This window comes from Hordeum vulgare, chromosome 4H (genome assembly GCF_904849725.1).
Source record: "Hordeum vulgare subsp. vulgare chromosome 4H, MorexV3_pseudomolecules_assembly, whole genome shotgun sequence".
Taxonomy (NCBI): domain Eukaryota; kingdom Viridiplantae; phylum Streptophyta; class Magnoliopsida; order Poales; family Poaceae; genus Hordeum; species Hordeum vulgare.
The window spans coordinates 434,333,276-434,405,364 of record NC_058521.1 but is presented as its reverse complement, the minus strand read 5'-3'; positions in this window follow the sequence as shown (position 1 = coordinate 434,405,364).

Here is a 72,089-nt window from a genome sequence, read left to right as displayed (position 1 = left end):
TCAGGTACGGGCGCTCCAAACATGCCGATGAAGATGTTGATCTTGCCAAACGTGACCGTGTAACCGAACTCGATTGAATCGGCTTCAGGCCCCCACTGCGATTTGTCGATGTAGTATTTTCCACGGCGGCTCTTCATCATGATGCCGGCGGCATAGCTTCCTGACCCTGGTAGGGCTCCCTTTGGGAACTCAACTCCACCATGCGCAAGCCCCACGGTGGGCGCCAACTATCGTGGTTTTTTCACGATAGATGTCCTCATGAAACGACTTAGTAAAGGAGCCATCGCACCTTGGTGGTGACTCAAAGGGGGTGAGCGAAAGAGGGACACGGATTTACCCAGGTTCTGCCCCTCGTGTGGAGGTAAAAGCCTACGTCTTGCTTTGTGTAGATTGGTAATGGATTTGATTACAAGGAGGCCGTAACTCGCCTGACCTAGCTCTCGATGATTTCTAACCTGCCCTATCTGCCCCAGAGACTCGCCTTTATATACAGGTCGAAGCCCTATGGTTTACAAGAGTCCTAGCCACACTACAGATCGTGGTCTTCCATATCTCTAAGTCGCCGTGCTTTCCAAGACTGGAAACCTCCTTAGCGTCTTATCTTCTGCATCAATCCTGAACCGCCATCCGGCTCATGGGCCCCTGGGCCAAGGCTTGCCTCAACAAAGGATGAGTCGCCCCCTTAGTGACCCAGCCCAGTTAGGGGGGTTACAACGTAGGTAATATCCCCAACAACTAGCAAGCTACCAAAGCTCGATGGAAGCACAAAGGGGAATTTCCCCGTAAAGAGTACTACTAAAGGCACACAACTAGGTGTCGAATCCCACACATATAATGCATTCCATAACATACACACAATATGCACGATATGTGTAGATACAACATGGCATCACAACATAACTCTATGACTCAAGCTTTTATTAAAGACTTCTAAGAGTCAACATAGTATGATATTACAAACAGGGTCTCGTGACCCGACACTCAAGTCATACAAACATCAAGCGGAAGCATAACATGTCTGGGCACAGACATCTACTAAAAGTGGTTGGAAGAGCCTGAAAAGCTACAACAACCCTACCGAACGAACCAGATCTCTCTTTGGGATTCCCAAGCTATTCCGGTCAACATCAAACACATCGCGTAGAAACCTTTAATGAGACTAAAATCTTCTCCGCAAAAACATAAATAAAGCAACCTTGAGTACAAAGGTACTCAGCAAGACTTACATCAGAACTATCTATATATGCATCAGTATCAATGAAGGGGTTGTGGAGTTTAATTGCAGCAAGCCAGCTTTGATTCTTGGCTAACCTGTCCTACGACTACAAGTACTTTCTTTGAGGTGGGATAGCGCACACGAGTCCACATATTCACCAATGAATACACCACTATGGATCCACTCTCGTCTCCCTACGAGAAGGCCATCCATAGCACTCACACTTATCTTGAATATTTTATAGTATCCATTCAAGTTGTGTATGACCATATAAGTTTCCAAGTAGTCCATATCCGCGGACGCAGCTATTGGAATAGATTAGATTACCCTACAGGGGTGTACTTCTTCACACACGCTCCCACCACTTATCACCATATGCACGTCATGCATCTCAGCAACCTTCAAGCGGAAGCACTAGCGTGGGTGTCAGCCACGACCTGACTAACCACACAAGACTCTAGTCCAGGTTTATCGCCTATTTGAGGCTGAACCCGCAAAGAAGTCCGACCGAAGTTTCCTCTATGGTCCCAAACGATGTGTACAGGGTTCCCAAGCCCACCTCGACGGATGGTACTACGCTTGGTACACCGGGCCACGATGCCTAGTCTGTCCCAAGCCCACCTGTACGGGGTGCCACTCGGTAGACTACTAGCATGTCCTACAAGCACCAGAAACTAGTTGCAACTCCTGGACAGAGATCTAGGCGATTAATAAGTTGAGAGAGTCAATTAAGGATCCCAATGTGTGGTAGTAGCTAGTCTTGGATAACATACACATGACTCAGTTCTGAAGGATGGTCCCAATGAGACAACCCGACGTGTACTCTGATACGTCTCCATCGTATCTACTTTTCCAAATTCTTTTGCCCTTGTTGTGGATTCTAATTTGCATGTTTTGAATGGAACTAACCCGGACTGACGATGTTTTTAGCAGAATTGCCATGGTGTTGTTTTTGTGCAGAAATGAAAGTTCTCGGAACGTCCTGAAAATTTACGGAGAATTTTTCTGGAAAATATGAAAAATACATGCGCAAAGATCCACCAGAGGGAGTGGGCCAGTGGGCCACAAGCCATGTTGCCACGGCCACCCCCCTGGCCGCGGCAACCAAGCTTGTGGGGCCCACGTGGCTCTGCCGCCCCCAATCTCAGCTCTATAAATTCACTTTTGCCCAGAAAAAATCAGAAGAGAAAATTTCGTCGCGTTTGCGATATGGAGGCGCCGCCACATCATGTTCTTCATCCGGAGGACAGATCTGGAGTCCGTTTTGGGCTCCGAAGAGGGGAAATCGTCGCCATCGTCATCATCAACCTTCTTCCCTCTCCAATTCCATGAAGCTCTTCATCGTTCGTGAGTAATCTATACGTAGGCTCGCTCGGCGGTGATGAGTAGGATGAGATCTATCATGTAATCGAGGTAGTTTTGACGGGGATTGATCCCTAGTATCCACTATGTTCTGAGATTGCTGTTGCTACTACTTTGCCATGCTTAATGCTTGTCACTAGGGCCCGAGTGCCATGATTTCAGATCTAAAATTATTATGTTGTCACCAATATATGTGTGTTTTAGATCCGATCTTGCAAGTTGTAGTTACCTACTATGTGTTATGACCCGGCAACCCCGGAGTGACAATAATCAGAACCACTCCCAGTGATGATCATAGTTTGAGGAGTTCATGTGTTCACCAAGTGCTAATGCGTAGTTCCGGTTCTTTATTAAAAGGAGAACCTTAATATCCCATAGTATCCTTTTGGACCCCGCTGCCACGGGAGGGATGGACAATAGATGTCATGCAAGTTCTTTTCCCTAAGCACGTATGACTACACACGGAATGCATGCCTACATCACATTGACGAACGGGAGCTAGCCACATATCTCTCCGTGCTATAACTGTTGCATGATGAATATCATCCAAACGAATCACCGACCCATGGCCTACGAGTTCGACGCACTGCTGATGTTACTTGTCTTGCTCTGCTACTACTGTTGTTACCACTATTGCTGCTGCTGTTACTACTGTTGTTACTTGCTGCTGTTGTCGCTTGCTACTGTTGCTACTTGCTACTGCTGTCACTATTGCTGTTCCTTGCAACTGCTATTACTCGTTACACTGCTGCTACCTGCTACAATTTTGATTCGCTCGGCGTTGACGGGAAAAGACAATTTCCGTCAACGGGCAACTAGGCGCCATTGATACGACAGTTAGGAATAGTCTGTCGTCACTAGATTGTTTCTGACACCGTTGTTATCATACTACTTTGTTGCTGACTCTTTGCTTGCAGATACTAATCTTTCAGGTGTGGTTCAATCTGATAAATTCAGCTGCTAATACTCAAGAGTATCCTCTCACCTCCTTTTGGTGTATCAACAAATTTGGGTCGAATACTCTACCCTCGAAAACTGCTGCGATCCCACGCGCTGGTGGGCCATCAACAACATTCTTCTAATTTCGTTGCCAGGGAGTGCTAGCAGCATTCTTCTGGTTCCATTGCCGGGGGAGGTCTGTTGTCACGGAGTCATACTCCTATACAGCCTCTCATCGGCACCTTTACCAAATCAGGTTCACGCCTTTACTCTCACACTATGGGACATGAACGCAACCATTCCGATTCATCGTCCAGATGGACCTGACCCGACGCAACTCTAACCATAGCAGGCACACTAAGCAAGCATGGATGAGTAAGCACAACAAGGCTCAAGCAGTTGCTACTCATGCTAAGTGGTTTCAACTATTTACTGTGGCAAAATCAGGTCATGTAGAGGAATGGGTTCAACTATCGAGAATAAATAATAGTTCAATCGCTGTTATCCTAATGCAGTAAAAGAGAGCAAGAGCAAGAGAGTAGGATTTTATCGGAATGTTCGAGGGGGGTGGGGTTTGCTTGCCTGACAGTTCTGAAGATAGCAATGAGTCTTCATCAATGTCAATGATCATATCGTTGGAACCATCGTCTACCGAGAGGGAACACCACCGGCAATAGAAAAGAACACATTCAATGCAATGCACCAAACATGATGTATGATATGGCATGTTAAGGTACTGAGTTACCTAGCTCAATGTTTTGGTCATATTAATTGAAGTGGAAATTCAAATAGGCATCAAATTCCTCCTCCAAACTATTTATTAAATTTACCCTAATCATCATTTTTTCTACTTGGTTACGTTAACTTGCTCTAACATGCATGAACATGGCATAATAAGATTCCTTGCAATTTTCTGATCATTTTTCGTATATAAATTATTTTCATTGGAGTTACGGTTGAATTTCTATGATTTTTAGAAGTTTTTAGTATTTTCTGAAATTTCCTGTATTGATTTAATCCGGAAAAGTTTAATTGCATCAACACTACGTCAGCATGACCTCCGCAGGTCAACTAACCTGGTCAAAGTCAAACCTGACGTGTGGGGTCCACACATTAGTGTCATAGTTAGTTAACAGGGTTTAAAATAATTCTAATTGCTAATTAACACGCAATGGGACCCACTGTCTGTGTCTAGGGAGGGGTTAGCTAACTAGTAATTAGGCTTAAAATCCATGACCAGCCGGGCCCACATGGGAGTGGCTTAGGCCGGCGAGGTCGATGCCGGTGACCAACAAAGCGACGGAGGCTCGCCGGAACCGCGGCGTCGGCGTCCATTCAAGGCGCGGATGGATGGAATGGGTTCCTGGGGGTGCGTTGCTTTTTTCGTGGCAGCTGGGTGGCCGGAGGGCACCGAAGGTACGTGATACGTCTCCAACGTATCTATAATTTTTCATGGTTACATGATATTATCTTGTCAAACTTTGGATGTTTTGTATGCCTTTTATATCTTTTTTGGGACTAACCTATTAACTCAGTGCCAAGTGCGAGTTCCTGTTTTTTTCCATGTTTTTGACTCTTTTCAGAGGAGGATTTTAAATGGAGTCCAAACGGGATAAAACTTCTGAAAAGATTTTTTTCCGAAACAGAAGACGATCAGGAGACTTGAGAACCAAGGCAAAGGGTCACCAGGGACCCCACAAGCCCTCATGGCGCGGCCAGGGGGGCCCGCGCCTCCCAGGCTTGTGGGCTCCCTGGGCCTCCTCTGCCCTAGGTCTGTCGCATATATATTCCCTAAAATCCCAAAAAAAATCAGGAGAGCCACTAAAATACTTTTCCGCCGCTGCAAGCTTCTATCTCTGCAAGATCCCATCTGGGGCACGTTCTGGTGCCCTGTCGGAGGGGGGATTCGGATACGAAGGGCTTCTTCATCAACACCACGACCTCTCTGATGATGCGTGAGTAGTTCACCATAGACCATCGGGTCCATAGCTAGTAGCTAGATGGCTTCTTCTCTCTATTGGATCTTCAGTACAAAGTTCTCCATGATCTTCATGGAGATCTATCCGATGTAATCTTCTTTTGCGGTGTGCTTGTCGAGATCCGATGAATTGTGGATTTATGATCAGATTATCTATGCATCTTCTTTGAGTTTCTTGTGATCTCTTATATGCAAGATTTCATATCCTTGTAATTCTCTTCGAGTTGTGGGTTTTGTTTGGCCAGCTTGATCTATGATTCTTGCAATGGGAGAAGTGCTTGGTTTCGGGTTCATACCGTGTGGTGACCTCACCCAGTGACAAAAGGGGTAGCGAGGCACGTATCGTGTTGTTGCCATCAAGGGTAAAAAGATGGGGTTTTCATCATTGGTTTGAGTTTATCCCTCTACATCATGTCATCTTGCTTAAGGCGTTACTCTGTTCGTCGTGAACTCAATACACTAGATGCATGTTGGATAGCGGTCGATGTGTGGAGCAATAGTAGTAGATGCAGAAAGTATCGGTCTACTTGTCTCGGACGTGATGTCTATATGTATGATCATTGCCTTAGATATTGTCATGACTTTGCGCGGTTCTATCAATTGCTCGACAGTAATTTATTCACCCACCGTAATATTTGCTATTTTGAGAGAAGCCTCTAGTGAACACTATGGCCCCCGGGGCTACTTCACATGATATTTTCAGCCTTGCACTTTTACTTCGTTGCACTTTCCACCTTCAAATCTCACTTTGCAATCAATCTTGAAGGGATTGACAACCCCTTTATAGTGTTGGGTGCAAGCTCTTTTGTGTTTCCGCAGGTACTCTGGACTTGACGCGATTCTCCTACTGGATTGATACCTTGGTTCTCAAACTGAGGGAAATACTTACTGCTCCTGTGCTGCATCACCCTTTCCTCTTCAAGGGAAAAACCAGCGCAAGCCAAGTCTCCGTCAACGTGCCAATTTCTAGCGCTGTTGTCTATTGCCATAGCAGAAGAATTTCTGGCGCCGTTGCCGGGGAGGATCGAGTCAAGAACTCATCCAAGTAAGTGTCACAAACTCATCTCCTGCATTTACATTTTTGCCTCTCGTTTTCCTCTCCCCCACTCCTGAAAAACAAAAATTTACAAAAATATTTGCCTTTTTCGTTTGCCTTTTTCGTTCGCCCTTTTCTCTCGCTTGCTTCCTGTTCACTTGTGGGATAGTCTACTTGTCCTCATGGCTAGACCCACCGCTCCGAACGATACTCCCGAGAACGAAGTTCTCAATTTCAAGCAAAATGAGGAAGAAAACTTAAAGGACGCTTGGTATAGGATTTGCAATGCTCGGAGTAGATCTACTCGTAAGCAATCTACTACCGTCATGCTTCGCAGTTTTTATGTGGGTATTTCTCTTTGGAATAGGTATATTCTTGATACCATCGTAGGCGGAAATTTCTTGGGTAGCCATACCGTTGATTCTTACGGAGCTGTAATAAATTTGGTAGGCTCACCCCCACTCATGGTTAAAGGAACTACCTTAACTTTGGAACATGTAATGCGTAGGCTGGACGTCATTGAAAATAAAGTTGCTACGATCGAACTCATTGAGAATTTGGATAAAAAGATCCACAATCAAATCATTCAGTCCGGATCCAAGGTGGGAATGGTTTTGAAAAGTTTAAAGGAGAAGGAACCCATAGTTAATGAAAAACTAGGTCATGATTCCGCTAGGATTGGCAAACTAGAGGATGCTATAACCAACTTGGGTTCCGCTTTTGCCGCTGTGCAGAATACTCCAAACTTTGCCCACAATAAGGCCACCAAGTCTATTTTTGTTCCTAAAAATAGTGGTGAATCATCTAGTAAGAAAGATGAAGACCTTAAGATGATGAGTGACCACGCTCCTTATGGTTTGAGCACCAAAGACGACGATACGTGATTCTATCGCTTTATGCCTAGCTAAGGGCGTTAAACAATAGCGCTTGTTGGGAGGTAACCCAATGAATTTTTCTTTTTCTTTCTATTTTGTTGCTTCCACACCATCATAATTCTGTTATGATAGTGTATTTTGTGTTTCTTTTTATGTTTGAGCCAAGCAAAACCTTTATGACTAGTCTTGGTGATGGCTGTTTGATCCTGCTGGAAAAAGACATAAACTTTTCGCTCACGAGATTATTTTTCATTTCATTAAGAAAGAGATTTTGAGTTGATTTGTTTTGCTGATTCTTGATATGCCTTTTGCCGAGGCAGTCGTAATTTTTCAGAATTGTTGAGGTACCAGAAGTATACATATTGCTACAGGCTGGTCTGTTTTTGACAAATTCTATTTTTGTTGAGTTGGTTGCTTGTTTTGATGAAACTATGGATAGTATCGGGGGGTTACTAGCCATGGAAAAGTGAGAATACAGTAATCTAACACCAATATAAATAGAAATCAAGATTTCTACATTACCTAAAGAGGTGGTAGTTTGTTTTCTTGTGCTAATGATATCACGAGTTTTTGTTTAAGTTTTGTGTTGTGAAGTTTTCAAGTTTTGGGTGATGTTCTCATGGACAAAGGGATAAAGAATGGAAATATCTCAAGCTTGGGGATGCCCAAGGCATCCGAAGCCAAATTCAAGGACACCAAAAATCCTAAGCTTGGGGATGCCCCGGGAAGGCATCCCCTCTTTCGCCTTCAATCCATCGGTAACATTACTTGGAGCTATATTTTTATTCACCACATGATATGTGTTTTGCTTGGAGCATCTTGTATAGTAGGAGTCTTTTCTTTTTGTTGTGTCACAATCATCCTTGCTGCACATCTTTTGAGAGAGACATGCACTCATTGTGATTTTGCTAGAATGCTCATTGTGCTTCACTTATATCTTTTGAGCTAGATAATTTTTCTCTATGTGCTTCACTTAGATCTTTTAGAGCACGGCGGTGCGTGGCTTGGTAGTTGGCTTGTGCTATGAAAGTAGTCCCAAAGGTGATAGGTACCCAAAGAGGATACAAAAACTTCCATCTTCATGTGCATTGAGTAGAAAGAAAAGTTTGGTTCCTCTCAATTAGTTTTGAGACGTGTATTTGGTAATATTAAGAGTTATGTTAGTAGGGTGTTGTGAATTTAGAAATACTTGTGTTGAAGTTAGTGATTCCCGTAACATGCACATATGGTGGACCTCTATGTTAGGAAGTCGGAGCATAATTGATCTATTGATTGTCATCCTTTGTGTTGCGGTCGGGATCGCACGATGGTTAACACCTACCAACCCTTCCCCTAGGAGTATGCATTTAGCACTTTGTTTCGATTACTAATAAAAACTTTCGTAACAAGTATGTGAGTTCTTCATGACTAATGTGATTCCATGGTATAGATGCACTTTCATCTTCCAACATTTCTAGCCTCTCTAGTACCGCACAATTTTCGCCGGCGCACAAACCCACCATATGCCTTCCTCAAAACAGCCACCATACCTACCTACTATGGCATTTTCATAGCCATTCCGAGATATATTGCCATGCAACTCCCACCATTCCGTCTCATGACTTGTGCCGTCACTCTCATATTGCCATTGCATGATCGTAAGATAGCTAGCGAGTTGTTTCAACGTCATACGCCAAGCTAGATCGTTGCACATCCAGGTACATTGCCGGAGGCATTGCCTAAGGAGTCATCATCGTTCAGAGCTTTGATTTGTGAGTAAATAAAAGTGTGATGATCATCATTATTATAGCATTCTCCCATGTGAGGAAATAAACAAAGAGAGGCCAAAGAGCCCAAATAAAAAAAGAGAAAAAAAGAGGCCAAAGAGCCCAAATAAAAAAAAGAGAAAAAGAGAGAAGGGACAATGCTACTATCTTTTTCCACACTTGTGCCTCATAAAAGCACCATGTTCTTCATGATGGAGAGCCACTCGTTTTGTCACAACCATATACTAGTGAGAATCTTTATTATATAACTTGGCTTGTATATTCCAATGATGGGCTTCCTCAAATTGCCCTAGGTCTTCGTGAGCAAGATAGTTGGATGCACACCCACTAGTTTTCCTTTTGAGCTTTCACATACTTATAGCTCTAGTGCATCCTTTGTATGGAAATCCCTACTCATTCACATTGATATCTAGTAATGGGCATCTCAATAACCCTTTGATACGCCGAGTCAATGTGACCATCTCCTCCTTTTTTGTCTCACAACCACCACCACACTCTATTCCACCTATAGTGCTATATCCATGGCTCACGCTCATGTATTGCGTGATAGTTGAAAAAGGTTTGAGAAAGTAAGAGTGTGAAAACAATGACTTGGCCAATACCGGGGTTGTGCATGATTTAAATTAGTTGTGTGGGGATGATGGAGCATAGCCAGACTATATGATTTTGTAGGGATAACTTTCTTTGGCCTTGTTATTTCAAAAGTTCATGATTACCTTGCTAGTTTGCTTGAAGTATTATTGTTTTCATGTCAATAGAAAACTATTGTTTTGAATCTTACGGATCTGAACATTCATGTCACATGAAAGAAGTTACAAAGGACAACTATGCTAGGTAGCATTCCACATAAAAAATTCAGCCTTTATCACTTCCCTACTCGAGGACGAGCAGGAGTTAAGCTTGGGGATGCTTGATACGTCTCCACGTATCTATAATTTTTTATGGTTTCATGCTATTATCTTGTCAAACTTTGGATGTTTTGTATGCCTTTTATATCTTTTTTGGGACTAACCTATTAACTCAGTGACAAGTGCCAGTTCCTGTTTTTTCCGTGTTTTTGACCCTTTTCAGAGGAGGATTTTAAACGGAGTCCAAACGGGATAAAACTTCCGAAAATATTTTTTTCCGAAACAGAAGACGATCGGGAGACTTGAGAACCAAGGCAGAGGGTCACCAGGGACCCCACAAGCCCTCATGGCACGGCCAGGCGGGCCCGCGCCTCCCATGCTTGTGGGCTCCCTGGGACTCCTCTGCCCTAGGTCTTTCGCCTATATATTTCCTAAAATCCAAGAATAAATAAGGAGAGCCACGAAAATACTTTTCCGTCGCCGCAAGCTTCTTTCTCCACAAGATCCCATCTGGGGTACGTTCTGGTGCCCCGCGGAGGGGGATTCGGATACGGAGGGCTTCTTCATCAACACCATGACCTCTCTGATGATGCGTGAGTAGTTCACCATTGACCTTCGGGTCCATACCTAGTATCTAGATGGCTTCTTCTCTCTCTTGGATCTTCAATACAAAGTTCTCCATGATCTTCATGGAGATCTATCCGATGTAATCTTCTTTTGAAGTGTGTTTGTCGAGATCCGATGAATTGTGGATTTATGATCAGATTATCTATGAATCTTATTTAAGTTTCTTCTGATCTCTTATATGCATGATTTCATATCCTTGTAATTCTTTTCGAGTTGTGGGTTTTGTTTGGCCAGCTTGATCTATGATTCTTGCAATGGGAGAAGTGCTTGGTTTTGGGTTCATACCGTGCCGTGACCTCACCCAGAGACAGAAGGGGTAGCTAGGCACGCATCGTGTTGTTGCCATCAATGGTAAAAAGATGGGGTTTTCATCATTGGTTTGAGTTTATCCCTCTACATCATGTCATCTTGCTTAAGGTGTTACTCTGTTCGTCATGAACTCAATACACTAGATGCATGCTGGATAGCGGTCGATGTGTGGAGTAATAGTAGTAGATGCAGAAAGTATCGGTCTACTTGTCTCGGACGTGATGCCTATATGTATGATCATTGCCTTAGATATCGTCATGACTTTGCACGGTTCTATCCCTGCACAAGCCAAGTCTCCGTCAATGTGCCAATTTCTGGCGTTGTTGTTTGTTGCTGTAGCAGTACGCCGGCGACGGGCCTAGCGGCGGCTGATTGCAATCTCTGGCATTGGCTAGACGAATGCTGATGACAACAAACCTTCCCCTGCAACGGCACCAGAAGAATGCTGCTAGCACTCCCCGGCAATGAAACTAGAAGAATGTTGTTGATGGCCCACCAGCGCGTGGGTTCGCAGCAGTTTTCGAGGGTAGAGTATTCGACCCAATTTGTTGGTTTACCAGACAGGAGGTGAGAGAATACTCTCGAGTATTAGCAACTAAATTTGTTAGATTCAACCACACCTGAAAGATTAGTATCTGCAAGCAAAGTAGTAATAACAAAGTAGCGAGTAACGGCAGTGTAACGAGCAATAGCAGCGGCAAGGAAAAACAGTAGTGACAGGAGTAGCAGGTAGCAACAGTAGCAATCGACAGTAGTAGCAACAGTAGCAGCAGAGCAAGACAAGTAATAGCAGTAGCAACAGTAGTAGCAGCAGCAGAGCAAGACAAGTAACAGCAGTAGCAACAGTAGTAGGAGCAGCAGCAGAGCAAGACAAGTAACAACAGTAGCAACAGTAGTAGCAGGAGCACATCAAAACAAGTAACAGCAGTAGGAGAAACTCGTAGGCAATGGGTCGGTGATTTTTTTGGATGATATTCATCATGCAACAGCTATAACACAGAGAGATGTGTGGCTAGCTCCCGTTCGTCAATGTGATGTAGGCATGCATTCCGTGTGTCGTCATACGTGCTTAGGGAAAAGAACTTGCATGACATCTATTGTCCATCCCTCCCGTGGCAGCGGGGTCCAAAAGGAAACTACGGGACATTAAGGTTCTCCTTTTAATAAAGAACCGGACCAACGCATTAGCACTTGGTGAACACATGAACTCCTCAAACTATGGTCATCACCGGGAGTGGTTCCGGTTATTGTCACTCCGGGGTTGCCGGATCATAACACATAGTAGGTAACTACAACTTTCAAGATCGGATCTAAAACACACATATACTGGTGAGAGCATAATAATTTTCAGATCTGAAATCATGGCACTCGGGCCCTAGTGACAAGAATTAAGCATGGCAAAGTAGTAGCAACATCAATCTCAGAACATAGTGGATACTAGGGATCAATCCCCATCAAAACTAACTCGATTACATGATGGATCTCATCCTACTCATCACCGCCCAGCGAGCCTACGAATAGATTACTCACGAACGACAAAGAGCTTCATGGAATTGGAGAGGGAAGAAGGTTGATGATGACGATGGCGACGATTTCCCCTCTCCGGATCCCAAGACGGACTCCAGATCTGCCCTCCACATGAAGAACAGGTGGTGGCGACACCTCCGTATCGAAAACGCGACGACAACTTCTCTTTTTATTTTTTCTGGGACGAAAGGGGTCTTATAGACCTGAGATTGGGGGCGGCAGAGCCGTGTGGGCCCCACAAGCCTGCCCACCGCCACCAGGGGGTGGTGGCGGAGCTAGGGCTTGTGGCCCACTGGCCCACCCCCTGAGGTGGAACTTGGCGCAGATATTTTTCTTATTTTCCAAAACTGCTCCCCGTAAATTTCCAGGACGTTTGGAGAACTTTGATTTCTGCACAAAAATAAGACCAAGGCAATTCTGCTGAAAATAGCGTCAGTACAGGTTAGTTCCATTCAAATCATGCAAATTAGAGTCCAAAACAAGGGCAAAAGAGCTTGGAAAAGTAGATACGATGGAGATGTATCAGCGTCGCGCTACGGTCAGCAAGGGGGCGATGGCTACGGTGAGGGACAGGCCACATGTTTAGGGGGATTCGACGCAGGAGCTTAGAGACGTTTGATTGGTGCAGACGTAGAGATCGGGGAATCTTCGGTTGCTGCGAATCGACGTCGGGGAGGTTCGGCGGCCGGCGATGATGACGGCGATGGAAAGCTTCTGGGCTTGATTCCTTGGGCAAGGATACGAGAGGTGCACGGTCGGTCTTCTAGACAAGTAAATGCAGCGAGTGGGCGACGATGGGCACGGCTGCAACGGTGGCGCTCTCTAGTGGGTCTCGGTGATCCTAGAGATCGAGAGGGGAAGAGGTCCAGGGCGAGCAGAGAGCGAGGGATAAGCGGGAGGAGGTTGCGGGGCATCTCCAGGGCATGAAGATAGGCTCGGGGGCGCCTCGTACGTGGCAAGCAGTAGGTGGCACGGCTCGGCCGTGCGTGCTCCACGCAGCTACCTCGCCTTGTGGAAAAAGGTTGAAGAAGGCACTGCGCTGGATGGGTTGGGCTGCCTAGTGGGCTGGCTACAAGGCCATGTTGGTGCAGGTTTGTTCTTTTTTTTGTTGTTTTCTATTTTCTGCGGTTTGTTTCGATTTGTTTAAAATACCAAATCACTTAATAAATTTCTGAAAATCTATATGTGGCCTCTTATAATATATTCAAAACCACTCACCAATTTCCAGAATTATTGGATCTATAAATTTTTTATAGCATTTATAAATCCAATGCAAATAGGGTTGAATTAATTCAAATGCCCAATATGAAATGATTCTGTGATCCAAAAATATTGGTTGACATTTTTATCTCAGTCCAATATTTTATTGGAAAATCAAGAACATTTCCCTGTATCAATTTGAAGCAATTTTTATGTTGCTTGTTTGACAAAAATTTAAATGATGAGGCTTGATCACTCCTCATTTCATTTTCAAAAGAAAAAAAAATAGAAATGCATGCATGAAATGCAATGACAAACAAGTCTAGATGTGGGGCTGTGAGAGGGGGCTCATGGGCCAAGGAGGGGGGACCGCAGCCTACCAAAGGGTTGGGCGCAGCCCCAGCCCAGTTCGGGCGAAGGGGTGAGGCCTCCTCCTAGGGCGACGGCCAGCCCAACTTGGGTGGCAAAGCACCAAGTGGGAGGGGCCACCCAACCCTAGCCGCTGCCCCACCTTGGCCGCCGGCCCCTAGAGGAAACCCTAGTGCGCCCTCTCCTCCTCCTTTCCCCCTATATATAGAGAGGTAGAGAGAGAGCAGCACCACAACATCTTGTCACGGCGCTGCTCCTCCTCTCCCTCGTAGATCTTCTCCTCTAAACATCACACAGTGAAGCCGTGCTGAGCTGTCATCACCATCACCTCACCATGCCGTCGTGCTGTCGGAGGACTCAGGCTGCTACTTCACCGTCGCTCGCTAGATCCAGGAGGTGAAGGCGTCGCTAAGCTGTACGAGTGTTGAACGCGGAGGTGTCGTCCGTTTGGTGCTTGATCGGGAGTTCGTGGGACGGATCGTGATTGGATCGCGAAGACGTACCACTACATCAACCGCGTTCTTGAACGCTTTCGCTTAGAGATCTACAAGGGTATGTAGATTCAATCTCTCCTCTCATAGATGTGCATCTCCTAAATCGATCTTGGTGAGCATAGGAAATTTTTTGTTTCCCATGCAACGTTCCCCAACACATGCCACCAATCTTCCTCCTTCGAGCGACGACCCGGACCTCGAGCACGATTGGATTCATCACCCACCTATTTGCAGTCCACCTCATCTACGCCGTGCAACCGATCTGGCCCATCGGTTGCGCGCGCCTTCACATGTTCCATGAAGACTGTACCGAGTAAAGCGTGCCCCTCCACCGACCGATCACCAGGCTGTTGATGCATCGCCTCATCGGGTCGTAGCGCCATCACCCCGTGGCTCTCTCTGTGGCTGCACTAATTCACGTGTTGTCGCTCCATCGCCCCTTTGGGTCGTAGTGCCGTGACACGTGGTCCTGCGACCCGTGAGCCGCTGCTAGACCACCTCTTCGGGCGGTAGTGCCGCGACACGCGGTCCTCGCCGCCGCACGAGGGTATCCTCATGGATGCACTAACCCGCGCAGCGCCGCTACGCCGCACCTTAGGCCATCGCAACGCGGCACGCGGTCCATCCTGCCACCTCGAGGTCTTTTCGTCGTCGCCCCAACTCGCGCGCTGCCGCTTCGTCGTCCCATCAGACAATAGCGCCGCGGCGCATGGTCCACTCCGCCGTTCCCGCGCGCTGACTTCCTTTGGTATGCGCCGTTCCATCTCCTTCGGCGCGGGAACGCCATCGTCCGCGTCGGTCTTCTTCACGCTGTTTGGTTCTTCCTCGCCTACTTCGAGCATCGTCGTCACGTTCGTAACCAGCTGCCGCTGTTGCCGGCAGGCCGCCGTCACCACTCTCCTTCGACGCAGCTGCAACTCGCTCACCAGAGCCGCGCCGCCTGTCCACCTCCTTCATCTCCGTCCAGCACCAGCTCATCGCTAGCATCGTTGTCTTCTACCCCGACAACTTTGTCTACTCTGACCATCGAGGGCAACATCGTCCCCTGCCGATTTACGCCACAACCGTCGTCGAGTCCTTCTCTGCTAGCCTCCTCGACATGGCATATCAGCTTGTGCAGGTCCCCATCTACGCATGCCCGGTGCTGGCAACACCGACGTGTGCCTTTGTCCCCGATGTGCTCCCAGGCGTGGCAAACCTGGAGCGACGCATCGCCAACATCGACTTCGTCCGTCTACGCATGCCCACTGCCGGCAACATTGATGTGTGCCTTCATCCATGATGTGTCCTCGGGCTTGGCAAACCCGGCGCGACACGTCTCAACTACATCTTCTTCCCGAAGCACCACTACTTCGACACCACGTCGCTCATGACTAACTCGGCACCTCCTTGCACCCGTGGCTTCACGGCGACTTCCTCGACACCGACTACCCTGACTCGACATCGACCACGACGTTCCTCCCACGACTACCTCGACCACGGCTACACCATCCTACGCTCTCGGCTACCTCGACATCAGCACAAAGGGCTACCGCCTTGCTTGAGCAACCTTTGTTTCCACCCAGCCACAACTTCCGCGATGCATCGACCGTTACAATTTTAGGGGATGACCGTGGGCTTACCTTCAGATTCTTCTCCAGTCTCACCGTGTGCGTCGCTACCGTGGTGACTACGGGGGGTGTGAAGTATATTGATTATTAAAAAATATGAGATAGACTAGGATTTGTCCTACCTTGTCGTGTACTCTAAATTAATTATTATATTTCTATATATATCTATACCTAATAATAAAGAGGCTATTGCTTCCGTCGGAAAACCCAACGCGGCATTTTTATAAAAAAGCCCCTGTAATTTTTGTTATTCAACCCACGCTCCATCATTTATCTGCAACGTAAAAGGAAAAACGATTCTCTGCAAAAAATTATACCCGTACGCATCGCCTCCTTCCGTCGATCCTCGGCCACCCTGGCTTGTGCCCAGGCCGCGGCCACACCACTCGCCGCCGCGGCCGACCTCAATCACCACCGCTGCCGATCTCAACCCACCCGCCTCCGCGGCCGTACTTCTCCCCGCTCACTGCCCCCATTGCGGCGCTCGAGCGCACCACGTCGACCCTGGTCCACCCTGGCGTGTGCCTAGGCCGTTGCCACACCACTTGCCGCTGCGGCCGACCTCAACCACCACTGTTGTCGATCTCAACCCACCCGCCTCCGCGGTCGTAACTCTGTCCGCTTGTTGCCCCCGTTTCGGCGCTTGAGCACAGCTTCTGGATCAAATCAACGCGACAGCTACAGTGACTCGGGATGATGTGTCTGCTCTATGCAGAACGGCGGCGGCGCGGCGGAGCGAAGTATTTGCAGGTGGAGGCGGGCCTCCATGGCTCACACGGGGAATTCCGAGGTTATGGCGCGGCAACGACGACTCCTTATGGCCAGATAGAGGCGCCTAACCCTTGCTCTCCTCATCATATCCCCTCCTCCGGCAGGAACTCATCATCTGGTGAGATCCCCTCCCCATGCCCCCAACCGTGTGCCAAGCACCGGCAAGAAACTTTGTTTTGTGGGGATTTGTTTGCTGATGAATGAATGTATTGAATGTAAGATTGTATTGTTGTAGAGACACAGAATGGAACACCACCTTCAGTTTGTCATCTGATCCCACATTCTCTATCCCATGAGTGAAATACGATAATAGTCCATTGACCAATTCACGTAGCCTCTTTGCTTTCCTTTGCTTGTCACGTTCAATTTTTCATCATGGTGGAATTAACAATGGATGGGTTGATTTCTCAACAAAATAGGATAGGACTGACTACATTAGTTAGTTAGCTTATTATTTTAACTAGCAAAAGGGCCCGTGCGTTGCAACGGGAGAAAAAAATATCACACGCTTTTAATCTTTTATAATCATTTTGATTTATTAAAATAATAAGCTAACTAACTAATGTAGTCAGTCCTATCCTATTTTGTTGAGAAATCAACCCGTCATTGTTAATTCCACCATGATGAGAAATTGAGCGGGACAAGCAAAGCAAAACAAAGAGGCTACGTGAATTGATCAAGGGACTATTATCTTATTTCACTCATGGGGTAGAGAATGTGGGATGAGATGACAAACTAAAGGTGGTGTTCCATTCTCTCTCTACAACAATGCAATCTTACATTCAATACATTCATTCATCAGCAAACAAATCCCCACAAAACAAAGTTTCTTGTCGGTGCTTGGCACGCGGTTGGGGGCATGGGGAGGGGATCTCACTAGATGATGAGTTCCTGCCGGAGGAGGGGATACGATGAGGGGAGCAAGGGTTAGGCGCCTCTATCTGGCCATAAGGAGTCGCCGTTGCCGCGCCATAACCTCGGAGTTCCCCGTGTGAGCCATGGAGGCCCGCCTCCACCTGCAAGTAGTTCACTCCGCCGCGCCTTATCCGCGCGCCGCCGCTGTTCTGCATCGAGCAGATGCATCATCCCAAGTCGTTGTAGCTGTCGCGTTGATTTGATCCAGAAGCTGTGCTTGAGCGCCGAAACAGGGGCAGCAAGCGGGCAGAGGTACGACCGCGGAGGCGGGCGGGTTGAGATCGACAGCAGTGGTCGTTGAGGTCGACCGCGGCGGTGAGTGGTGTGGCAGCGGCCTGGGCACAGACCAGGATGGATCAGGGTCGATGTGATGCGCTCGAGCGCCGCAACGGGGGCAGTGAGCGGGGAGAGATACAAACGCGGAGGCGGGTGGATTGAGATCGGCAGCGATGGCGGTTGAGGTCGGCCGCGGCGGCAAGTGGTGTGGCGGCGGCCTGGGCACAGGCCAGGTGGCCCACGGTCGACGGGAGGAGGCGATGCGTACGGGTATAATTTTTGCAGCGAATCATTTTTTTCTTTTGCATTGCAGATAAATGATGGAGCGCGGGTTGAATAACAAAAATTATAAGGGCTTTTTTATAAAAATGCCGTGGTGGGTTTTCCGACAGAAGCAATAGCCGCTTTATTATTAGGTATAGGTAAATCAAAATTATTATAAAAAGATTAAAAACATGTGGTATTTTTTTCTCCCATTACAACAAACGGACCCTTTTGCTATAATATATATATATATATATATATATATATATATATATATATATATATATATATATATATATATATATATATATATATATATATATATATATATATATGAGACTCAACCAATACAACAACTATTTCATTAATCCTTCTCTTCGTCTAAACAGTTGGAGACGTGGATACTAGCCATAGCACGCAATGAGAGTCCACTGTGCACGCGTGGATCGGTCGCGACGACAAACAAGAAACACGGCGGCATGGATATTTAACACGGACATAGACTGGTCGCGACCGGGGAAGCAAGACCTATGCAAGATCCGGTAGAGGAGCTGACGAGAAACAACAGGACGTGCACGACTGTTTTCTACTGAGTTCTTATGTTTCTAGCACACTAAATTTTCCAAACCATGCTACTAGTATGACGAAGTAGCAAATCACTTTTAGTTGGTCGCTTAACCTAGTAGAACTGTTAATATATCAACTAGTGAATGACGAGGATGGAAATCTCTTTTAACGTTGGCATGTTAATTAATCAACTAATAAATGACGAACTAGCAAAGCACTTTTAATTGGTCGTGTGCTCGGTCGCACTGCTCGTTGTGTCACACCACATATATGCGCTTTAACTCATCTCCCAATCGCTAGTGTACGTGTTTCTACAGTGGTTGCAGAAGTAACTTGTGGGTGTCGACGAACTCGGCCTTCTCCTCGCGATGTGTCTCCATGGAGCGCCTCATGGTTCTTGGCGCACGGCATGACCAAGAGAGCAAAACGAGTGAACCGCAAGGGCGCTGCGTCTCGGGATCGGTCCTGGAGAACGACGACTGGCCCGGTGTCGGTCTCGTCGTAAAGCGCCCCCTGCCGTTTGGGGGCGGCATCATGCCTTCACTGATTGATCGGGTACTCATTTATGGCATGATGGTTCCCTCGACACCCTGACACCTTATCCTTGGCGGCTAGCGAGCAATTAGGCTGCTTATAGTGGAAAGTAACATATAGTAGTACTATGTATATGTTAGTATTGTATGATACTATCTTCATAGTGCATAGTAACATAAACTAGTATTATAGATGATCTCATTTATTGACATGCATGACACATAATAGCATAACATTTAACATGTTACAGTATCTATCTATGTTACTCTAATCCTCTCTCTCTTCTTTAATTACTTGCCATATCACCATGTCTGCTAGTTCCAAGACTATGTTACTAGCTATGATACCTCACTATGGTCAGTCTTAGGCAGCACTCTATGTCCGGAAATGCATGGCACATTTCTCGGTTTTTACACTCCAAATACACCACTTTACGATTTTCGGTAAAGAGAATACAAATTTGTAAAGTGTACATTAGATTTTTTAACATAGCATAAACGCAATCGATCCAAACGGACGGCTATTTTATTCGCTTTTCATCCGTTTGGGTCGTTCGTCGGTCTGTTCATGTCTGTTTTTTTTAAATGGATCAACATATGCACCCAACGATAAGCAAGTGGATGACAACATTGTGATAATATAATAATGAAAGGAAGACGGTGGGGATGGGCCAGCGAATAAAATAAACAGGTAGAGGTGGCTGGTTGGTTGTGTAACAAGTGGGTCAGGCCGGCCACATGCGGACACCGAGAGACCCGTTTCGCGTCCGCGCAGACCCATTCCAATCCCAAATTTGAGCCGAAAATGGATCGACGCGGACGTTAAGCGGACGCTTTTTAGCAATGGATCCGCGTGTTGGCTCATTATTTTTGTCCGTGCGGTCTCAAACGGACGACCGCGGACGAAACGGATCGCCCCATTGAAGTTGCTCTTATATATACGCGTATAAATTCATTCCTATAAACGCATACACGCATAATCTATTTCTGTAAACACCTTCTAAAAATTAAACTGACATATTATTTTTAAATTTATGAAGTCATAGTAGACATTTAATATTCAATGGAAATATCTCCTTCCATTTAATACGCATTGATAAAGGTCTTAAAAGATATTCAAATATAATATGAACATCAGGACTTGAGCCCAAATGGGCTTGGAATATCACATTCCCTTTAACTATTTAACCTTTAGTAAGTACACATTAGACTTTGCATAACAAGATGCGCATGGTGGAAACCAATACCGATCGCACCGACAGTATGATGACATACTTCGACGAAACGGATACATCTGAATGTATTGGTAGACTGATCCGACTGCTAAACCGTCATCCATTCAGACCAAAACCTCCTTGACTTCTCTCTCCAGCTAGTTATACATGCTGCCATAAGAAGATCCCTCTTCTCTATACGCTGAAACAAAAGACGACATATAGAGTCGACGCATATATGACTATATAGCCTCCAATGGAGATATAAAATCTACTTTTAAACACATAAATTATATTTCCTTGAAATTACGCTTTCTAAGGTTGTCCGGTGCCGATATCACCCATCTATGAAGATACCAATGGAAGTCTTAAATTTAAGGAATTTTTAGCTTTATCAATCCCTTAACTAGGAATATACTTTATGCGAGTACTTTAGAAATGTCTTAAAGATGAAAAATATAAACATTTTTGTGAATTACATTGTCGTTCTTACCTGATAAATCCATACAAATTCACACATATAGCATAACTCGTCAATTCCTAGACCATCCACTCCCTATACAATTATGTACCTTATATTTTATGAGACCTAGCAACCTAGGCTTAATGGATCTCTGTAGGTTTCAGCTGACTCTACAGTGCTGATGTATACTACTTTACTTCGCCATTCGTTTCATGAATAGCTAGATGAACCTGGTTTTTTTTCACTGTTTTAACCCATAAGACAGACGTAAATAATTCATAGAATAAACTCGTTTAAAAGTATTTTCGAATCTGACCCTTTTAAAAACGTCAGAGCTCGTGGCATTGCTGCTCCACATAAAAACGTCAATCTACCGTGATGTTTTTGATCCATATTGGAACGTCAGTCTAGCATGCGTTGCAGCCTCAGACCGAAACGCCAATGACTTTGACGTTGCCACCGAGGTGACAAACGCCATGAACGTTTCTACCGCGCAGAACCAACATCTGCAGCTGAGCAGCAGCATGGGGCTTTCTCCATCTGCCATCTGCCATGGAGCAGCGCGAAGGACGTCACAAGACGAGCTAGTGCTAGGCGCGGCCGCAGTGTGGTGCGTGCCCCCTGCCACCGGTCCTATCGGCGCGCGCGCGGGGTCCTCCTCGACTGGCATCGGCCCGGCGCAGTGCAGTGCAGCGCACGCGCGCGTCGTTCGGTGCCTGCCCGTCCGGTACGGCGTCTGCTCTCTTCCGAACCGGCCTACTGCCCGATGGACCACCCACGCGGCCATCCCTGTCAGTCCAGCCTAACTCGAGCTGGTTAGCACCATCTCAATCAAGCTAGCAGCAGCAGTGCAAAGGGCATGGCCGTACGTACGTGCCTTTGTGCATTCTGCGTCGCATCTCTTTATCTATCTTTGCCAGATTATATTCCTGTGCCTAGTTTATGATGAGCGAGCGGCCGAGCATCCATGCATGCATGCATGCTGACCTAATTAACTGGTAGCCTGCGTGCCTACAGGGAGTTAGTTCGGTGTCCCACGCGCCGATAGGACCGGTGGCAGGGTGCACACACCACACTACGGCCGCGCCTAGCACTAGCTCGTCTTGTGACGTCCTTCGCGCTGCTCCATGGCAGATGGCAGATGGAGAAAGCCCCATGCTGCTGCTCAGATGCAGATGTTGGTTCTGCGCGGTAGGACGTTTGTCATTGGTGTTTCGGCGTGAGGCTGCAACTCATGATAAATTGCCGTTTGAATGTGGACCAAAAACACCACGGTAGTCTGACGTTTTTACAAACGTGGAGCAGCAACGCCACGGGCTCTGGCGTTTCTAAATGGGTCAGATCCGGAAATACTTTCAGATCGAGTTCATTCTCTGAATTATTTACGTCTTATGGATTAAAATAGTGAAAAAATCTGATGAACCGCGCATATAGATGGCTAAATTTACTGCACTATATTGTACTAGATATAATTTCCCCAATGGTTATTTGTATCTAGATAGCTATTCTGAAACAGATGGTTGATGCCTATATTTTTATTTACTTTAAGCTATAAAAGTAGCTAAAGTAGTGATAAATTTTGTCAATAAAATGGATCCTAATGAAAGTCCAACTGTATGCATGCATTCATAATTTAAGATAAAAAGGAAAGGTTGTAGTAATATGGTCTCGAAAGAATTGATTAAATCATTAGGTTTTTGATGGTTAAGCCCATGTGGATGATACGTTAACATTGATGTGAGATATGTGGTCCGCCACTTGAAATCATAGATTTGCATACAAATAAATCGATGTCTCTCTTGGACTCTTCATCGTTTATTTTATCTTCCTACCAATATATTTTTGAGAAATGTTCCGCCAAAAACTAAATCTAAAAATTGAAGTCATGTAGCCAAACCATGTGGTTCTCTTACTTCAACCAACCTTATAAATAAATGTATTGTAGTTGTATTCCATGACTAGTACAATATTATGTCTCCACATGCTTCCGCACATGCTCATCTAGGTTCAATTACCTTTGCCACTTCTCTTGAGTCAATGTAATAATCCACACATGTTCATTAAAAATGCCAATATATTTCTTACTGATTGTTATATATTATATTATTTTACAAAATATAAGTTGTTTTGGGTCACCTTATATTCACGTGAGTAGAAAATAAATTGCAAATAATGTATATCTATTATTTAGTACACATATGTCTCTGGACTATTCTATCCTATGAAGGATAATTAATGAAAAATAATCTTCAATGAGGAAGGAAAAATATCGTCTTAGATCACCAGCCAGCTCCAACCATAAGCGTGACTGCATGATCGATTACATCCCACATGGATACATGATCTAGCGGCGGATCGGGTCTGGTTCACAGTGGCAGTGACGAAATGCCAATGACATGGGCAACCAGAAACGTGCATCGACGGATTTGGGGTAGTGTGGCTACAACCTGCATCACACATGACGTTTTCACCATGTCTCGGTGTCATTGTCATTGTCGGTCTGTGTGCGCTTGAGATGGCTCTCAGAGATTTTTAACCCTTTGCCTTCTGTGACATTTTGTCCAGCCAGTAGATTTGATTGTGTTGTCATCTCTATACCAAGAATGTGCATGCAAGAGGCTATCTCTAAACATTAATACGAAATAACAATTTCAATTTCAATTTTTCATGATCATGCCGTGTGGATGCCTTTTCGTACTCTATTTTCTTTGGCAAACCTGGTGGCAACACATGATGTTTTCGCTTTGGCGGCGCTCTTCGAGAATCAGGTCTCGATCTCGTGGGTGAAAACCCTACGCCTGTCATTCTATGGCTACACCAGACAATTGACGTGTTTCTTCATCATGTCTTTGTTAGAACAATTGCTCTAGAATCTGCTAAGACATGATCTCTAGGGTGAAAACCCAATATTTGATGTGTACTGGTCAGATCCCACAGCGGGGCTTGAGCGTTGTTTCCACTTCGAATGTGTGGGTTTCGGAGAGCCTTTCTCGCAACTCTTATGTTGTAAGGAAGGTGGAGTTGCTGATGTCTGTTGCAAGTTTTCAGGCGCGTTGCTTTTCTTCCTTTTTTTGTTCTTGGATGCATGCTTGATGCCTCGACTAGATTTTAATATTATGCCCTCACAAGGACCAGCTGTAATTAGTATCCTTTTGGCTTTCCCTTTCCGAGAAAGACAAAACAACATACCAATAATAGAGCATAATACACATAATACTTCCTCCATCACGGTTTAGAAGGCGTTTTTGAAAATTCTCTAGAACCAAGGTGGTTATTGATTGACTGTGAGATGAGTTCAAAAATAACATTCACACTATGCATATAGATAAAAAATAGTACATCAAAATACTAATTAGTTACTAGGAGTAAATGTAATGTGCCTTATACCTTGTTTATTATGAAAACGCACGTAAATTTAACCGTGTTTTTAAAACCGTGATGGAGGGAGTAGCATCACTGAGATTTTCTCTTTGGACCTTCACACGATTTTCCCAAGTTGGATTCCGTCATGTACGGACCGTGGGGACTAGGGACCATAACATAATATACAACATTAATAGCCGGATCGGACCACTACCCAAGTGGCCTTTGAATGGGATAGAAATGAAGTGAATATTGAGTTGATGCAAAGAAAAAGGAAAGGAAAAAGAAAAAGAGAGGTAAGTTTATGGACGACGTGTATGACAAAACGACGTTGTGCATAGCCTCCAAAATTTATGGTGTGTTTTAAACAATTTGAAAAGCTACAGATATAATATTTCTGAAAGATTTGTTGTTAATTTAAACGCTCGCCTTCCGGCCGGAAATTCGGAGGGGACACGCATCTGTCCAGCCATGCTTAGGCGGTTGATTGCCTCACAATCTGTAAAGTAATTGGATCTCGCATTAGAGCACGGCCAACTATTTGTTTTTTGGAACTTACAATTCTGCATCTGAGAACTTACAATTTTCACAGTTGCTCGTATCAAGTTTCAGAGTAGAAACTTTAAGCAATATATTGTCAGTCACATGTACTAAAGTTTTGATTTTGTCGATCACTTGTACTAAGTTTATAAGCTAAAACTTAATAGCAACTTTAAAACTCGGCAAAACGTATTTAGAATGTCTCTTATTTAAAATCCCTAGTCAAGTAAAAAGTTTAAATCAAGTTTTGTTTTTATATTCTTTCTTTTTTTTTTAAAAAAGAGAAAGAATATAAAAACAAAACTTGATTTAAACTTTTTATTTAAAAATATGAAAGACTGAAAATCGGAAACAACGATGGATAAATGAGGACACGCGAGGGCCTCGATGCCCGATCACATATACAACACAAATCATATCTCTTCCCTACGGGTTCATGAATCGTCGGTTGCAATCTCTACTTAAGGCATCTCCAAGGGAGACGTGTAAAGCATCGGTATATGCCCGATCGAACACATTTGTTCATTGTTCCAATCCACTCGAGACATGTATTAGTTTGTAAAACTGCCTGAACGTCTAAATTCTGGTATTTTAAAGATAAACGTAGGAAAGCTTTATTAGAGTCTGGACATGCACGTGACTAATCACATACAAGGTACCCTCCTTTCTATCTCCTTTCAATCACATGCATGGTTCCATCTTCTCTCTTTCCTCTCATATCATGTCCGTGAACAATGTTCAAATATAAGAACGGACATATATATGACGCGAGGTAGAGAAAGATGGGCGGGGTGCGGGCTCTTGCGATGTGCCACGCGATTCCCCGTCGCCGCCTCCTCCACCACCACAACCTCCGCTCCCACCATCTATGCTGCTCCCTCCGCCACTTAGCTACCGCCCCACCACACCTCCATCTGCCCCAGCCCTTGGCAGCCGACATGATGGCCCTTCCGATGGTGCGACGGCTCGCGCCGACGTGCGGAAGTTCTGGGTGGTCCCTGGTCCAGTAAGGCTTTCCAACAGCGGGTCTCCTCCTCTCTACGCCACGGGGTGGCTTCTGTCGCATCCTCTGTCGCCGCTCTCCCCTCGGGGAGTGTCTCGGTATCGTCTCCGGCACATGCGCCCCTTTTCTCCGTCGTGACCGTGTCCACCCTGCTGTCCTACTTCTTCTGCGTTCGTCCTTCCCGCCTCACCGCGGTGCAGGTCGAGCCTCTCGGTCGAGGTGGCGTTCGACGCCGTCATGCGTCTCATGGCTGAGTCCGACGTCGGTGCTTCTGCGGCTGTGAAACTTTAGATCCACCTGTTGGTGGAGGCTGCGCGCGCGGCGACAGCGGTGGCGCTGGAGCTCGGCGCGCCCGGCCCACCTGCCGCATTTAAGTGTCGCTTCAATGGGCATTGGCGCGCTAGTAGCCTTTCGGCTCAACGTCGCCCCATGCCGCCTAGGTCGTGCCCGCTGCCTCTCCTCCTGGGGTCCCTTTATGTGCCCGTGTCGCCTCCTAATGGGTAGGGGGTCATGTCGGTATGGCTGGGTGCAATTCGGCTGTCACTGGGGGGTGCTTGTTCTGCTCCTGACCCAGGGGTCTCTACGCTGCCCCCCCCGCCGCGGCCGCTCCGGTATTTGACCTCGACAGCGATGGGGCCTTGAATGTGGGGGCCCGCATGGCCTCGCAAGTCCTGCCCGAGCCCACATCGATCGACGCTTTTATCCCCTGCTACCCCTCCCCCTGCTGCCTTCTCGCCCCCACAACCCTCTCGCTCTCCTCTCGCTGGACGACAGCTTTAGGTGCCTTTCCACTTCCCATTTCCTTGCAGCCATTCCGGGCACCGTGCGAGCTCCCGTGCATGCCCCATGGCCCCCCTCGCCCGACCGCTAGGCCGCCTCCCACCACTTTCTCCTCGGGCTCCACCATCCCCCTACTCCTCCCCCTCCGCCCCCCGCATGCAAACCACCTTCCCCTCTATCGCCCGCCATGGTCGCGCCATGTCCTCGTTTGGCCTCACCCCCCGGTGCCTCGACGTTGGCGAAATGAGATTGCGTGGGGGTCAACACTCTCCATCCCTGAAGGGCATCATGCTTGATGCTGTAGCCCGTTCGCCGCCGCAGTCCCCCCGGTAATGGTGCTGCTCGGTCATCCTCAGCACACCCCTTTCGGTGGTGGGGATCAAGCCCCTCCCCGGAGCTTCTTCTTCCATGCGACCCGCCGTCGTCCCATGGCATGTTGTCTCCTGCCTCTTCCTAAGGGTCCGAGGTCTCCTCTGACCTCAGTGGCGTGTCTGTGGTGATGTAATCCCAGCGCCCTGAGACCATGGACATCTTCATGCCGCCTGGGGACCTTGAAGCCATGATGCACCTTGCGGTGGTGTCCATTGAGCCGCCCAACACTTTCATCAAAGCTACTTGCGCCATGTAGGCCGCCATGCTTCGCCACCTTGGTCACGTCACATTCGACACAGTTCCATCGTTGGTGGGGGTGTGCTACCTCAGGTTCTCCTCCTTGATGGATCGTGAGGATGCCATCAACCATTAGTCGCTGGAATATTAGGGGGCTCGCATCGACCTTCACCACGAGGAGCTACGAGGGCGCGTGTCGCAGCATGCCCATCTTTACGCCCTTCTCGTGGCCACGGGCTTCCCCGCGGAGTTTGTGAACTCTACCTGCATCCCTGTGGCTTTCTCGGGATTCGGGCGTGTCCTGGAGATAGGCCCATGATACGTCTCAAACGTATCTATAATTTTTGATGGTTTCACGCGGTTATCTTGTCTTCTTTGGTTGTTTTATGTACCTTTTATATCTTTTTGGGACTAACTTATTAATTCAGTGCCAAGTGCCAGTTCCTGTTTTTTCCGTGTTTTTGACTCTTTTCAGATCTGATTTTGGAACGGAGTCCAAACGGAAGAAAAACCCCGAAATGATTTTTTCCCAAATGGAAGAAGATCAGTGGGACTTTGGTCCAAGCCACGAGGGCTCCAGGGAGACCACAAGCCCCCACTCCGCCACCAGGGGGGAGGCGGCGGTGGTAGGGCTTGTGGCCTCCCTGGCCGCCCCTTGACCTAGATCCTTGGCCTATATATTTCCAAATATTCCGCAAAAAATCAGGGGAGCCTCAAAAATACTTTTCTGCCGACGCAAGCTTCCGTTTCCGCGACATCTCATCTGGAGACCCTTCCCGGCGCCCTGCCGGAGGGGACTTTGGAGTTGGAGGGATTCTTCATCATCATCATCGCCCCTCCAATGACTCGTGAGTAGTTCACTTCAGACCTACGGGTCCGTAGTTGGTAGCTAGATGGCTTCTTCTCTCGCTTGGATCTTCAATACAAAGTTCTCCATGATCTTCATGGAGATCTATCAGATGTAATCCTCTTTGGCGGTGTGTTTGTCGAGATCTGATGAATTGTGGATTTGTGATCAGATTATCTATGATATATATTTGAGTCTTTGATGATTTCTTATATGCATGATTTTATATCCTTGTAAGTCTCTCTGAGTCTTGGGTTTTGTTTGGCCAACTAGATCTATGATTCTTGCAATGGGAGAAGTGCTTGGTTTTGGGTTCTACCATGTGGTGACCTTTCCTAGTGACAGTAGGGGCAGCAAGGCACACATCAAGTAGTTGCCATCAAGGGTAAAAAGATGGGGTTTTTATCATTGGTTTGAGATTATCCCTCTACATCATGTCTTCTTGCTTAAGGCCTTACTCTGTTCTTATGGACTTAATACACTAGATGCATGCTGGATAACGGTCGACGTGTGGAGTAATAGTAGTAGATGCAGAAAGTATCGGTCTACTTGTTTTGGACGTGATGCCTATAGATATAATCATTGCATGGATATCGTCACGACTTTGTGCGGTTCTATCAATTGCTCGACAGTAATTTGTTCACCCACCGTCTACTTGCTTTCATGAGAGAAGCCATTAGTAAACACTACGGCCCCCGGGTCTATTCACATCCATCGTTTACACCTCCGCTTTTACTTTGCTTTGTTACTTTGTTGCTTTCAGTTCTCACTTGGCAAACAATCTATAAGGGATTGACAACCCCTTCATAGCGTTGGGAGCAAGCTTTTGTGTTTGTGCAGGATCTTGAGATACTCCTCCACCGGATTGATACCTTGGTTCTCAAACTGAGGGAAATACTTACCGTCATTGTGCTACATCACCCTTTCTGCTTCAAGGGTACACCAACGCAAGGCTCCAAGGCCACGGGGGAAATCCTTTGCATACTTGCCTAGGAAGTCCCTTCAGGCGTAGCCGTAGCTGAAGGATTCCTGGTGCCGTCGACACACCTGTTTCTGGCGCCATTGGAAGGACTTTTGTGCATTAGCATAGCTGACATCAGCGCACGTGCGCTGGCTGGTTTGGAGTTGGCCACGATTCGTGCGGTGGTGCTCCTCGAGCGCAGGAGGAACATTCCTTGTGATGTTTGGCCTTGGGGTGGATCATTGGAGACTCGCGTCATCTCCATTGAGCCGACGGTGATCTCGCCCATGGCCCGATCTTTCGATGCGGACGGTGATTATGTCTCCTTCTTTCAGTCGCCTCCACTCCCCTTCGCCCACAACAGGTCGGACGCGCGCCATCGGACTGTTGATGTATCCGTTCGTGCACTTCGTTGGGTGGGGGGGGGGGGGGGTTGGCGGCGGCGGCGGTGGTGGTAATGCCCTTGACTCCGTGCTGCGGGTTCTTAGGGCTCGGCCTCTCTCGGTTCTCGGGGCGCTCCCTGCTTTGGTGGTGGAGCGCAGCCCATGGTCGCCGGATGGCTCCGGCTCTTCGTCGTGTTCCTTAGTGTGTATATCTAAGCTCATGGAGGATGAGCCCTGCTTGGGGGGGGGGGACGAGGTGACCCCACCTTGCACGGAGGAGGTCGGCTCTGTGGCCGGGTGTGAGCTCCCCGCTATCGCGTAGAGGGTGGGGAGGCACAATGCTTGTCTTGCTCTTGCCGAATCGGGCGAGTTCATTGGGATATCTGACAGGGCGGCTAAGCAGTGCGCTCTTATGGAAGCGTTCGTTGGCTGCTCATCTCGTGTTCAGGCCAAGGCGGTTTGGGATCGCGTCATCAATGCTCTGGTCCGGTCCCAGTCATCCGCCTCTGTGTCGGGGTTGTGCGACGGCGGCTCTCAGGGCGTCTTTGGTGCCGGTTCCATCCAATGATTAGTGACCCCGTGTGTTCTGGGAGGGGGTTGACTTCTCCCCCACGTGGCGCGTCTCCTTCATCCTTTTCGCCTCCCTCAGTGGCGATGTATCTTTATTTCTGTCATGGGTGTGTGCTTGTGTCGGTGTCGTGCCTACGGTGTATGTTTGTTCCCATGGATAGTCAGGTCCAACGTCTTTCGTTCTTATGTTGGAATGTGCAAGGGCTTGGCGACGAAGACAAGTGCGGCCTCGTCCATGATTCCATCTCCGCCGCTGCTCTCACGGTTACCTATCTCCAGGAGTCCAAGCTTGACTCGCTCGACGGGCATAAGGCTTGCTCTTTCCTCCTTGTCCGCCTCTCTGAATTTGTGACCAAGGACGCGGATGGGTCTAGGGGGTACTGGTCACTGCTTGGGACCCCCATCTGCTATCGCTCGACTGTGTCGCTCGGTCCCGTTTCTGACTCTCCACTTCGCTTGTGTTCATGGCCTCGGACATTCCGTTCACCATCACTAATGTTTATGCCCCCACCGATCATTCCCTTACCTTGGCCTTCGTTGAGGACATGCTGGCCTTTTCCCCCTCCATGGATGGCCCATCGTTGGTTATGGGCGGCTTCAATATCATTCATTTCTAGAGGGAAAAGAACATCGACCGGTTAGATGCCAGTCGAGCATTGGCGTTTAATTCTATGATTAACGCCTTAGCTTGGTTCGAGCTTGCACTCTTAAATCATATTTTCACCTGGGCCAACAGGCGGGACCCCCTATGCTCGCTAGACTCGATCGTTCATTTTTTAGTGTGAGTTGGGACTCTCTTTTTCCATACTCGTCGTTCGGCTGGCCTCCCCGGACCACATCGAACCATGTCTCCCTGCTGTTCTCCGTCTCTATACACATCCTCTGCGCTGGCCGTTTTTCTTCAAAAATTCCTCGTTGTTAGACCCGTAGTTTCTCCCCACGGTTTTGTTGGCCTGGACCAGTGTGCCCCCTCCTCCTATGTCGCGTCCCGCCTTGCTCGCTATTAGAAAGCTCTCAGGTTTACTGCCAAGGTTTGTAAACGACAACACAAATTCATTCCCGCTTTCGATAATGACTACAAGTTTATTATTGATCTGTTTAACTTCTGGGAGGAGCACCGTGAGGGATGATGCCCGCCAGGCGCTTTCTATGTTTGAACGTGTCAGGCCGTGTTCTAGTGGCAACGTGGGAAATTTAGGGTGGTGGCTGAGGGCGACGAGAGCACCGGATACTTCCATGCTCGGGCGTCTCAGCGGCGGCGGTGTAACAACGCTGTGTGCTCGTCGTCGGTGGCGTCGAGCTCATCGCACACAACGATAAGGAGGTGGTTGCTACCTCTTGAGCTTGCGTTAGTTTTCCCTTGAAGAGGAAAGGGTGATGTAGTGAAGTAGATAAGTATTTCCCTCAGTTTGTTGAGAACCAAGGTATCAATCCAGTAGGAGGAACAAGCAAGTCTCCAATAGTAGTACCTACACAAATAATCAAACACTTGCACCCAATTCTATAAAGGGGTTGCCAATCCCTTTAGAGTTATTTGCAAGGATGAGATCTGATAGAGATAGATATAAGATATTGATAGATCTGAAACTAAAACTAAAGTAAATAAATTATAGCAAAGTATTTTTGGTATTTTTGGTTTATAGATCTGAAAGTATAATAAGGAAAATAGACTCGGGGGCCATAGGTTTCACTAGAGGCTTCTGTCATAAAGGAAAATAATACGGTGGGTGAACAAATTACTGTCGAGCAATTGATAGAAAAGCAAATAATTATGAAGATATCCAAGGCAATGCTTATGCATATAGGCATCACGTTCGTGTCAAGTAGACCGAAACGATTCTACATCTACTACTATTACTCCACATATCGACCGACTCCTGCCTGCATCTAGAGTATTAAGTTCATGAAGAACAGAGTAACACATTAAGTAACATGACATGATGTAGAGGGATAAACTCAAGCAATATGATGAAAACCCCATCTTTTTACCCTTGATGGCAACAACACAATACATGCCTCGCTACCCCTACTGTCACTGGGTGAGGACACCACAAGATTGAACCCAAAACCAAGCACTTCTACCATTGCAAGAATTACCAATCTAGTTGGCCAAACCAAACAAATAATTCGAAGAGACTTGCAAATATATGCAATCATGCATATAATAATTCAGAAGAGACTCAAATAATATTCATGGATGATCTGAACATAAACTCACAATTCATCGGATCTCGATAAACACACCACAAAATAGTATTACATCGGATAGATCTCCATGAAGATCATGAAGAACATGGAATGGAATATCAAAGAGAGAGAAGAAGCCATCTAGCTACTAGCTATGGACATGTAAGTCTGTGTGAACTACTCACCAAAGTTGTCAGAATCGTGACTCAAGTCTTAGAATCTTACGATCTTACGATCCAAACAAGCCCCTCTGATTCTACGATTTTACTCACAGAATCTAAGTTTCTACAATCCTGGTAGTTAAGATTCTATGATTCACGATCCTAGTAACGGAGCTCCGATCCGATTCAGAATCGCGATTCTAACAACTTTGCTACTCACACATCATCGGAGGGCAATGGAGTTGATGTAGATGCCCTCCGTGATCAATTTCCTCTCCGTCGGATTACCGGAAAAGACTCCCAGATTGGATCTCTCAGGAACAGTGGTCCCGATGGCGTAAAGGTATTTTTGTTCCTCTTTTTGGTGATACGGTAATATTTGGGAATATATAGGCCAAGAATTAGGGTTAGGAGACCTGCAGGGGGCCCACAAGCGAGGGGCTCGTCCACCCCCCCAGGGTGCACCCTGCAGGCTTGTGACCTCCTGGCAACTGCCTTGCCCCCTACTCCAAGTCTGTTGCATGTCTTCTGGTCCAAGAAAAATCATTTCAGAGATTTTATTCCGTTTGGATTGTGTTTAATATTCCTTATCTACAATATTCAAAAATGTGGAAAAAACAGAAACTGCACCAGGCTCTAGATTAATAGGTTAGTCCCAAAAATAATATAAAACAACATATTAATGCATATAAAACATCCAAAACTTATAATATAATAGCATGGAACAATCAAAAATTATAGATACATTGGAGACGTATCAAGCATCCCCAAGCTTAATTCCTGCTCGTACTTGAGTAGGTAAATGAGGAAAAAATTGATGTGGAATGCTACCTAACATATTTATCCATGTAATTCTCTAATGTGGCATGAATGTTCAGATCCATAAGACTCAAAACAAAAGTCTATATTGACACAAAAACAATAATACTTCAAGCATACTAATAAGGTAATAGCTTCCTATCGAAATAGCATGGTCTTCGAAAGTTATCCCTACAAAATCATATGGTGTGCCTATGCTCCATATTCACCACACAAAGTATCTAAATCATGCACAACCCCGATGAAAATCAAGCAATTGTTTCACACCTTTTATGTTCTCAAACCTTTTCTACTCTCACGCAATACATGAGCGTGAGCCATGGATATAGCACTATAGGTGGAATAGAATGTGGCGGAGGTTGCAAAAAGAAAGGAAGAAGATAGTCTCACATCAACTAGGCATATCAACGGGCTATGGAGATGCCCATCAATTGATATTAATGTGAGTGAGTAGGTATTGCCATGAAACAAATGCACTAGAGCTATAAGTGTATGAAAGCTCAAAACGAAAACTACGTGGTTGTGCGAAAGATACAATACCACTAGTTATATGAAAGTGACAAAATAGGAGACTCTCTATGAAGAACATGGTGCTACTTTGAAGCATAAGTGTGGAAAAAGATAGTAGCATTTCCCCTTCTCTCTTTCTTTCATTTTCCCTCTTTTTTTGGATGGGCTTCTATGTCCACTTTTATTTATTTTTATGGGCTTCGCTAGCCTGTTTTATATAATTTTTGTAAAGTTCGAAGACTCATCCCAACTTCTGAGGGAATATAGCTTCCATCATCCTTTTATCACACGGGACAATGCTCTAATAATGCAAATCATCACACTTTTATTTACTTACAACTCAAAAGATTACAACTTGATATCTATAACAAAGTACGACTCTACAAGCAATATGGAAGTGATGGCACGTGTCATAAAAAATGGGACGGTGGTGTTGCATGCCAATATATCTCGGAATGGCTATGAAAATGCCATAATAAGTAGGTGTGCTGGATGTTTTGAGGAAAATATATGGTGGCTGTTTTGAGGAAGGTGGGTTTAATGTACCGGCAAAAGTTGCGCGGTTCTAGAGGGGATAGCAAAGGTGGAAGGGTGAGAGTGCGTATAATCCATGAACTCAACATTAGTCATAAAGAACTCACATACTTATTGCAAAGCCTTTTAGTTATCGAAGAAAAGTATTAGACGCATGATCCTAGGGGAAGGGTTGGTAGGAGTTAACCATCACACGATCTCGACCTCCACACAAAGGTTGACAATCATTAAGCAAGTCATGCTCCGACTTCATCACATGACGGTTTACCGTACATGCATGCTACGGGAATCACAAGATTTAACATGTAATTTTTCTAATTCAAAGTTACTTACTAGCATGACTCTCATATTACCATCTTCAAATCTCAAAACTATATGCAAGGAATCAACCTTCTCATCATATTCAATGCACTTAATATGAAAGTTTTTATTATATCCCTCTTGGATGCCTATTATATTAGGACTAAATTCATAACCTAAACCAATTACCATGCTGTTTCAAGAACTCTAAAAATAATATAAGTGAAGTTGAGGAGTTTTAATAATTTCACAACACCGCCGTGCTCTCAAAGATATAAGTGAAGTACTAGAGTGCTGATGCAACAAAAGACCTTCCAACGGCGCCAGAAACAGTGCTGACGGGAGACTGTTCTTTACTCCTCAGCAACGGCACCAGGAATCCTTGTGCTACGGCTACGCCTTTAGGGACTTCCTAGGCAAATATGCAAATGATTTCCCTCCGGCCTTGGAGCCTTGCGTTGGTGTTCCCTCGAAGCGGAAAGGGTCATGTAGCGAAGTGGTGGTAAGTATTTCCCTCAGTTTTGAGAACCAAGGTATCGATCCAGTGAAGGAGTATCACAAGTGCCTGCACAAACACAAAAAGCTTGCTCCCAACGCTATGAAGGGGTTGTCAATCCCTTATAGATTGTTTGCCAAGTGAGAACTGAAAGCAACAAAGTAACAAAGCAAAGTAAAAGCGGAGGTGTAAACGATAGGTGTGAATAGACCCGGGGGCCGTAGTGTTTACTAGTGGCTTCTCTCATGAAAGCAAGTAGACGGTGGGTGAACGAATTACTGTCGAGAAATTGATAGAACCGCGCAAAGTCATGACGTCATCTATGTCAATGATTATATCTATAGGCATCACGTCCAAAACAAGTAGACCGATACTTTCTGCATCTACTACTATTACTCCACACGTCGACCGCTATCCAGCATGCATCTACTGTATTAAGTCCAAAAGAACAGAGTAACGCCTTAAGAAAGATGACATGATGTAGATGGACAATCTCATATCTACGACAAAGCCCACCTTTGTTACCCTTGATGGCAACTACATGATGTGTGCCTTGCTGCCCCTACTGTCACTGGGAAAGGTCACCACACGGTAAGAACCCAAAACCAAGCACTTCTCCCATTACAAGAATCATAGATCTAGTTGGCCAAACAAAACCCAAGACTCGGAGAGACTTACAAGGATATCAAATCATGCATATTAGAAATCAGCAAAGACTCAAATATATATCATAGATAATCTGATCACAAATCCACAATTCATCGGATCTCGACAAACACACAGCCAAAGAGGATTACATCGGATAGATCTCCATGAAGATCATGGAGAACTTTGTATTGAAGATCCAAGAGAGAGAAGAAGCCATCTAGCTACTAACTACGGACCCGTAGGTCTGAAGTGAACTACTCATGAGTCATTGGAGGGGCGATGATGTTGATGAAGAAGCCCTCCAACTCCAAAGTCCCCCCCGGCAGGGCACCAGGAAGGGTCTCCAGATGAGATCTCGCGGAAACAGGAACTTGCGACGGCGGAACTCCCGATCTTGGTATCTTTCTGGAGGTTTCTGATTTTATAGGACCATATGGCGGTGGAGTTGCATCAAGTGGGCCCCCGAGGGGCCCACAAGCTTGATTGGCACGACCTAGGGGGGGGGGGTGCGGCGACAGGGCTTGTGGCGCCCTCGAGACCCCCTCCGGTATCTTTTTCTTCCGGTATTTTTGATATTTTCCATAAAAAATCATCGCGAAAGAATTATTCCGTCTGGACTTCGTTCCAAAATCAGATATGAAAAGAGTCAAAAACACAGAAAAAATAGGAACTGGCACTTGGCACTGAGTTAATAAGTTAGTCCCAAAAAAGATATAAAAGGTAAACAAAACATCCAAAGTTGACAAGATAACAGCGTGAAACCATCAAAAATTATAGATACGTTTGAGACGTATCATAGAGCAACATTGCCTAGCTCAAAAGATATAAGTGAAGCATAAAGAGTATTCTAATAAATTCACAATTCAGTGTGTGTCTCTCCATCAAAATATGTGTGCATCAAGGATGATTGTGGAAAACTAAAAATTTAAATACCCATATCATACAAGATGCTCCAAGCAAACCACATATCATGTGGTGAATAAAAATATAGCCTCAAGTAAATGTACCGATGGATTGAAGACGAAAGAGGGGATGCCTTCCGAGGCATACCCAAGATTAGGTTCTTTGGTATCCTTCAATATGAATTGGGGTGCCTTGATAATCCCCAATATTAGGCTCTTGCCACTCCTTATTCCATAGTCCATCAAATCTTTACCGAAAACTTGAAAACTTCACAACACAAAACTCAACAGAAAACTCATGAGATCCGTTAGTATAAGAAAGATAGATCACCACTTAGGTACTATTGTGAACTCATTATTTAATTTTATTGATGTAATATTTACTGTATTCCAACTTCTCCATGGTTCATACCCCCGATACAACCCATAAATTTATCAAAATAAGCAAACAACACAAAGAAACAGAATCTGTCAAAAATAGAACAATCTGTAGCAATCGGTTTACTTCGAATACTTATGTAACTCCAAAATTTCTGAAAACTTAAGAAGAGATGGTAAATTTGTAAAGCAATCTTGTGTAAAATATTCAGATCAAAATCACGTTCCAGTGAATTTATAAAATTCCTGTACTGAGAGCAAAAGTTTGTGTTTTTCAGCAAAATCAACTTGTAAACAACGTAGACCATCCCAATGGTCTTACTTGGTTCAAGCACTAATTAAACCAAGAAAACACAATTATTACAGAGGTAATAATGTGTGCAGCACTCATAAATAGAAGCAAAAAAAAATCATAAAAATAAAATTGGGTTGCCTCCCAACAAGCGCTATCGTTTTATGCCCCTAGCTAGGCATGATGATTTCAATGATGCTCGTATAAAGGTAAAGAATTGAAACATAAATACAGAATCATGAATCACATGGCAAACATATTTAAGTCTAACCCACTTCCTATGCATTGGGATTTTGTGAGCAAACAAATTATTGGAACAACAATCAATTAGCATAGGAAGACAAAACAAGTATAAGTTCAAAATTTCATAGAGAAGAAACCAGATATTATTGTAATATGTAAAAGCATATATCCCTCTCTCATAGTAATTTTATGTAGCATCATGAATAAATTCAACAATATAACTATCACATAAAGAATTATTTTCATGATCCACATGCATAAAAGTTTTACGATCTTCCAAGGTAATGGGATTAACATTAACTGAAGTCATGACCTCTCCAAACCCACTTTTATCAAAAAAATCATAAGATTCACTACAACAACAACCCCCTATGGCAACACATTATTCCGTATCTAAAAGTCTATATATGCGTTGTTACTGTTTTTACCAACGGTTTGAGATGCATTGCCTTATCCGGCGTTGCTAGTGCATAATGCAACGCTTGTATCATCGTTGGTAAAAGGAACCGTTGCAAGAATGCAACACATAAAACAAACTTGTGCAACACTTCTATATGTTGGTGCTTAACGAATAGGAATCAAAATCCCATTGCTTGGCAACGAAGAATATGCAACGCTTCAAGCGTTGGTTTATATATAATGTGAATAATAATATTTTTATACATATAGCCAGCAATTTAAATTAATGCTTCACAAAATGATGATAATTATCTAGTGAAGAAAAACAAGAGAATATACTCATGAGAGGAAGAAATCATATATTAGATAAAACTGCTTCTTTACAAATGTGAATGTTACACAAGGAAAACCATCCAAATGGGATGTATAATCTAAATGGTTTCTGACAGTGAAATTTAAATTGAAAGCATCCATCAACATACCTACAACTTTATTAAAACATAATCAAGGAACATCGTCCAACAGGAACATCATTCTTACAAACTTAACTAAACTAAAAGCATATGTCTTCATCATCATGAACAGGAACATCATCATCATTGTAGTATACTTGCATTTTGCCACACACCGATATAATCATCCATTTCTATTTTTCTACAAAGAAAATAGCAAAATGAACTGTTAACACACAATGCATTGACATGATTTAAGTAGTGATAGACGCAAGATATTAGTCACCTACAAAGGCATTACGGTTTTTGCGACTCTATACCAAATCTTCAATTTTGACAAGTGCCATATCGACATGCACTACGCATAATTCATTAGTAATCTCAGCACCATCAAGTTCAAATTTAGGATCAACTCACAACTGTAGCAAGAGCTACGTCTCTGTTATGATTTTTTAGTCTCACTAAAAAAATACTTTTGTTCCTGCGTGTTAGAGAAAATCAAAGTTACCATTGGCACAATCATGTCGAGGAAAATAATTAATAGAAATGAGACATATAATAGAAAAGGTTGAGAGGCCAAGACCTGTCATGTTTGCATATTTTCCTCTACTATATGGTATCTTATGTTGTCCCATGAGATGCCATCTTCTATGTCTTTCAAGGGATAAGAGATTACAAGCCAACTAATGTACCTGTCTGCTATTTGAAGGACATAGCAATATAAATGGGGCATGTAATAATGAAAGTGTGTAAAGAATGTAAAATACTCAAACCATGCCACATAGAATAAAATGGAAGGAATCAAGGAAAAATATAAGAAGCCTTTCGGCATACAACGGCTACAACCCAACATCACACATGTCATATGGTTATGAATACATTCTTCTACTGGTTAATCTCATGATGTACATCATCTATAAAATTCTATGAAGCCTTTCACTACCAACAAAGTAGTTTTGGTGATGAGTGCTTAAAATAATTAAACTTCATATGATGATTCAGTGTAGAACACAAATATAGAGATTTTTATTCGAGTAGCAATATGGTATGAGCAACTGCATAATTCTAGGGCACCTACTGGAAGATATTGAAGCAGTATGTTTGACCATTAATCAAGTAACAAAATATTACTATATCAATACCTGAGACATATTAAGCCAAAAGATAAATTAAATTTACTAAGTTAGTACAAATATAACATATTAGACATTGAAAAGAAGCTTTGAGACATAAGATCCATCGTAAATGAGGTACTCCCAGTACCAACCCACTGATTTTGCATGAAGTGCGGAGAGAACAAGAGGGTGTATCAAACATTAATTCATCTTTACCACCAACTTCTAATAAAATATCCACTATATATCCAGATCAAACTCTAAATAACACATGTGAGCGGATAAATCAAAGGTAGTGACACTATTAAGAGAATGAGAAGATGAGGCGGAGAAAACAAGACTGTAGTATGTTCGAACAAATAATTATGATGCCTTGATGCCTTATTTTGTAAACTACAAATATATAACAAATATAGATATGGTGATATAATAATTAGTTGGAAGTTGCAGGCATCCAAAAAATAATATTGAATGCGGGCAGATGAACGATGCCAATAACTGAAATTACATAGAAACAGTTGACATTTTCGAATGGAAATTCTTTGCATTTAGTTAATATATTTTCCTTTTTCTTTTTGCAATGTATTAGTACATGACCTCATGATGAATCAGAAACATGGAAGTATTTATAAAGTAGCCATATGCTACAAATTTACTTCTATTTTCCCCATGGTGTATATTCCACCTTGTAAACGAAAAGCACGTCAAGAGAATAAAGGAGTGATACTATGGATGAAGGCAAGCATAGTATAAAGAGGAAGCATGGACCTAAAAGTTAGTGTCTAGAATTTGACAAACCAGCAGAGAGAACCGTGTAGGTATATGTTATTAATAATAGGAGAAGGGGACAACAATAAATTCCAAAAGCCAAGTGGATAAATGGAAATATCCACGGTACCTTTTGTATTCGTGGAACACAAACTAGTTCAGCTATCTCTAAAAAATACACAAGTCAGATACGTTGTAATAGGTCTAGAATCATGTCACTTGACTAAATTAGTACTACTCGTCTCAGCATGTAGAATTTAACTAACATGTCAATTGACTAAATAAGTACTACTTGTCTCAGCATAGTTTTATAAGATTTTTTATCTTCTAGTGTATTTAGGGATTACACAGCAAATATTTCCTGATAATAAATCATAAGTAAAAAGTAAGATTTGCTTGCATAATTCTTCTTTTTGATATGACATGCAGCTCACATAAACATCTTCTTAAATGGAAAACATAGCTTGTGGTACATGTACTCAATAATATCTTCAGAGTTTTGTGACAAGCAACAGTTATTGATCAGAAGATTACCTTCCTTACGCTCTTGAAGTCCAGTTGTAGTGGGGAGAAAGCCTTATGCAGCTCTGGGTGCTAATGTCACCAGATGCTGATGGATGATCATGCGGATAACTATGGATCACAAGCCCTCGGATCCAACAAGTACTCGGCTTCGCCATGCATTGCACCGATGTCCTTCTCCCCGAGCGTCACAGCGGCCTACTTGACAGAGTTGCGTAAAGCTGCCAAGCTGCTGCTCCGTTTGTAGTAGCAGGGAACATAGAGAGGTAAATGGTCTTTTAAGCGGAAGGAAATGTGTAAAAACAAGTTACTAAATTATGCCTCAAATAAACTAGAGGGAGAAACTTTTGGGATCCTGTCCATTGCAACATATTCAGTGCTTTAGTGTGATTACATTTCTCAGCACCGAGTGTGGACGTAATTTGATACTTTAACCTTCTCCGAAGTCTCGGAAATGAATAAGACCATATGACGGATCAGGCCACAACATATGGCATCGTAAGCAGAAAGTTGAAATCTGAATCATCAACATCAACCACCATACTAAGAGCACTAGTCTTATTATACAATCAGTCAATCACATAATCAACGAATGCACAATCAAGTTTTACTTGCACCGGCTAGTGACAATTTCCTAAGCCATTACTAGAATCAATTCAATCACAACAAGAGGCTTTAGCTCACCTCCACACCAACTAGATGTAATTCAGTTTTTCGTTTATTATCAGGGACTGGCAGGCCATAAGTTGCAATTCCCAACTAGATTGAAGTGAAGTAGAGCATGACGTGGAAAATAAAAATTGGGAGAAGAGAAGCGTCCCGGCTCACGACGGATGCGCGATCGCGAGGATGGTTGTAGCTGCAGCTCTCCTCGTAATCGCAGGCCCAAGTGCAGAGGTAGTAGACGCAGTTGGTAGCAGGAGAGTGATGACGAAACGTGGCGCACCGGGATGCAGGGTCTCTGTGGATTGGTGACGAGGGACGGCGAATCGGGATGGAGGGTGGCATGGGACTAGTGACAAGGGACGACGCGCCGGGGTGGAGGATCTCCAGCGAGTGGTGAGGGGCGACGTGCCAGGATGGAGGATCTCCGGCGAGTGGCAAGGGGCGTGCTCCGGTATGCAGGTAAATTGAGGGGCGGCGCCAGGCATGGGAGTCTATAGGCTCGAGATGAATATGAGGAAGCTGCTGACAGGGACCATCTAGGTTAATCTTGACAACCAACTTGGGTCGGGCTAGAGTAACAGGAGGAGGCCGAGGACAGGTTGTGGTCGGTTGCAAGCTCCAAGCGTGCAACACATTTGCTACAATGCTTATATATGCGTATCTACCATGAATTTTGCAACCTATAATCAAAATGTTGTAGAATATGTGTTGCTTTATAGGGGGTGTCCTTGTAGTGATTGAGCACTCTCCAAATAGTGGGATCAATAATGCCTAACATTCACACTCTTCCAAACCCACTTTCAATATCATAATCATCAAGGGTATTAAATAAATTATCAAGATCATAAGAAGCATTATCACCCCAATCATGATCATTGCAATAAGTAGTGGTCATGGCAAACTCACCAAATATAGCATCCCCAAGATTGAGGGTTTGCATATCATTATCACAATTGATATTAATATAATTTATAACAATATCATTGAAACCATGCTTTTCTTTCAAGGAAACATCGTGAATCACTTCATCACAATTTTTAGATTCACGAATCTCAAGCAAAACTTGATAGAGATAATCAAGTACACTCAACTCACTAGCAATTGGTTCATCATAATTGGATCTCTTGAAAAGATTAGCAAGTGCATTAGGATCCATATCAATAGATTTTTAGCACGCAAAGATGCAAGCAAATAGAAGGCACACAGTAACACAAGTAGACAAAAAGAGATGCGACGAGAAAAAACTGATAAAACGGCAAATTGGTGAAGTGGGGGAGAGGAAGACAAGAGGAAAATGGAAAATAAAGTAAATGCAAGAGTTGAGTTTGTGATGGGTACTTGGTAGGCTTGATCTTGCTACGTATCCTCCCCGGCAACGGCGCCAGAAATCCTTCTTGCTACCTCTTGAGCTTGCGTTTGTTTTCCTTTGAAGAGGAAAGGCTGATGCAGCAAAGTAGATAAGTATTTCTCTCAGTTTGTTGAGAACCAAGGTATCAATCCAGTAGGAAGAACAAGCAAAGCTCCACTAGTAGTACCTACACAAATAATCAAACACTTGCACCGAACGCTATAAAGGGGTTGTCAATCCCTTCAGAGTTATTGGCAAGGATGAGATCTGATAGAGACAGATATAAAATATTGATAGATTTTAAAGTAAAACTAAAGTAAATAAATTGTAGCAAAGTATTTTTGGTATTTTTGGTTTACAGATCTGAAAAATATAATAAGGAAAATAGACCCCGGGGCCATAGGTTTCACTAGAGGCTTCTCTCATAAAGGAAAATAATACGATGGGTGAAAAATTACTATCGAGCAATTGATAGAAAAGCAAATAATTATGAAGATATCCAAGTCAATGATTATGCATATAGGCATCAAGTCCATGTCAAGTAGACCGAAACAATTCTGCATCTACTACTATTACTCCACACATCGACCGACTCGTGCCTGCATCTAGAGTATTAACTTCCTGAAGAACAGAGTAACGCATTAAGTAAGATGACATGATGTAGAGGGATAAACTCAAGCAATATGATGAAAACCCCATCTTTTTACCATTGATGGCAACAATACAATACGTGCCTCGCTACCCCTACTGTCACTGGGTGAGGACACCACAAGATTGAACTCAAAACGAAGCACTTCTCCCATTACAAGAATTACCAATCTAGTTGGCCAAACCAAACAAATAATTCGAAGAGACTTGCAAAGATATGAAATCATGCATATAAGAATTTAGAAGAGACTCAAATAATATTCGTGGATAATCTGAACATAAACTCAGAATTCATCGGATCACGACAAACACAAAGCAAAAGAGTATTACATCGGATAGATCTCCATGAAGATCATGAAGAACATGGTATTGAGGATCAAAGAGAGAGAAGAAGCCATCTATCTACTAGCTATGGACCCGTAGGTCTATGGTGAACTAGTCACACATCATCGGAGGGGTAATTGAGTTGATGTAGATGCCCTCCGTGATCAATTCCCTCTCCGGCAGATTACCGGAAAAGGGTCCCAGATTGGATCTCTCGGGAACAGAGGCTCCTGGCGGCGTAAAAGTATTTTTGTTCCTCTTTTTGGCGATACGGGAATATTTGGGAATTTATAGGCCAAGAATTAGGGTTAGGAGACCTGCAGGGGGCCACAAGCCAGGGGCGCGGCCACCCCCCTAGGGCGTGTCCTGTAGGCCTGTGGCCTCCTGGCAACTGCCTTGCCCCCTACTCCAAGTCTGTTACATGTCTTCTGGTCCAAGAAAAATCTTTTTGGAGATTTTATTTCGGTTGGACTCCGTTTAATATTCCTTATCTGCAATATTCAAAAACATGGAAAAAATAGAAACCGGCACTAGGCTCTAGATTAATAGTTTAGTTCCAAAAATAATATAAAACAACATATTAATGCATATAAAACATCCAAAACATATAATATAATAGCATGGAACAATAAAAAATTATAGATACATTAGAAATGTATGAGTGGCTCTTCGCAGATTCTACTCCAACCTGCTAGGGTGGGCTACTCCGTTATCCTAGGGCTTCGACCTTGAGGCTCTCTACTCTGGTGTGTCGTGTGTCGACGGCGCCCCCCCTGGTCGCTCCTTTCACCAGGGAGGAAATTAAGGTGGCCGTCTTCACTCTAGACTGATCCAGCGCTCCCGGCCCGGACGAGCTTGGGCCAGCCTTCTACCAGGCTACGTGGCCGGTGGTCGCAGGGGACCTCCAGCGCCTTTTCGACGACGTACACTGCGGGTGCACGCTCCTTGACGAGATCAACAGAGCGCTTGTGGACCTCCTCCCAAAGTTGGTGGGTGTCTCCGGACTGGGCGACTTCCGTCCCGTGTCGCTGCAGAATGGGGATGTCAAAATCCTCTGTCGTGCCCTCACCTCTCAGCTTCAGCAGCAGATCATGGGTCTAACCGTTGAAGACCGGTCCTATTTCCTCTCGGGTAGGAGCATCTCGGAGAACTTTTTCTATGCGGCAAAGCTCGTGCAGTGCTACCATAAGCGCGTTGCACCCACCCTTGTGTTCAAGCTCGACTTCGCCAAAGCCTTCAACTCCATTCCATGGCCGAGCCTCCGGTAGATTTTGGAGGTGCGGGGGTTCCCTCCCGCTTGGTGCGTTTGGATGGACCTCATACTCCACTCCTCTAAGGCAGGGGTTCTGCTCAACGGCGTCCCCAGGCAGTGGTTCTCCGTGAAGAAGGGCCTTTGTTGGGGAACGTTGCATGGGAAACAAAAAATTTCCTACGCACACGCAATACCTATCCATGGTGATGATCATCTACGAGAGGGGAGACTGAATCTACACACCCTTGTAGATCGCTAAGCGGAAGCATACTAGTGGAACAACTTCGCGATCCAAATCGCAGCCCGTCCCGCGATCTCATCACGATCCGTCCCGAATCTCATCACGATCCTTCCCGATCTAGCACCGAACGAACGGCGCCTCCGCGTTCAGCACACGTACGGCTCGATGACGTCTCCTCCTTCTTGATACAGCAAGAGAGGAAGGAAGAGTCGATGGGATCTCAACCAGCATGACGGCATCGTAGACATGATGGTGGAGCAGTGCCAACAGGGTTTCGCCAAGCGCTGCCGGAACCGATCTGAGGAGAAAACGGAGTTATGGGAGAGGTAGGGCTGCCACCGGGGCGTGGGAATTGATATGTTCAGCCCCTCCCTCTCCCCCACTATATATAGGAGGCTAGGAGGAGGACTGGGTTGCATTCCTAGCCCCTCCTCCAAGGAGGGGGCGTGGGCCTAGGGAGGTTTCCTCCCTCCCCAAGGCACCTAGGAGGTGCCTTCCCCTTTAGGGACTCTTCCCTCCCAACCGCATGTGCCCTTGGGGGCTGTCCCAACAAGGCTTGGACGCCACCTTATAGCCCATGCACGCCCTAGGGCCTGGAGGGACCCTTCCAGACTTCTATGGAACCCTCTAGAACCTTCTAGAAGCTTTCCAACACAATACCGATAAAACCTAAAAAAATTCCGGTAGCCAAAATAGGATTTCCCATATATAAATCTTTACCTACGGACCATTCCGGAGCTCCTCGTGACGGCCGGGATCTCATCCGGGACTCCGAACAACATTCGGTCACCAACATACATATCCCAATAGTACTCTAGCATCACCGAACCTTAAGTGTGCACACCCTGCGGGTTCGAGAACTATGAAGACATGACCGAGACAACTCTACGGTCAATAACCAATAGCGGGACCTCGCTGCCCATATTGGTTCTTACGTATTCTACGAAGATCTTTATCGGTCGAACCACGATGTCAAGGATTCAATCAATCCTGTATGCACTTCCCTTTGTTCCATCGGTATTGTTGGAATTATGCCCTAGAGGCAATAATAAATGTATAGTTATTATTATAATTCCTGTATCAAGATAATAGTTTATTATCCATGCTATAATTGTATTGAATGAAGACTCATTTACATGTGTGGATACATAGACAAAACACCGTCCCTAGCATGCCTCTAGTTGGCTAGCCAGTTGATCGATGATAGTCAGTGTCTTCTGATTATGAACAAGGTGTTGTTGCTTGATAACTGGATCACGTCATTGGGAGAATCACGTGATGGACTAGACCCAAACTAATAGACGTAGCATGTTGATCGTGTCATTTTGTTGCTACTGTTTTCTGCGTGTCAAGTATTTATTCCTATGACCATGAGATCATATAACTCACTGACACCGGAGGAATGCTTTGTGTGTATCAAACGTCGCAACGTAACTGGGTGACTATAAAGATGCTCTACAGGTATCTCCGAAGGTGTTAGTTGAGTTAGTATGGATCAAGACTGGGATTTGTCACTCCGTGTGACGGAGAGGTATCTCGGGGCCCACTCGGTAATACAACATCACACACAAGCCTTGCAAGCAATGTAACTTAGTGTAAGTTGCGGGATCTTGTATTACGGAACGAGTAAAGAGACTTGCCGGTAAACGAGGTTGAAATAGGTATACGGATACTGACGATCGAATCTCGGGCAAGTAACATACCGAAGGACAAAGGGAATGACATACGGGATTATACGAATCCTTGGCACTAAGGTTCAAACGATAAGATCTTCGTAGAATATGTAGGATCCAATATGGGCATCCAGGTCCCGCTATTGGATATTGACCGAGGAGGTTCTCGGGTCATGTCTACATAGTTCTCGAACCCGCAGGGTCTGCACACTTAAGGTTCGACGTTGTTTTATGCGTATTTGAGTTATATGGTTGGTTACCGAATGTTGTTCGGAGTCCCGGATGAGATCACGGACGTCACGAGGGTTTCCGGAATAGTCCGGAAACGAAGATTGATATATAGGATGACCTCATTTGATTACCGGAAGGTTTTCGGAGTTACCGAGAATGTACCGGGAATGACGAATGGGTTCCGGGAGTTCACCGGAGGGGGGCAACCCACTCCGGGGAAGCCCATAGGCATTTGGGGGGGTCACACCAGCCCTTAGTGGGCTGGTGGGACAGCCCACCAATCCCCTATGCGCCAAGAGAGAAAAAATCAAAGGAAAGAAAAAAAGGGAAGAAGTGGGAAGGGGGAAGGACTCCCTCCCACCAAACCAAGTAGGACTCGGTTTGGGGGGAGAGTCCTCCCCCCTGGCTCGGCCGACCCCTTGGGGATCCCTTGGACCCCAAGGCAAGGTCCCCCTCCCTCCTCCTATATATATGGGGCTTTTAGGGCAGATTTGAGACGACTTTCTCACGGCTGCCCGACCACATACCTCCATAGTTTTTCCTCTAAATCGTGTTTCTGCGGAGCTCGGGCGGAGCCCTGCTGAGACAAGATCATCACCAACCTCCGGAGCGCCGTCACGCTGCCGGAGAACTCTTCTACCTCTCCGTCTCTCTTGCTGGATCAAGAAGGCCAAGATCATCGTCGAGCCGTACGTGTGCTGAACGCGGAGGTGCCGTCCGTTCGGTACTAGATCATGGGACTGATCGCGGGATTGTTCGCGGGGCGGATCGAGGGACGTGAGGACGTTCCACTACATCAAACGCGTTCTCTAACGCTTCTGCTGTACGATCTACAAGGGTACGTAGATCACTCATCCCCTCTCGTAGATGGACATCACCATGATAGGTCTTCGTGCGCGTAGGAAAATTTTTGTTTCCCATGCGACGTTCCGCTACAGTGGCATCATGAGCTAGGTTCATGCGTAGATGTCTTCTCGAGTAGAACACAAAAGGTTTTGTGGGCGGTGATGTGCGTTTTGCTGCCCTCCTTAGTCTTTTCTTGATTCCGCGGTATTGTTGGATCGAAGCGGCTTGGACCGACATTACTCGTACGCTTACGAGAGACTGGTTTCATCGTTACGAGTAACCCCCTTTGCTCAAAGATGACTGGCAAGTGACGGTTTCTCCAACTTTAGTTGAATCGGATTTGACCGAGGAGGTCCTTGGATGAGGTTAAATAGCAACTCATATATCTCCGTTGTGGTGTTTGCGTAAGTAAGATGCGATCCTACTAGATACCCTTGGTCACCACGTAAAACATGCAACAACAAAATTAGAGGACGTCTAACTTGTTTTTGCAGGGTATGATTGTGATGTGATATGGCCAATGATGTGATGTGATATATTGGATGTATGAGATGATCATGTTGTAATAGAAATATCGACTTGCACGTCGATGGTACGGCAACCGGCAGGAGCCATAGGGTTGTCTTTATACTAACATATGTGCTTGCAGATGCGTTTACTATTTTGCTAGGATGTAGCTTTGGTAGTAATAGCATAAATAGCACGACAACCCCGATGGCAACACGTTGATGGATGATCATGGTGTGGCGCCGGTGACAAGAAGATCGTGCCGATGCTTTGGTGATGGAGATCAAGAAGCACGTGATGATGGCCATATCATGTCACTTATGAATTGCATGTGATGTTAATACTTTTATGCACCTTATTTTGCTTAGAACGACGGTAGCATTATAAGGTGATCTCTCACCAAAAATTTCAAGACGAAATTGTGTTCTCCCTGACTATGCACCGTTGCTACAGTTCGTCGTTTTGAGACACCACGTGATGATCGGGTGTGATAGACTCAACGTTCACATACAACGGGTGCAAAACAGTTGCGCACGCGGAACACTCGGGTTAAGCTTGACGAGCCTAGCATGTGCAGACATAGCCTCGGAACACATGAGACCGAAAGGTCGATCATGAATCATATAGCTGATATGATTAGCATAGGGATGCTTACCACTGAAACTACTCTCGACTCACGTGATGATCGGACTTGGGATAGTGTAAGTGGATCATGAACCACTCAAATGACTAGAGAGATGTACTTTTTGAGTGGGAGTTTAGCATATAATTTGATTAAGTTGAACTCTAATTATCTTGAACATAGTCTAAGTCCACTTTGAATGTATTTGTGTTGTAGATCATGGCTCACGCAAGTGTCATCCTGAATTTTAATACGTTCCTAGAGAAAGCTAAGTTGAAAGATGATGGAAGCAACTTTGTAGACTGGGCTCGTAATCTTAAGCTAATCTTACAAGCTGGAAAGAAGGATTATGTCCTTAATGCTGCGCTAGGAGATGAACCACTCGCTACGGCTGATCAGGATGTTAAGAACGCTTGGTTAGCACGTAAGGAGGACTACTCAATAGTTCAATGTGCAGTCTTGTATGGCCTAGAACCGGGACTTCAACGTCGCTTTGAGCGTCATGGAGCATTTGAGATGTTCCAGGAGTTGAAGTTTATCTTTCAGAAGAACGCCCGGATCGAGAGGTATGAGACCTCCGATAAATTCTATGCTTGCAAGATGGAGGAAAACTCGTCTGTCAGTGAACATGTGCTCAAAATGTCTGGGTACTCAAACCGTCTAGCTGAACTGGGGATTGAACTCCCGCAAGAAGCTATCACTGACAGAATCCTTCAATCACTGCCGCCAAGCTATAAAGGCTTTGTGTTGAACTACAACATGCAAGGGATGAACAAGTCTCCCGGCGAGTTGTTTGCGATGCTGAAAGTCGCAGAGTCTGAACTACGTAAAGAGCATCAAGTGTTGATGGTGAGCAAGACCACTAGTTTCAAGAGAAACGGCAAAGGCAAGAAGGGCAATTCGAAGAAGAGCGGCAAGCCTGTTGCCAATCCGCCGAAGAAACCCAAGGCTGGACCTAAGCCTGAAACAGAGTGCTTCTATTGCAAGGGTATGGGTCACTGGAAGCGCAATTGCCCCAAGTATCTGGCAGATAAGAAGGCGGGCAAAGAAAAATCAGGTATATTTGATATACATGTTATTGATGTGTACTTAACCAGCTCTCGTAGTAGTGCCTGGGTATTCGATACCGGTTCTGTTGCTCACATTTGCAACTCAAAGCAGGAACTGCGGAATAGACGAAGGCTGGCGAAAGACGAAGTGACGATGCGCGTAGGAAACGGTTCCAAGGTTGATGCAATCGCCGTCGGCACAGTGTCACTTCAACTACCATCGGGATTAGTGATGAACTTAAATCATTGTTATTTAGTGGCTGCGTTGAGCATGAACATTATATCTGTATCTTGTTTATTGCGAGACGGTTACTCTTTTAAGTCTGAGAATAATGGTTGTTCTATTTCTATGAGTAACATCTTTTATGGTCATGCACCGAATGTGAGAGGATTGTTCATATTGAATCTTGATAGAGATACGCATATACATAACACTGAGACCAAAAGAGTTAGAGTAAACAATGATAGCGCCATATTTTTGTGGCACTGCCGCTTGGGTCATATTGGTGTAAAGCGCATGAAGAAACTCCATGCTGATGGACTTTTGGAGTCACTTGACTTTGATTCACTTGACACGTGCGAACCATGCCTCATGGGCAAGATGACTAAGACTCCGTTCTCCGGAACAATGGAGCGTGCAAGTGACTTGTTGGAAATCATACATACCGATGTGTGTGGTCCAATGAGCGTGGAGGCACGCGACGGATATCGTTATTTTCTCACCTTCACTGACGATCTAAGTAGATATGGTATGTCTACTTGATGAAGCACAAGTCTGAAACATTTGAAAAGTTCAAGCAATTTCAGAGTGAAGTGGAAAATCACCGTAACAAGAAGATCAAGTTCCTACGGTCTGATCGTGGGGGTGAATATCTGAGTTTCGAGTTTGGTACTCACTTAAAACAATGTGGAATTGTTTCGCAGTTAACACCGCCTGGAACACCACAGCGTAATGGTGTGTCCGAACGTCGTAATCGTACTTTATTAGAAATGGTGCGATCTATGATGTCTCTTACTGATTTGCCGTTATCATTTTGGGGTTATGCATTAGAAACAGCTGCATTCACTTTAAATAGGGCACCATCGAAATCCGTTGAGACGACACCATACGAACTGTGGTATGGCAAAAGGCCAAAGTTGTCGTTTCTTAAAGTTTGGGGATGTGATGCTTATGTCAAAAAGCTTCAGCCTGAAAAGCTGGAACCCAAAGCGGAAAAGTGCGTCTTCATAGGTTACCCAAAAGAGACAGTTGGGTACACCTTCTATCTCAAATCCGAGGGCAAAGTGTTTGTTGCTAAGAACGGAACTTTTCTCGAGAAGGAGTTTCTCTCGAGAGAATTGAGTAGGAGGAAGATAGAACTTGACGAGGTTGTCGAACCTCTCATCCCTCTGGATGGTGGCGCAGGGCAAGGGGAAACCTCTGTCATTGCGACGCCAGTTGAGGAGGAAGTTAATGATGATGATCATGAAACTCCAGTTCAAGTTTCTGTTGAACCACGCAGGTCGACGAGATCACGCGCTGCTCCAGAGTGGTACGGTAATCCCGTCTTATCAATCATGTTGTTAGACAACAATGAACCTGCAAATTATGAAGAAGCAATGGTGGGCCCAGATTCCAACAAATGGCTAGAAGCCATGAAATCCGAGATAGGATCCATGTATGAGAACAAAGTGTGGACTTTGGAGATGCTGCCTGAGGGCCGCAAGGCTATTCAGAACAAATGTATTTTTAAGAAGAAGACGGACACTGACGGTAATGTGACCGTTTATAAAGCTCGACTTGTGGCAAAGGGTTTTTCACAAGTTCCAGGAATTGACTACGATGAGACTTTCTCTCCCGTAGCGATGCTTAAGTCCGTCAGAATCATGTTAGCAATAGCTGCATTTTTCGATTATGAAATCTGGCAGATGGATGTCAAAACGGCGTTCCTTAACGGTTTCCTTAAGGAAGAGTTGTATATGATGCAACCCGAAGGTTTTGTCGATCCTAAAAATGCTGACAAGGTGTGCAAGCTCCAGCGATCCATTTATGGACTGGTGCAAGCATCTCGGAGTTGGAACAAACGCTTTGATGAGGTGATCAAAGCATTTGGGTTTATACAAGTGGTTGGAGAATCTTGTATTTACAAGAAAGTGAGTGGGAGCTCTGTGGCGTTTCTAATATTATATGTGGATGACATATTACTGATTGGAAACAACGTAGAGCTTTTGGAGAGCATAAAAGGTTACTTGAATAAAAGTTTTTCTATGAAGGACCTAGGAGAAGCTGCTTACATTCTAGGCATTAAGATCTATAGGGATAGATCAAAACGCCTGATAGGACTTTCACAAAGCACATACCTTGATAAAGTTTTGAAGAGGTTCAAAATGGAACAGTCCAAGAAAGGGTTCTTGCCAGTGTTACAAGGTACGAGATTGAGTAAGACTCAGTGCCCAGCAACTGATGAAGATAGAGAGCATATGCGCTCCGTCCCCTATGCTTCAGCCATAGGCTCTATCATGTATGCAATGCTGTGCACTAGACCGGATGTTAGCCTGGCCATAAGTATGGCAGGTAGGTTCCAGAGTAATCCAGGAGTGGATCACTGGACGGCGGTCAAGAATATCCTGAAGTACCTGAAAAGGACTAAGGAGATGTTTCTCGTGTATGGAGGTGACGAAGAGCTCGCCGTAAAAGGTTACGTCGATGCAAGCTTTGACACAGATCCGGACGACTCTAAGTCGCAAACCGGATACGTATTTATTCTTAATGGGGGTGCAGTAAGCTGGTGCAGTTCCAAGCAAAGCGTCGTAGCAGATTCTACATGTGAAGCGGAGTACATGGCTGCCTCGGAGGCGGCTAAGGAGGGTGTCTGGATGAAGCAGTTCATGACGGATCTTGGAGTGGTGCCAAGTGCACTGGATCCAATAACCTTGTTCTGTGACAACACTGGTGCCATTGCCTTAGCAAAGGAACCAAGGTTTCACAAGAAGACCAGACACATCAAACGATGCTTCAACCTCATCCGCGACTACGTCGAGGAGGAGGACGTAAATATATGCAAAGTGCACACGGATCTGAATGTAGCAGACCCGCTGACTAAGCCTCTTCCACGGCCAAAACATGATCGACACCAGAACTGTATGGGTGTTAGATTTATTACAATGTAATTCACATGGTGATGTGAGGGCTAGATTATTGACTCTAGTGCAAGTGGGAGACTGTTGGAATTATGCCCTAGAGGCAATAATAAATGTATAGTTATTATTATAATTCCTGTATCAAGATAATAGTTTATTATCCATGCTATAATTGTATTGAATGAAGACTCATTTACATGTGTTGATACATAGACAAAACACCGTCCCTAGCATGACTCTAGTTGGCTAGCCAGTTGATCGATGATAGTCAGTGTCTTCTGATTATGAACAAGGTGTTGTTGCTTGATAACTGGATCACGTCATTGGGAGAATCACGTGATGGACTAGACCCAAACTAATAGACGTAGCATGTTGATCGTGTCATTTTGTTGCTACTGTTTTCTGCGTGTCAAGTATTTATTCCTATGACCATGAGATCATATAACTCACTGACATCGGAGGAATGCTTTGTGTGTATCAAACGTCGCAACGTAACTGGGTGACTATAAAGATGCTCTACAGGTATCTCCGAAGGTGTTAGTTGAGTTAGTATGGATCAAGACTGGGATTTGTCACTCCGTGTGACGGGGAGGTATCTCGGGGCCCACTCGGTAATACAACATCACACACAAGCCTTGCAAGCAATGTAACTTAGTGTAAGTTGCGGGATCTTGTATTACGGAACGAGTAAAGAGACTTGCCGGTAAACGAGGTTGAAATAGGTATACGGATACTGACGATCGAATCTCGGGCAAGTAACATACCGAAGGACAAAGGGAATGACATACGGGATTATACGAATCCTTGGCACTAAGGTTCAAACGATAAGATCTTCGTAGAATATGTAGGATCCAATATGGGCATCCAGGTCCCGCTATTGGATATTGACCGAGGAGGTTCTCGGGTCATGTCTACATAGTTCTCGAACCCGCAGGGTCTGCACACTTAAGGTTCGACGTTGTTTTATGCGTATTTGAGTTATATGGTTGGTTACCGAATGTTGTTCGGAGTCCCGGATGAGATCACGGACGTCACGAGGGTTTCCGGAATAGTCCGGAAACGAAGATTGATATATAGGATGACCTCATTTGATTACCGGAAGGTTTTCGGAGTTACCGGGAATGTACCGGGAATGACGAATGGGTTCCGGGAGTTCACCGGAGGGGGGCAACCCACTCCGGGGAAGCCCATAGGCATTTGGGGGGGTCACACCAGCCCTTAGTGGGCTGGTGGGACAGCCCACCAATCCCCTATGCGCCAAGAGAGAAAAAATCAAAGGAAAGAAAAAAAGGGAAGAAGTGGGAAGGGGGAAGGACTCCCTCCCACCAAACCAAGTAGGACTCGGTTTGGGGGGGGGGAGAGTCCTCCCCCCTGGCTCGGCCGACCCCTTGGGGATCCCTTGGACCCCAAGGCAAGGTCCCCCTCCCTCCTCCTATATATATGGGGCTTTTAGGGCAGATTTGAGACGACTTTCTCACGGCTGCCCGACCACATACCTCCATAGTTTTTCCTCTAGATCGTGTTTCTGCGGAGCTCGGGTGGAGCCCTGCTGAGACAAGATCATCACCAACCTCCGGAGCGCCGTCACGCTGCCGGAGAACTCTTCTACCTCTCCGTCTCTCTTGCTGGATCAAGAAGGCCGAGATCATCGTCGAGCCGTACGTGTGCTGAACGCGGAGGTGCCGTCCGTTCGGTACTAGATCATGGGACTGATCGCGGGATTGTTCGCGGGGCGGATCGAGGGACGTGAGGACGTTCCACTACATCAACCGCGTTCTCTAACGCTTCTGCTGTACGATCTACAAGGGTACGTAGATCACTCATCCCCTCTCGTAGATGGACATCACCATGATAGGTCTTCGTGCGCGTAGGAAAATTTTTGTTTCCCATGCGACGTTCCGCTACAGGTATTTTACTTGCCCGAGATTTGATCCTCGGTATCTCCATACCTAGTTCAATCTCGTTACGGACAAGTATCTTTACTCGTTTCGTAAAACGAGATCCCATGACTAACTCCTTAGTCACATTGCTTGCAAGGCTTGTTGTGATGTTGTATTAGTGAGTGGGCCCCAAGATACCTCTCCGTCACACGGAGTGAAAAATTCCAGTCTTTATCGACGCCAACCCAACAGACACCTTTGGAGATACCTTTAGAGCACCTTTATAGTCACCCAGTAACTTTGCGGCATTTGATACACACAAGGTATTCCTCGAGTGCCCGGGAGTTGCATGATCTCATGGTCACAGGAACAGATACATTGACATGCAGAAAACTGTAGCAGTAAATTGACACAATCATATGCTACGTTCATAGTTTGGGTCTTGTCCATCACATCATTATACTAATGATGTGATCCCGTTATGAAGTGACAACACTTGTCTATGGCCAGGAAACCTTGACCATCTTTGATCAACGAGCCAGGCAACTAGAGGGTCACTAGGGATAGTGTTTTGTCTATGTATCCGCACATGTATTTGAGTCTCCAATCATTACAATTCTAGCATGGATAATAAACGATTATCATGAACAAGGAAATATAATAATAACCAATTTATTATTTCCTCTAGGGCACATTTCCAATAGTCTCCCACTTGCACTAGAGTCAATAATCTAGTTCACATTACTATGTGATTGTAATGAATCCAACACCCATACAGTTCTGGGGTTTGATCATGTCTTGTTTGTGAGAGAGGTTTTTAGTCAAATGGTTTGAACCTTTCAGATCCGTGTGTGCTTTACAAATCTCTATGTCATCCTACAGATGCTGCTACCACACACCATTTGGAACTATTCCAAATGACTGCTTGATACGTCTCCAACGTATCTATAATTTTTGATGGTTTCATACTATTATCTTGTCAAACTTTGGATGTTTTGCATGCCTTTTATTTATTTTTTTGGGACTAACTTATTAATCCGGTGCCAAGTGCCAGTTCATGTTTTTTCCATGTTTTTGACCCCTTTCAGAGGAGATTTTGAAATGGAGTCCAAACGGACGAAAATCCCCGAAAAGATTTTTTCTGGAACGGAAGAAGATCGAAGAGCTTGGGGGCCAAGCCAGAAGAGCCCCACGGGCCCCACAAGCCCCCATCGCCCGGCCAGGGGGGGCGGGCCATGCAAGCTTGTGGGCCCCCTGAAGGTCCCCTGACCTAGATCTTGCGCCTCTAAATTCGCAAATATTCCCAAAAAAATCAGGGGAGCATCGTAATCACTTTTCCGCCGCCACAACCTTCTGTCTCCGCAAGATCCCATCTGGGGCACGTCGTGGTGCCCTGTCGAAGGGGGGATTCTGACACGGAAGGCTTCTCCATCAACACCATGACCTCTTCGATGATGCGTGAGTAGTTCACCATAGACCTACGGGTCCATAGCTAGTAACTAGATGGCTTCTTTTCTCTCTTGGATCTTCAATACAAAGTTCTCCATGATCTTCATGGAGATCTATACGATGTAATCTTATTTTGCGGTGTGTTTGTCGAGATCCGATGAATTGTGGATTTATGATCTGATTATCTATGAATCTTATTTGAGTTTCTTCTGATCTCTCTTATGCATGATTTCATATCCTTGTAATTCTCTTCGAGTTGTGGGTTTTGTTTGGCCAACTAGATCTATGATTCTTGCAATGGGAGAAGTTCTTGGTTTTGGGTTCATACCGTGCAGTGACCTCACCCAGTGACAAAAGGGGTAACAAGGCACGCATCATGTTGTTGCCATCAAGGGTAAAAAGATGGGGTTTTCATCATTGGTTTGAGATTATCCCTCTACATCATGTCATCTTGCTTAAGGCGTTACTCTGTTCGTCATGAACTCAATACACTAGATGCATGCTGGATAGCGGTCGATGTGTGGAGTAATAGTAGTAGATGTAGAAAGTATCGGTCTACTTGTCTCAGACATGATGCCTATATGTATGATCATTGCCTTAGATATCATCATGACTTTGCACGGTTCTAACAATTGCTCGACAGTAATTTGTTCACCCACCGTGATATTTGCTATTCTGAGAGAAGCCTCTAGTGAACACCATGGCCTCTACTTGTTACCCTTGATGGCAACTACTCAATGTGCGCCTTGCTGCCCCTACTGTCACTGGGAAAGGTCACCACATGGTAAGAACCCAAAACCAAGCACTTCTCCCATTGCAAGAATTTTAGATCTAGTTGGCCAAACAAAACCCAAGACTCGGAGGGACTTACAAGGATATCAAATCATGCATATAAGAAATCAGCAAAGACTCAAATATATATCATAGATAATCTGATCACAAATCCACAATTCATCGGATCTCGTCAAACACACCGCCAAAGAAGATTACATCGGATAGATCTCCATGAAGATCATGGAGAACTTTGTATTGAAGATCCAAGAGAGAGAAGAAGCCATCTAGCTACTAACTACGGACCCGTAGGTCTGAAGTGAACTACTCACGAGTCATTGGAGGGGTGATGATGATGATGCAGAAGCCCTCCAACTCCAAAGTCCCCTCCGGCAGGGCGCCGGGAAGGGTCTCCAGATGAGTTCTCATGGAAACGGAAGCTTGCGGCGGCGGAAAAGTATTTTCGAGGCTCCTCTGATTTTTTGCTGTATTTTAGGGAATATATAGGCCAAAGATCTAGGTCAGGGGGCGCTCATGGAGGCCACAAGCCCTGCCACCGCCGCCTCCCCCTGGTGGCGGAGTAGGGGCTTGTGGGCTCCCTGGAGCCCTCCTTGCTTGGCACACACGCCCCCTGATCTTCTTCTGTTCGGGAAAAAATCATTTCGGGGATTTTATTCCGTTTTGACTCCGTTCCAAAATCAGATCTGAAAAGAGCCAAAAACACAGAAAAAATAGGAACTGGCACTTGGCACTGAATTAATAAGTTATTCCCAAAAAAGATATAAAAGGTACATAGAACATCCAAAGATGACAAGATAACAGCATGAAACCATCAAAAATTATAGATACGTTTGAGACGTATCAAGCATCCCCAAGCTTAACTTCTTCTCATCCTCGAGTAGGGAAGTGATAAAGAATGAATTTTTGATTCTTTGATGCTACCTAGCATAGGTGTGGTTTGTAACTCCTCTTATGTGACGTGAATGTTCAGATCCATTAGATTCAAAACAATAGTTTGCTATTGATGTGGAAACAATAATAATTCAAGCAAACTAGCAAGATAATCATGAACTTTCAAAATAACAAGGCCAAAACAAAGTTATCCCTACAAAAGCATATAGTTTGGCTATGCTCTATCATCATTGCACAACGAATTTAAATCATGCGCAACCCCGGTATTGGCCAAGTAATTGTTTCACACATTTTCTTTCCCAAACCTTTTCAACTCTCACGCAATACATGAGCGTGAGCCATGGTCTTAGTACTATAAGTGGTGTAGAGTGTGGTGGAGGTTGCAAGACAAAAAAAGGAGAAGATAGTCACATTAACTAGGCATATCAATGAGCTATGGAGATGCTCATCAATAGATATCAATGTGAATGAGTAGGGATTGCCATACAAATGATGCACTAGAGCTACGAGTATGTGAAAGCTCTTAAAGAAAACTAGTGGGTGTGCATCCAACTTGCTTGCTCACGAAGACCTAAGGCAATTTTGAGGAAGCCTATCATTGGAATATACAAGCCAAGTTATATAATGAAAATTTCGCACTAGCTATATGGTGGTGACAAAACGAGAGACTCTCAATCATGAAGATCATGGTGCTTAATATGCACAAGTGTGTAAAAGGTGGTAGCATTGTCCCTTCTCTCTTTTTCTCTCATTTTTTTATTTTGTTTTGGTGGGCTCTCTGGCCTCTTCTTTTTTTTGGTGGGCTTCTTTGGCCTCTTTTATTTCCTCACATGGGGCAATGCTCCATTAATGATGATCATCACACTTTCAACTCAAAACTTGGAGCAACAATGACTCTATATGGAATGCCTTCGGTAGCGTACTGTGACAATGATCTAGCATGTCATAGACATTAATGGAAACATCATGCTAGCTATCTTACGATCATGCAATGGCAATGTAGACGTGGTGGCACATGTCATGGTGGTAGTTGCATGGCAATATATCTCGGAATGACTTTGAAAAAGCTATAGTAGGTAGGTATGGTGGCTGTTTTGAGGGAGGCTAATGGTGGGTTTTGTGCACCGGCGAAAGTTGCACGGCACTAAGAAGATAGTGATGGTGGAAGGTGAAAGTGCATCTAAACCATGGAGTCAACATTAGTCATTAAGAACTCATATACTTGTTGCAGAAGTTTTATTAGTAATCGAAACAAAGCATTGAACGCATACTCCTAGTTGAAGGGTTGGTAGGTATAAACCATCGCGCTATCCCGACCGCCACGCAAAGGATGACCATCAATAGACTAATCATGCTCAGATTTCATCACATAGCGTTTCACCATACGTGCATGCTATGGGAATCACTCACTTCAAGACAAGTATTTCTAGATCCACAACACCTTACTAGCATGACTTCAATATTACCATAACCATATCTCAAAACTAATTGAGATGAATCAAACTTTTCTAACTATTCAATGCACATGAAGGTGGAACTTTTCGTATCCCTTTGGATAACTACCCCTTTTGAGACTACTTTCAAAGCATAGATCAACTACCAAGCCACGCACCTCTGCGCTCTAAAAGATATAAGTGAAGCACATAGAGCAAAAGTATCTAGCTCAAAAGATATAAGTGAAGCACATGTGAGCTGAATTGTCAACCCAAAGATATAAGTGAAGCTCGACAAAATCACGGTGATTGCATGTCTCTCTATCTAGGTGTGAAGCAAGGATGATTGTGACCAAAAATAAATAAAAGACTCCTACGATACAAGACTCTCCAAGCAAAAACACATAACATGTGCTGAATAAAAATATAGCCCCAAGTAACGTTACCGATGGATTGAAGACGATAGAGGGGATGCCTTCCTGGGGCATCCCCAAGATTAGGCTTTTACGGCATCCTTGAATCTCTTGGGGTGCCTTGGGCATCCCCAAGCTTGAGCTCTTGCCACTCTTTATCTCTTTGTCCATAAGAACTTCACCCAAAACTTGAAAACTTCACAACACGAAACTTAAACAGAAACTCGTGATAACATTAGTATGAGAAAGCAAACCACCACTTCCTTAGGTACTGTAGCAAACTTAAACTATACTTGCGCTGATGTTGGGTTACTGTATTTTCAATCTTCCGTGGCTAATACCCCCCGATACTATTCATAGTTTCATCAAAATAAGCAACCAACACAACAAAAACAGAATCTGTTAACAGCAGACTAGTCTGTAGCAATCTGTATATTTCATATACTTCTGGTACTTCAAAAATTCTGAACAATTATGACAGTCTGAAGAATTTGCGTAGAAATCAGCAGAAAAAATAATCAACTCAAAAGCTCTTACAAAAAAACAATTAAAATTCTTTTCGTAAGAAGAAAGTTTCTGTCTTTTCCAGCATGACCAAACGATCATCCCCAAGACTAATCATAACGGTTTTGCTTGGCACAAACGCAAAAAGAAACACAAAAAACACAATCATAACAGAATTATGAATGTGTGGAAAACACAAAACAGAAAGAAAAATGATAGATTCGTAGGGTTGCCTCCCAACAAGCGCTTTTGTTTAACGCCCTTAGCTAGGCGAAAGGTGATGGAATCACGTATAGTCATCTTTGGTGCTCTAACCATAAGTAGTGTGATCATTTATCATCTTAAGATCTTCATCTTTATTGGATGACTCACCACTAGCTTTAGGAACAAAAACAGACTTGACGGTCTTTTTGAGAGTGAGATTTGGAGTATTTTGCACAACGGCAAAAGCGGAACCCAAGTTGGTTATGACATCTTCCAATTTGGTAATTCTAGAAGAATCATTAACTATAAGTTCCTTCTCCCTTAAATTTTCCAAAAAGATTCCCACTTGGATCCGTACTGAGTAATTTGATTGTGGATCTTTCTATCCAAACTCTCAATAAGTTCAACTGTGGCAATTTTGTTTTCAATAGCGTCAAGCCTTTGCATCACGTGTTCCAAGGTTAATGTAGTTCCATTAACCATGAGCGGGGGTGGGACTACCAAATTCATGATAGCTCTATAGGAGTCAGCAATATGGCTCCCCAAAAAGTTCCCGCCTACAATGGTATCAAGGATATACCTATTCCTAGGAGAAATTCCAACATAGAAACTGCGAAGGAGGACGATAGTGGATTGCTTACGAGTAGATCTACTTTGAGCATTGCAAATCCTGTACCAAGCGTCCTTCAAATTTTCTTCCTCATTCTGCCTGAAATTGAGAACTTCATTTTCAGGGGTGTCGTTTGGAGTGGTGGGTCTAGCCATTGATGGACTATCTCACACACAAACGAACAGGAAGAGAGAGTGAAACGGGCAAAAGAAAACGGCAAGAGAGAAAGGCAAATGAAAACGACAAATGTGAAGTGGGGGAGAGGAAAACGAGAGGCAATTGGCAAAAAAGTAAATGCAGGAGATGAGTTTGTGAGACCTACTTGGATAGATCTTGATCTCTCCTCCCCGGCAACGGTGCCAGAAATACTTCTGATGTCAGCTGTGCTACCGTGGCAATGGTGCCAGAAATACATCTGCTACTGCAACAAAAGACCTTCCAACGGCGCCAGAAATAGGTGTGTCGATGGCACCAGGAATCCTTGTGCTACGGTACGCCTTAAGGGACTTCCTAGGCAAATATGCAAAGGATTTCCCCCGTGGCCTTGGAGCCTTGCATTGGTGTTCCCTCGAAGCGGAAAGGGTGATGTAGCACAGCGAAGGTAAGTATTTCCCTCAGTTTGAGAACCAAGGTATCGATACAGTGAAGGAGTATCACAAGAGCCTGCACAAACACAAAGAACCTGCTCCCAACGCTATGAAGGGGTTTTCAATCCCTTATAGATTGTTCGCCAAATGAGAACTGAAAGCAACAAAGTAACAAAGCAAAGTAAAAGCGGAGGTGTAAACGATAGATGTGAGTAGACCCAGGGGCCGTAGTGTTTACTAGTGGCTTCTCTCATGAAAGCAAGTACACGGTGGGTGAACAAATTACTGTCGAGCAATTGATAGAACCGCACAAAGTCATGACGATATCTAAGGCAATGATCTAGCATATAGGCATCACGTCAGAGACAAGTAGACCGATACTTTCTGCATCTACTACTATTACTCCACACGTCGACCGCTATCCAGCATGCATCTAGTGTATTAAGTCCAAAAGAACAAAGTAACTCCTTAAGCAAGATGACATGATGTAGATGGACAATCTTATATCAACGACAGAGCCCATCTTGTTACCCTTGATGGCAACTACTCAATGTGTGCCTTGCTGCCCCTACTGTCACTGGGAAAGGTCACCACATGGTAAGAACCCAAAACCAAGCACTTCTGCCATTGCAAGAATCATAGATCTAGTTGGCCAAACAAAACCCAAGACTCGAAGAGACTTACAAGGATATCAAATCATGCATATAAGAAATCAGCAAAGACTCAAATATATATCATAGATAATCTGATCACAAATCCACAATTCATCGGATCTCGACAAACACACCGCCAAAGAAGATTACATAGGACAGATCTCCGTGAAGATCATGGAGAACTTTGTATTGAAGATCCAAGAGAGAGAAGAAGCCATCTAGCTACTAACTACGGACCCATAGGTCTGAAGTTAACTACTCACGAGTCATTGGAGGGGCGATGATGATGATGAAGAAGCCCTCCAACTCCAAAGTCCTCTCCGGCAGGGCGCCGGGAAGGGTCTCCAGATGAGATCTCACGGAAACGGAAGCTTGCGGCGGCGGAAAAGTATTTTCGAGGCTCCCCTGATTTTTTGCTGTATTTTAGGGAATATATAGGCCAAATATCTAGGTCAGGGGGCGCTCAGGGAGGCCACAAGCCCTGCCACCGCCGCCTCCCCCTGGTGGCGGAGTGGGGGCTTGTGGGCTCCCTGGAGCCCTCCTGGCTTGGCCCACAGCCCCCCTAATCTTCTTCCGTTCGGGAAAAAATCATTTCGGGGATTTTATTCCGTTTGGACTCCGTTCCAAAATCAGATCTGAAAAGAGCCAAAAACACAGAAAAAACAGGAACTCGCACTTGGCACTGAATTAATAAGTTAGTCCCAAAAAATATATAAAAGGTACATAAAACATCCAAAGATCTATTGATGTGCATTGAGTAGAAAGGGAAGTTTTGATTCCTCTCAATTAGTTTTGAGACGTGGATTTGGTAATATTAAGAGCTATGTTAGTAGGGTGTTGTGAATCTAGAAATACTTGTGTTGAAGTTAGTGATTCCCGTAGCATGCACGTATGGTGAACCGCTATGTTAGAAAGTCAGAGCATAATTGATCTATTGATTGTCATCCTTTGTGTTCAGGTCGGGATCGCGCGATGGTTAACACCTACCAACCCTTCCCCTAGGAGTATGCGTTTAGCACTTTGTTTCGATTACTAATAAAAACTTTCGCAACAAGTATGTGAGTTCTTCATGACTAATGTGAGTCCATAGTATAGATGCACTTTCACCTTTCACCATTGCTAGCCTCTCTAGTGCCACGCAATTCTAGCCGGTGCACAAACCCACCATATGCTTTCCTCAAAACAGCCACCATACCTACCTACTATGGCATTTTCATAGCCATTCCGAGATATATTGCCATGCAACTCCCACCGTTCTGTCTAATGACTTGTGCCGTCACTCTCATATTGCCATTGCATGATCGTAAGATAGCTAGCGAGATGTTTACAACGTCATACACGAAGATAGATCGTTGCACATCCCGGTACACTGTCGGAGGCATTTCCTATAGAGTCATCATCGTTCTCAGCTTTGAGATGTGAGTAAATAAAAGTGTGATGATCATCATTATTAGAGCATTGTCCCATGTGAGGAAATAAAAAAAAGAGCCCAAAGAGCCCAAAAATAAAAAAAGAGAAAAATATAAAAAAGAGCCTAAGAGCCCAAATAAAAAAAGAGAGAAGGGACAATGCTACTATCTTTTTCCACACTTGTGCTTCATAATAGCACCATGTTCTTCATGATTGAGAGCTTCTTGCTTGGTCACTACCATATGCTAGTGGGAATATTTATCATATAACTTGGCTTGTATATTCCAATGATGGGCTTCCTCAAAATTGCCCTAGGTCTTCGTGAGCAAGCAAGTTGGATGCACACCCACTAGTTTCCCTTTTGAGCTTTCACATACTTATAGCTCTAGTGCATCCCTTGTATGGCAATCCCTACTCATTCACATTGATATCTATTAATGGGCATCTCCATAGCCCTTTGATACGCCGAGTCAATGTGACCATCTCCTCCTTTTTGTCTCACAACCACCACCACACTCTATTCCACCTATAGTGCTATATCCATGGCTCACGCTCATGTATTGCGTGATAGTTATAAAAGGTTTGAGAAAGTAAGAATGCGAAAACAATTACTTGGCCAATACCGGGGTTGTACATGATTTACATTAGTTGTGTGAGGATGATGGAGCATAGCCAGACTATATGATTTTGTAGGGATAACATTCCTTGGCCTTGTTATTTTGAAAGTTCATGATTACCTTGCTAGTTTGCTTGAAGTATTATTGTTTTCATGTCAATAGCAAACTATTGTTTCGAATCTTACGGATCTGAACATTCATGTCACGTGAAAGAAGTTGCAAAGGACAACTTTGCTAGGTAGCATTCCACATCAAAAATTCTGTCTTTATCACTTCCAACGTATCTATAATTTTTGATGGTTTCATGCTATTATCTTGTCAAACATTGGATGTTTTGCATGCCTTTTATATATTTTTTGGGACTAACTTATTAACTCAGTGCAAGGAGCCAGTTCCTGTTTTTTCCATGTTTTTGACCCCTTGAGATGAGGATTTTGACTGGAGTCCAAACGGAATGAAACTGCCAAAAAGATTTTTTCCGGAACAAAAAAATACCGGGAAGCCGGAGAATCAGGGCAGGGGGCCACTAGGGACCCCACAAGCCCTCATCGCGTGGCTAGGGGGGCCCGCGCCCCCTAGCTTGTGGGCACCCTGAGGCTCCATTGCCCTAGGTTTTGCGCCTATATATTCCCTAAAATCCCATAAAAAATCAGGAGATCATCGAAAGTACTTCTCCGTCGCCGCAAGCTTCTGTCTCCGCAAGATCCCATGTGGGGCACATTCTGGTGTCCAGCCGGAGGGGGTTCAGATACAGAGTGCTTCTTCATCAAGACCATGACCTCTCCGATGATGCGTGAGTAGTTCACCATTGACCTACGGGTCCATAGCTAGTAACTAGATGGCTTCTTCTCTCTCTTGGTACTTCAATACAAAGTTCTCGATGATCTTCATGGAGATCTATCCGATGTAATCTTCTTTTGCGGTGTGTTTGTCGAGATCCGATGAATTGTGGATTTATGATCATATTATCTATGAATCTTATTTGAGTTTCTTCTGATCTCTCTTATGCATGATTTCATATCCTTGTAATTCTCTTCGAGTTGTGGGTTTCGTTTGGGCAACTAGATCTATGATTCTTGCAATGGGAGAAGTGCTTGGTTTTGGGTTCATACCGTGCGGTGACCTCACCCAGTGATAGAAGGGGTAGCGAGGCCCGCATCGTGTTGTTACCATCAAGGGTAAAAAGATGGGGTTTTCATCATTCGTTTGAGATTATCCCTCTACATCATGTCATCTTGCTTAAGGCATTACTCTGTTCGTCATGAACTCAATACACTAGATGCATGCTGGATAGCGGTCGATGTGTGGAGTAATAGTAGTAGATGCAGAAAGTATCGGTCTAGTTGTCTCAGACGTGATGCCTATATGTATGATCATTGCCTTAGATATCATCATGACTTTGCGCGGTTCTATCAATTGCTCGACAGTTTTTTGTTCACCCATCGTGGTATTTGCTATTTTGAGAGAAGCCTCTAGTGAACACTATGGCCCCCGGGTCTACTCCACACCATATTTTCAGTCTTACACTTTTTCTTCATTGCACTTTCCGCCTTCAGATCTCACTTTGCAAACAATCTTGAAGGGATTGACAACCCCTTTAAATCGTTGGGTGCAAGTTCTTTTGTGTTTGCGCAGGTACTCTAGACTTGACGAGATTCTCCTACTGGATTGATACCTTGGTTCTCAAACTGAGGGAAATACATACTGCTCCTATGCTGCATCACCCTTTTCTCTTTAAGGGAAAAAACAACGCAAGCTCAAGAGATGACAGAAGGATTTCTGGCACCATTGCCGGGGAAGGACTTTTGTTGCCGTAGCAACCCCCTCTTTCCTCTAGGACCGGTGGGTAGCTGTCGGCCAAGGCGGTGTATGGCTTGCACCACCTCGATGGCGTGGGGGCTGAGACGACGACCTTCATGTGGTCGAATCGGGCCCCCTCACGAGTCAAGTTCTTCGGTTTGCTAATGTCCCTGTCGTGCATCCACACGTGGGACGTGCTCCTCCATAAGACTATTTTGGCGGAGGAGGAGGCTGGGTGCCCGTGCTGTGGGGTAGTTCTGGATACCGCCAATGACCTAATTTTTGTATGTTCCTTCACAATGCAATTTTGGAGGTGCCTCGGTGTGTTGCGGGAGGGCACCCCCATTACTGCCCTTCACCTCTTGAACATTGCGCGTGTGGTTGGCGACGCCTCTTCGGAGGCCTTCGTCATCCTATGCCATTGGAGGCTGTGGAAGCAGCGGAACGCTGTGGTATTCCAGGGTTTCACACCATTTCTGACTGCCATGCTGAAGGCCTGTTGTGACGACACGGTGATATGGCGGGCGGGGATGAAAACTACATACCTCTCTCATATTGATGACTATCTCAGTGTTCTTAGATCTACATAACGGGTTACCTCTTGGCTGGTGTCCCCCATGTGGCTTTTCCATTTTTCTATGTAAATCTGTCACTCGGGATTAGGGGTTGCTCCTTTTCTTCATAGCAATATATTCACGTGGTTGAGGGGCTTTTCCCTTCTTGCTCGATGAAATTCAGAAAAATAAGGGCATATATCGGAGAAATGTAGGGGTCGATGTGTTACACATGTAAAGAGGAACACCTAGAAAAAAGACATGCGAAGCGCGGTGGGACCATGTTCACCGACTGATTGTGGATGGCCATGCGCCCATCCCGTGTGTTGAACGCTCAACGCATCCATCTTTCTCTTATTCGTTTGCCTCTGTGTACACCATCATGCGACCATGCGATCTCCCGTCATTTGACGTCTTCAACAAACGTGCATATGCATCAACTGGATCACATCTCAACTAAACATAATACATGACTACATCCACGGAAATATGCGTGCAGTCTGTTGACGCACGTTCCTGTTGGCTTTTGAACGTGCGTATGCAGCTGTACAGGCGTGCCTACGCGATTCTTGCTTCGGCCGGCTACTTCACGGAACTTGCGTAACTAGTGACACGAATAAAACTGATCAATGGATTTGATGGCTAAAGGCCCGTGTCGTGCCTTTGCTTTGTATTTCTTTTTGTTTTTCTGGTGTTACAATCAACACCCCTAGGGTGTCTTTTATAGACGTCCACAAGGGACTATGGAAATAGACTAGGACTAGGAATCCTAATACTACTAGGACTCGGTTTGGCTTTCTTTCTAATCCTAAAGAAACAACATGATTAACTTCTACATTCACCTCCTTAATCTTGTTGCTTGACTTCACTTCTTGCACTCCGACTTTCCTCCTCATCTCGATGAACTTCTGTCGACCGAGGGACTTGGTGAAAATATCGGCAAGTTGGTCTTTCGTGTTCACATGTTGAACCTCGATCAACCCTTCTTCAATGCACTCCCGGATATGGTGGAACCGGGTATTTATGTGCTTGCTCCTTTCGTGATGAACCGGATTTTTGCACAATGAGATTGCAGCTTGGTTGTCAATCTTTAATGAGACCTTCTGCACCTCCCGCTTTGCCAGAATAGCTAGGAGTCTTCTCAGCCACACTGCTTGACAAGCCGCCATGCTTGTCGCTATGTATTCTGCCTCGCATGAAGACAGTGCCACCACCTTTTGCTTCTGAGAATTCCAGCTAATCGGATTCGGACCAAGGTAGAAAACCATGCCCGTTGTGCTCTTTCGGTCATCAACATCACCTGCCATGTCGCTATCTGAATATCCACGAAGGATCAATCCTTCCTTTCCCTTTCTGTACGTGCAACCAAGATTAATGGTGCCTTTCACATAGCGCAAGATTTGATTGACCGCGCTGATGTGCTCGGTTGTCGGATTCTCCATGAAACGACTCACGATCCCGACTGAATAAGCCAAGTCAGGTCGGGTATGCACCAAGTATCTTAGGCTGCCCACAACGCTTCGATACATTGTGGTGTCCACCGGCGGATTTGAGCTACGCTTGCTCAACTTGTGACATTGGTCCATTGGAACTTGTGTCTCGTAGCAATCTGACATGCCACACTTTTCCAATAACTTGACCGCGTAGGCCGATTGACATAGGTAAATCTCTCCGAAGCTTTGCTTCACTTCGATGCCCAAGTAATAGCTGAGTAATCCCAGATCACTCATGCTAAACTTGTTCTTCATTTGCGCCTTGAAACGTTCAATTTCTTGTACGCTATCTCCGGTGATAATCAGATCGTCGACATAAACTCCAACTAGCAGGTTTGAGCCTTTGGAGTTCTTTGTATAGACTGCGTGCTCGAGGGGACATCTCTTGAACCCGAGCGAGACCAAACTTCGGTCTAACTTTGAGTTCCAAGCTCTTGGCGCTTGCTTCAACCCGTAAAGTGCCTTCTTGAGCTTGTAAACTTTCCCTTCTTCGCCTTTCTTCTCGTAGCCGAGGGGTTGTTCCACGTACACTTCTTCTGTGAGACCGCCGTTGAGGAAAGCGGATTTAACATCCATATGATGAACCTTCCAATCCTCTTGTGCTGCCAAAGCTAGGAGCACTCTCACCGTCTCGATTCGAGCAACCGGTGCAAACACCTCATCATAGTCAACTCCTTGACGTTGAACGTAGCCTTTTGCAACGAATCTTGCCTTGTACTTCACAATGGCACCCCGCTTGTCCTTCTTTAACTTGTAAACCCACTTCAAACCTATCGCCTTTTGGTTTGGAGGTCGGGTTACCAAAGTCCACGTGCCATTGCTCTCAATCGCCTCCATCTCCTCATCCATGGCGTGCGTCCAACTACGACTTTTGCTCGCCTCTACGAAGTTCGCCGGCTCCTCAACTCCGAAAAGACATAGTCCGGAGTATTCGAGCGTAACTGGCTTTGTGTACTTGTAGACTTTCTTGAGGGTCTTGTAGCGACGAGGCCCTGAGGAGTCCGTTGTGGCTTGCGAAGGAGGCGACACAAATTGTGTCGGTGTTGATGCACTTGAGGAAGATGACTGAGACCCTGGTGTGTCATCGACATCCGTGTCGTCGGCGTAGTCGTCGTGACCGTGACCATCATCTTGATTGTCGTCGTCACTATGCGCCTCGTTGTCGATGTTGTCATCGAGATCTCCGCCTGTGTCGTGCGTGGCGTTGTCGCTATCTCCTTGCGACCTATGCGCGTCGTCGTCGGTGTCGGCACCATGATGATCACTACCATCGTGGTCACCTTGGTTGGGCGTCTTGCCAACCACCTGGACATCCTCCCCTGCATCATCATTAGTTGGAAATTCAACTGCAAATATGTTACTGTTTGGAGCATCGTCGGCTGCGGCGCTCCAGTTCCACGCTTGGTTTTCTTCAAACACGACGTCGCGTGAAATCCGTAGACGCTTGGTTTGTGGATCGTAGAAACGGTATGCCTTGGTGCCGAAACTCCTCTCGTATCCGATGAACACCATCTTGGTGCTACGATCGGCAAGCTTTGAGAGATGCGGCTCCGCCGTCTTCACATGTGCCACACACCCGAACGTCCGTAGAAGAGAGACATTCAGCTTACGTCCGTAAATTGCTTCATACGGAGTCTTGCCAACCACCGCCTTCGTTGGAGCCTGGTTGAGAAGATAGACCGCCGTCGAGACAGCTTCTCCCCAAAAAGTCCCCGACAGGTTCTTGCTCTTGAGTAAACTCCTTGCCATGTCAACGACGGTTCGATTGCGCCTTTCAACGACCCCGTTCTGCTGCGGCATGTAAGGTGCCGTGAGGAACCTTTTTATGCTAATCTTCTCGCAGTAATCGTTGAATTCGTTCGACGTAAACTCTCCGCCCCGATCTGTCCGTAGAGCGCGAACCTTCAACTTGTGTTCCATCTCCGTTGCAGCCTTCACCTTCTTGAACGCTTCAAACGCCTCATCTTTAGACCATAGGAGAACGACCCACATATATCTCGAGTAGTCATCTACCACAAGGAAGAAGTACTTCTTTCCTCCGTGAGTTGCCGGGGTGATAGGGCCACATAGATCGCCATGGAGCAGCTCGAGTGCATCACTTGCACGATAGGTAGACTGAGCAGGGAACAGCCTGCGGTGCTGTTTTCCAACCAAGCACCCGTCACATACTCGATCAACATGGCCGATAACTGGCATCCCAGATACCGTCTCCATCTTTGACATCTTCTTCAAGGCGTGGAAGTTAACATGTCCAAATCTAGCATGCCAAAACCACGAATCATCATCACTCTTGGCGCGCCAACACTCCGGTTGAGATTGATGAAGGTTGAGGATATAGAGCCTGTTCCGTGTGCGACTAACACGAGTTAGCACGTTCCGGAGGTTACCGAAGATCGTCATCACTCCGTTCTCGATATCCACCTTGCATCCATTCTCGTCAAGCTTCCCGATAGAGATGATGTTGTTGCGCAGCCGTGGGATGTAGTACACTCCGGTGAGTATGCGATGTTCGCCTGTGAGACCCTCGAAGAGGACAGATCCTTGCCCACAAATCTCCACATTTGAACCATCACCAAACTTGACCGAGCCTTCAACATCATATTCCAGCTCAAGAAATTTCTCCTTGCATCCCGTCATGTGGTTACTGGCACCCGTGTCGAGATACCACGACACGTTGCGATCCCCGGATAACTTAGGTGTCACATTCTTCTCATGAAGTAGCACCTTCCGGCTTGGTTTCACAACCACCGTTTCAGCAAGATCACAAACTTCGGCCATCAGAAGACCTGGACCTTCGTCTTCCTGCTTTGCCAAATTTGCCTTGATCTCCCGCTTGTTAGGCTTTGGACAATCCTTCGCAAAGTGACCCATCTTATTGCAGTTATAGCACTTGACCTCGGACAAGTCCAAGTTTCGTGGTTTCTGCTCTTTAGATTGGCCCGCCTTACCACGACCTTGTGGTTTGCCTTTTCCTTTGCCTTTTCCGGTTAGTCCATTGCCCTTCGTGTTGCTTGAGCCTTCGCCACCGTCACGCCTTCCTTTGCTACTTGGGGCCTCCCAATCTGCGCGCGAGTACATGAGTTGGTCACTACCTCCTCCTTTGCCTTTCCGACAGCCACGAGCATTCTCTTCCCATGTCCGCAATCGTCCGATCGCCTCCGTTATGGTCATGTCGTCGATGTCGTAAAGCTGCTCGAGCGTGCCGATGATGTACGCGAATTTATCAGTGACTGAACTGAAAAACTTCTCCACGATCTCGGTCTCATCGAGCTTTGCACCAAGCGTGCGGATCTCTCCCACCAAAGTAGGAAGACGCATGGCATAGTCATTC